General features: G+C 47.2%; 4 protein-coding genes across 12 annotated transcripts in view; 1 reads left to right on the top strand and 3 right to left on the bottom strand.

The window, feature by feature from the left end:
• Positions 1-4908, bottom strand: part of LOC146427356 (SLAM family member 7-like) — a 5046-nt gene extending 138 nt beyond the window's left edge. The window contains exons 1-5 of the mRNA XM_085082219.1: positions 4761-4908; positions 3828-4121; positions 2583-2861; positions 2233-2505; positions 1-52 (exon numbers count right to left, since the gene is read on the bottom strand). The exon at positions 1-52 is cut by the window's left edge and continues 138 nt beyond it. Coding sequence (XP_084938345.1) covers positions 1-52; positions 2233-2505; positions 2583-2861; positions 3828-4121; positions 4761-4908 — 1046 coding nt within the window. The remainder of the gene's footprint in view (positions 53-2232; positions 2506-2582; positions 2862-3827; positions 4122-4760) is intronic.
• A 3965-nt stretch (positions 4909-8873) lies between these two features.
• LOC146427355 (SLAM family member 7-like) lies at positions 8874-20112 on the bottom strand. 7 transcript variants are annotated; one of them, XR_014856470.1, is made up of 10 exons: positions 19910-20112; positions 17734-18027; positions 17386-17640; positions 16471-16545; positions 15085-15183; positions 14348-14392; positions 13705-13757; positions 12552-12656; positions 11459-11865; positions 8874-11420 (listed from the first exon to the last, which is right to left on the bottom strand). XR_014856470.1 is itself a non-coding variant. In XM_085082230.1 (9 exons), the coding sequence occupies exons 1-9, from the start codon at positions 19962-19964 to the stop codon at positions 11812-11814; spliced, it is 1035 nt and encodes a 344-aa protein (XP_084938356.1). In that variant the 5' UTR covers positions 19965-20112; the 3' UTR covers positions 8874-11811. The 7 variants fall into 7 exon arrangements, 2 of the variants coding, with proteins under 2 accessions (XP_084938356.1, XP_084938357.1); XR_014856473.1 differs by having other exon boundaries at positions 11616-11865; XR_014856469.1 differs by having other exon boundaries at positions 8874-11596; positions 11635-11865.
• Positions 20113-23762: 3650 nt separating this feature from the next.
• Positions 23763-35311, top strand: LOC146427354 (uncharacterized). The gene is made up of 7 exons (XM_085082329.1): positions 23763-24252; positions 25142-25468; positions 27470-27571; positions 28606-28644; positions 32045-32106; positions 33218-33283; positions 35237-35311. The coding sequence occupies exons 1-7, from the start codon at positions 23778-23780 to the stop codon at positions 35261-35263; spliced, it is 1098 nt and encodes a 365-aa protein (XP_084938455.1). The 5' UTR covers positions 23763-23777; the 3' UTR covers positions 35264-35311.
• Positions 35312-41357: 6046 nt separating this feature from the next.
• On the bottom strand, positions 41358-61473 carry LOC146427353 (vang-like protein 2-A). 3 transcript variants are annotated; one of them, XR_014856504.1, is made up of 9 exons: positions 61266-61473; positions 56817-57062; positions 54710-54830; positions 51545-52152; positions 47359-47495; positions 46146-46281; positions 45053-45284; positions 43084-43403; positions 41358-42700 (listed from the first exon to the last, which is right to left on the bottom strand). XR_014856504.1 is itself a non-coding variant. In XM_085082422.1 (8 exons), exons 2-8 carry the CDS (start codon positions 56885-56887, stop codon positions 43143-43145), a joined length of 1566 nt encoding a protein of 521 aa, XP_084938548.1. In that variant the 5' UTR covers positions 56888-57062; positions 61266-61473; the 3' UTR covers positions 42884-43142. The 3 variants fall into 3 exon arrangements, 1 of the variants encoding a protein (XP_084938548.1); XR_014856505.1 differs by lacking the exon at positions 61266-61473 and adding an exon at positions 60933-60957; XM_085082422.1 differs by lacking the exon at positions 41358-42700 and having other exon boundaries at positions 42884-43403.
• Positions 61474-69917: the final 8444 nt, after the last annotated feature.

Raw genomic sequence — 69917 nt, 5'->3', positions numbered from 1 at the left:
GCTTCGGCCAAAGCCACAACTGTCACCCTGAGCAGGCTGCCGGCAGGAGGGGCTGGAAAACGGGGAAAATCCATGGATTAGATCCCAAAAAAAATCTGGTTCTTCTCGGGGATTAACCCATCCCAATCCCAGTGTTCCCGTGGTTGTTTTGGGAGAAGGATCAACTCATCCCAAATCCCAAATCCCAAATCCCAAATCCCAATGTTCCTGTGGTTGTTTTGGGAGAAGGATTAGCTCATCCCAAACCCCAAATCCCAAATCCCAAATCCCAAATCCCAAATCCCAATGTTCCTGTGGTTGTTTTGGGAGAAGGATTAGCTCATCCCAAATCCCAAATCAACACCAAATCCCAGTGTTCCTGTGGTTGTTTTGGGAGAAGGATTAGTTCATCCCAAACCCCAAATTCCAAATTCCAAATCCCAAATCCCAAATTCCAAATCCCAAATCCCAAACCCCAAATCCCAGTGTTCCTGTGGTTGTTTAGGGAGAAGGATTAGCTCATCCCAAACCCTAAATCCCAAATCCCAAACCCCAAATCCCAGTGTTCCTGTGGTTGTTTTGGGAGAAGGATTAGCTCATCCCAAACCCTAAATCCCAAATTCCAAATCCCAATGTTCCTGTGGCTTTTTTGGGAGAAGGATCAGCTCATCCCAAATCCCAAATTCCAAATCCCAAATCCCAAATCCCAGTGTTCCCGTGGTTGTTTTGGGAGAAGGATCAGCTCATCCCAAACCCCAAATCCCAAACCCCAAATCCCAAATCATGTTCCTGTGGCTTTTTTGGGAGAAGGATCAGCTCATCCCAAACCCCAAACCCCAAACCCCAAATCCCAAACCCCAAATCCCAAACCCCAAATCCCAAATCCCAAACCCCAAATCCCAAACCCCAAATCCCAATGTTCCTGTGGCTGTTTTGGGAGAAGGATTAGCTCATCCCAAACCTCAAATCCCAAATTCTAAATCCCAATGTTCCTGTGGCTGTTTTGGGAGAAGGATTAGCTCATCCCAAATCCCAAATCCCAAATCCCAAATTCCAAATCCCAAATCCCAAATCCCAATGTTCCTGTGGTTGTTTTGGGAGAAGGATTAGCTCATCCCAAACCCTAAATCCCAAATCCCAAATCCCAAATCCCAAATCCCAGTGTTCCCGTGGCTTTTTTGGGAGAAGGATTAGTTCATCCCAAATCCCAAATCTTCCCTTTTTTCTGTGGATCTCAGGGGATTGGGATCTGTTCATCCCAAACCCCAAATCCCAAAATTTCCATGGATCTCCAGGGATCCGGATCAGCCCATCCCAAATCCCAATATTCCCGTGTCTCCCCTGGTATTAGGATCTGCTCATCCCAACCCCAAATCCCAACCTTCCCATGCCTCTCTTGGGTTCAGGATCACCCCATCCCAAATCCTAAATCTCAAACCCCAAACTCCGAATCCCAAATCCCAACCTTCCCATATCTCAAATCCCAAATCCTGAACTTCCCATGTCTCTCCTGGGATCAGGACCAACCCATCCCAAACCCCAAATCTCAAATCCCAAATCCCAATCTTCCCGTGTCTCTCCTGCCATCAGGATCAACCTATCCCAAATCCCAAACCCCAATATTCCCATGTCTCTCCTGGCGTCAAGATCACCTTATCCCAACCCCAAGTCCCAATCTTCCTGTGTCTCTCCTGCCATCAGGATCAACCCAAACCAAACCCCAAATCCCAAACCCCAAACCCCAAATCCCAAATCCCAAGTCCCAACCTTCCCATGTCTCTCCTGCCATCAGGATCAACTCATCCTAAATCCCAAACCCCAAATCCTAAATCCCAAATCCCGACATTCCCATGTCTCTCCTGCCATCAGGATCACCCCAAATCCCAAACCCCAAATCCCAACCTTCCCATGTCTCTCCTGGCATTGGGATCAACCCATCCCAAATCCCAAATCCCAAATCCCAAATCCCAAATCCCAAATCCCAAATCCCAATCTTCCTGTGTCCCTCCTGCCATCAGGATCAGCTCATCCCAAATCCCAAACACCAAATCCCAAATCCCAAACCCCAGATCCCAAACCCCAACATTTCCATGTGTCTTCTGGAATCAGGATCAACCCATCCTAAATCCCAAATCTCAAATCCCAAACCCCCAATCCCAAACCCCAACCTTCCCATGTCTCTCCTGCCATCAGGATCACCCCAAATCCCAAACCCCAAATCCCAAATCCCAAACCCCAAACCCCAAATCTCACCTTCCACTGCGCAGAGTCCCTCCAGGGAGGTGACAGTGACACTCCTGGAGCTCACGGCGTTCCGCGCTGTGCACGTCAGCGGCTCCAGCTCCTCCTGGGATGATTTCTCCACCCACACCCTGGGTCCCTCACCCCACACCAGTTTCCCCAAATTCCAGGTGTAGGTGACATTCCCGACCCCAATGCCGGCAGAGGAGCAGAGCAGGGAGAAGCTGCAGCTCCCAGCAGAGCAGTTCCGCGACTCGCAGCTCACCGTGGGCTCTGCCAGCTCTCCTGGGGAGCCAGAAAGAGTCAGAAAACTCTGGTTTTGGGGTAAAAAACCCCAAAAAACCACACAAGATGGTACCTACTGAACACCTGGAGGGTGAAGGTGGATTTTGTCTCGCTCATCGACACGGAGTAGTCCCCAGCGTCCTCCGTGCTCAGCTGGGAGATGGTGAGGGCATTGCCATAGCCAGGGATGGAGAAACGCCTCGCGTATTTTTCGTCTGAAAACAAGGCTTGAGGAGGATGTCCAAAGAGCACGGTCACGATGGGATCGTTCCTGAAGCTCCAAAATGCTGCTCTTCCAGAGGGGTTTTGGATCAGGAAGGTGACAGAGCCACCCACGGCCCCGATGACTTCTTCACCTTTGGACATGGGGGAGAGAAAGTGGAATGAGGCTGGGATGAAGTTGGAATGAAGGTGGGATGAAGGATGGGATGAAGTTGGAATGAAGTCGGGATGAGGTTGGAATGAAGGTGGGATGAAGTTGAGATGAAATTGAACTAAGGTGAAGTGAAATTGGAATGAAGCTAGGATGAGGTTGGAATGAAATTGGGAGGAAGGTGGAATGGAGTTGGGATGAAGTTGGAATGAAGTTGGGATGAAGGTTTGGATGAAGTTGGGATGAAGGTGAGATGAAGTTGGAATGAAGGTGGGATGAAGGATGGGATGAAGTTGGAATGAAGTCGGGATGAGGTTGGAATGAAGGTGGGATGAAGTTGAGATGAAGTTGAACTAAGGTGAAGTGAAATTGGAATGAAGCTAGGATGAGGTTGGAATGAAATTGGGAGGAAGGTGGAATGAAGGTGGGATGAGTGAAGTTGGGATGAAGTTGGAATGAAGTTGGGACAAAGTTGGGATGAAGGTGGATGAAGTTGGGATGAGGTTGGAATGAAGGTGGGATGAAGGTGGAATGAAGTTGGAATGAGGGTGGGATGAAGATGGAATGAGATTGGGATGAAGTTGGGAGGAAGGTGGAACAGAGTTGGAATGAAGCTAGAAGAAAGGTGGAATGAAGTTGGGATGAAGGCTGAATGGAGTTGGGATGAAGTTGGGATGAAGTTGAGATGAGGTTGGAATGAAGGTGGGATGAAGTTGGGATGAGAGTTGGAATGAAGTTGGAATGAGATTGGAATGAAGGTGGAATGAAGGTGGAATGAAGGTTGGAATGAAGTTAGGATGAGGTTGGAATGAAACTGGGATGAGGGTGGAATGAAGTTGGAACGAAGATGGGATGAAACTGGAATGAAGCTCCCCTGGGAACAAGGAAGGATGTCAGAAAAATCCTTTTTAGCATTAAAAAACCCCAAAACAACTCTAAAAGCACCTACCGAACACCTTGAGGATGAAGAAGGATGTTGTCCCACTGATGGTGACAGAGTAGTCCCCAGCGTCCTCCACGCTCAGCTGGGACAGGGTGAGCGCCATCCCATCCTCAGAGATGGAGACTCGACTCTCATATTTCTTCTCATAAAACAAGGGTACAGGAGGATCCCCGAATTTCACAGTCACGATGGGATTACTCCCAAAGCTCCAGATCGCCACATTTCCGATCAGGTTTTGGGTCCGGAAGGTGACAGAGCCACCCACGGCCCCGGTCACCTCTGTGGAGTCGCCATCGGACACTGGGGAGAGAAGGTGGGGAGAGAAGGTGGGATGAGGGTGGGATGAAGGTGGGATGAAGGTGGGATGAAGTTGGGATGAAGGTTGGAATGAGATTGGAAGGAAGGTGGAATGAGAGTCGGGATGAAGTTGGGATGAAGGTGGGATGAAGGTGGGATGAAGTTGGGATGAAGGTGGAATGAAGGTGGAATGAAGGTGGAATGAAGATGGGATGAAGATGGGATGAGGTTGGGATGAAGTTGGAATGAGAGTTGGGATGAAGTTGGGATGAAGATGAATGAAGTTGGAATGAAGGTTGAATGAAAGTTGGAATGAAGTTGGGATAAAGTTGGAATGAAATTGGGGTGAAGTTGGGATGAAGGTTGGAATGAGATTGGAATGAAGGTGGAATGAGAGTTGGGATGGAGTTGGGATGGAGTTGGGATGGAGTTGGGATGGAGTTGGGATGGAGTTGGGATGGAGTTGGGATGAAGGTGGGATGAAGCTAGAAGGAAAGTGGAATGAAGTTGGGATGAGTTTGGAATGAAGGTGGAATGAAGATCGGATGAAATTGGAATGAAGCTCCCTTGGGGACACAGAGGGATGTCAGAAAAATCCTTTTTAGCATAACAAAACCCCAAAACAACTCTAAAAGCACCTACTGAACACCTTGAGGATGAAGATGGATGTTGTCTCGTTGGTGGTGACAGAGTAGATCCCAGTGTCCTCCATGCTCAGCTGGGACAGGGTGAGCACCATCCCATCCTCAGAGATGGAGACTCGACTCTCATATTTCTTCTCATGGAACATCATTAGAGGAGGATCTCCAAACTTGACAATCAGGATGGGGACTTTCCCAAAACTCCATAACGCTGGATATCCGTCTGGGTTTTGGATCCGGAAGGTGACAGAGCCACCCACGGCCCCGACCAGCTCTGTGGGGTCTTCGGCGCTCGCTGGGGAGAGAAGGTGGGGAGAGAAGGTGGGATGAGGGTGGGATTAGGGTAGAATGAAGTTGGGATGAAGTTGGGATGTAGTTGAAATGAAGGTGGAATTAAGGTGGGATGAGAGTTGGGATGAGGTTGACATGAGGTTGGAATGAAGGTGGAATGAAGTTGGGATAAAGTTGGAATGAGAATTGGGATGGAGTTGGAATGAAGTTGGAATGAAGATGGGATGAGGTTGGGATGAAGTTGGAATGAGAGTTGAAATGAAGTTGGAATGAAGTTGGAATTAAGGTGGGATGAAATTGGGATGAGGTTGGAATGGAGGTGGAATGAAGATGGGATGAAACTGGAATGAAGCTCCCCTGGGAACACAGAGGGATGTCAGAAAAATCCTTTTTAGCATAAAAAAACCCCAAAACAACTCTAAAAGCACCTACTGAACACCTTGAGGATGAAGATGGATGTTGTCTGATTGGTGGTGACAGAGTAGATCCCAGTGTCCTCCACGCTCAGCTGGGACAGGGTGAGCACCATCCCATCCTCGGAGATGGAGACTCGACTCTCATATTTCTTCTCATGAAACATCATTAGAGGAGGATCTCCAAACTCGACAATCGCGATGGGGATTTTCCCGAAACTCCATAATGCTGGATTTCCATCTGGGTTTTGGATCCGGATCTGGAAGGTGACAGAGCCACCCACGGCCCCGACCAGCTCTGTGGTGTCTTTGGCACTCACTGTGGAGAGAAGGTGGGGAGAGAAGGTGGGATGAGGGTGGGATGAAGGTGGGATTAGGGTAGAATGAAGTTGGGATGAGGTTGGGATGAGGTTGGGATGAGGTTGAGATGAGGTTGGAATGAAGGTGGAATGAAGTTGGAATTAAGGTGGGATGAAGTTGGAATGAAGTTGGGGTGAAGTTGGGGTGAAGTTGGGATGAAGGTGGATAAAGTTGGGATGAAGTTGGGATGAAGTTGGGATGAGAGTTGCGATGAAGGAAGTTGGGATGAAGGAAGTTGGAATGAAGTTGGGATGAAGGTGGAATGAAGATGGGATGAAGATGGGATGAGGTTGGAATGAGAGTTGGGATGAAATTGGGATGAAGTTGGAATGAAGGTGGGTTGAAGTTGGAATGAGGTTGGAATGAGAGTTGGGATGAAGTTGGAATGAAGTTGGAATGAAGTTAGAATGAGAGTTGGGATGATGTTGGGATGAAGTTGGAATGAAGTTGGAATGAAGTTAGAATGAGAGTTGGGATGATGTTGGGATGAAGGTGGAATGAAGGTGGAATGAAGTTGGGTTGAAGTTGGAATGAAGTTGGAATGAGAGTTGAGATGATGTTGGGATGAAGTTGGGATGAGAGTTGGGATGAAGTTGGAATAAAGTTGGAATGAAGTTGAGTTGAAGTTGGAATGAGAGTTGGAATGAAGGTGGAATGAAGGTGGAACGAAGTTGGAATTAAGGTGGGATGAAACTGAAATGAAGCTCCCCTGGGGACACAGAAGGATGCCAGAAAAATCCTTTTTCCCATAAAACAACCCCAAAAACCACTCCAAAAGATACCTACTGAACACCTTGAGGATGAAGGTGGATACTGCCCGGTTGATCAATACAGAGTAGATCCCAGCGTCCTCCACGCTCAGCTGGGACAGGGTCAACGCCATCCCATCCTCAGAGATGGAGACTCGACTCTCATATTTCTTCTCATAAAATGAGGTTACAGGTGGATCCTCAAATGTCACAGACACGATGGGTTCTTTCCCAAAGCTCCATAATGCTGGATATCCATCTGGGTTTTGGATCCGGAAGGTGACAGAGCCACCCACGGCCCCGACCAGCTCTGTGGGGTCTTTGGCGCTCGCTGGGGAGAGAAGGTGGGGAGAGAAGGTGGGATGAGGGTGGGATGGAGCACCTTCCTCATCCTCCTCCTCCTCCTCCTCCTCCTGCTCTTCCTTCTCCTCGTCCTCCTCCTCTCCTCCTCATCCTCCTCCTCCTCTCCTCCTGCTCCTCCTTCTGGTCCTCTTCTTCTTCCTCTTCCTTTCTTTCTCCTCCTCCTCCTCCTGTCTTCCTCTCCTCTGCTCCTCCTCCTCTTCATCTGCCTCTTCTTACTCCTCCTCCTCCTCCTCCTCCTCCTCCCCCAGCCCCCAGCCCCACTCACCGCCCCCCGAGCAGAGCAGGGTGAGGCAGAAGATCCCAAAGCCGCTCAGCCCCATCCTGGGCTCCACCCTTCTCTGCTCCTCCTGCGCCACCTCTTCCTTCCCCTTCTGCCGCAGGAAGTGTCGCGAGGGGCGCGAGGGGCTGGAACTGGGGGAGGAACGGTGAAAATCACCCCTGGAGATGGTTTGGTTCCTCCACCCCATGGAGCCATTTCTCCACCCCATGGAGTCATTTCTCCATCCCATGGATTTATTTCTCTGACCTAGAGATTCCTTTTTCCATCCCATGGATTTATTTCTCTGACCTAGAGATTCCTTTTTCCATCCCATGGAATTATTTTTCCACCCCATGGATTCCTTTCTCCACCCCATGGAGTCATTTCTCCATTCTTGGATTCATTTCTCCATCCCATGGAATTACTTCTCCATCCCATGGAGTCCTTTCTCCACCCCACAGAATCGTTTCTCCACCCCATGGAGTCCTTTGCCCACCCCATGGAGTCATTTCTCCACCCCATGGAGTCGTTTTTCCATCCCATGGAGTCATTTCTCCATTCCATGGATTTACTTCTCTGACCTAGAGATTCCTTCTTCCACCCCATGGAATTATTTCTCCATCCCATGGAATTATTTCTCCATCCCATGGAATTATTTCTCCATCCCATGGAGTCATTTCTCCAACCTAGAGATTCCTCTCTCCATCCCATGGAATTATTTTTCCGCCCCATGGAGTCCTTTCTCCGTCCCATAGAGTAATTTCTCCATTCTTGGATTCATTTTTCCACCCCATGGATTGCTTTCTCCACCCCATGGAATTATTTCTCCACCTCAAGGAATTATTTTCTCCACCCCACGGAGTCATTTTTCCACCCCATGGATTCGTTTCTCCATCCCATGGAGCAGGGAAAGCTCCAGCATTTCCCAAACCCTTTCAGGACGAAATCCCTGGAGCCACCAGGATTCTCCCAACCCCAAATTCAAGGAGGAACTGAACCCCAAATCCCTTCAGGACAAAATCCTCGAAGCCTCCAGGATTTTTCCAACCCCAAATCCCTTTGAGAAAATTCTCTGGAGCCACCAGGATTTTTCCAACCCCAAATCCCTTAGGGAAAACCCTTGGGCCACCAGGATTGTCCCAACCCCAAATCCAGGGAGAAACTGAACCCCAAATCCCTTCAGGACAAAATCCTCAGAGCCTCCAGGATTTTTCCAACCCCAAATCCCTTTGAGAAAATCCCTGGAGCCACCAGGATTTTTCCAACCCTAAATTCAAGGAGAAACTGAACCCCAAAACCCTTCGGGATTAAATCCCTGGAGCCACCAGGATTTTTCCAACCCTAAATTCAAGGAGAAACTGAACCCCAAATCCCTTCAGGAAAATTCCCAGAGCCACCAGGATTTTTCCAACCCCAAATCCAAGAAGAAACTGAACCCCAAAACCCTTCGGGATTAAATCCCTGGAGCCACCAGGATTGTTCCAACCCTAAATTCAAGGAGAAACTGAACCCCAAATCCTTTTGGGAAAATCCCCAGAGCCACCAGGATTGTCCCAACCCTAAATCCAAGCAGAAACTGAACCCCAAATCCCTTCAGGAAAATCCCTGATGTTTCCCAAACCCCAATCCAAGACAACGATTGGATTTCCAAGGACAAATTCTCAGCAAATCCCTCTAAAAAAACCCAAAATCACTTTTAATAGATCTGAGGTATTAAAAAACCACAAAAGGGAAAAGCATGGAGAAAATACAAATTATTCCATAAAAAGCCTGTTTTCATCCCCCAAAAAAACCCTATTTTCAGCCAGGAATGGAGCTGGGATGCGTCTGGAATTTTTATTCTGGGAACTTCAAAGGCAGCTCCGCTTGCATCCCTGAATTATTCAGACAAAGGAGGAGAATTCCCGGGAGCTGCTGGGAGGCGTCGGAAAATCCAGGCTGAGTTGTGGTTTTTTGGGATTTTTTGTCGTTTCCGGGTGGATTTGGGGAGAAGGGAATGTGGGGAATGTGTGTTGTGTGCTGAGCGGGGTGAGCGTCCCGAGGGAATCCCGAAAACTGTCCTGGGGATTCCTGCTGGGATTCCATTTGGGATTCCGTTTGGGATTCCGTTTGGGATTCTGTTTGGGATACTGTTTGGGATACTGTTTGGGATTCCCGAATTCCATTTGGGATTCCATTTGGGATTCCATTTGGGATTCCTGAATTCCATTTGGGATTCCTGCTGGGATTCTTGCTGGGATTCCATTTGGGATTCCGTTTGGGATTCTGTTTGGGATTCCCGAATTCCATTTGGGATTCTGTTTGGGATTCCTGAATTCCATTTGGGATTTCCTTTGGGATTCCTCAATTCCATTTGGGATTCTGTTTGGGATTCCTGAATTCCATTTGGGATTCTGTTTGGGATTCCTCAATTCCATTTGAGATTTCCTTTGGGATTCCTGCTGGGATTCCATTTGGGATTCCTGAATTCCATTTGGGATTCCTGTTGAGATTCCTGAATTCCATTTGGGATTTCCTTTGGGATTCCTGAATTCCATTTGGGATTCCTGCCGAGATTCCTGAATTCCATTTGGGATTCCTGTTGAGATTCCTGAATTCCATTTGGGATTTCCTTTGGGATTCCTGCTGGGATTCCATTTGGGATTCCTGCCGAGATTTATAAATTCCATTTGGGATTTCCTTTGGGATTCCTGAATTCCATTTGGGATTCTGTTTGGGATTCTTGAATTCCATTTGGGATTCCTGCTGGGATTCCTCAATTCCATTTGGGATTTCCTTTGGGATTCCTGAATTCCATTTGGGATTCCGTTTGGGATTCCTGAATTCCATTTGGGATTCCTGCTGGGATTCCATTTGGGATTCCTGCTGGGATTCCTGCTGGGATTCCTGAATTCCATTTGGGATTCCTGCTGGAATTCCCAGATTCCTGCTGGGATTTCTTCTAGGATTCCTGAATTCCTGCAGGGGTTCCTGCTGAGATTCCTGCTGGAATTCCTTGTAGGATTCCCAGATTCCTGGTGGGATTCCTGCCCAGATTCCCAGATTCCTACTGGGAATTCACCCAACTCCAGCAGCTCCACACCAATCCTTCACCCCAAAATCAAAACCCAACACCCAAACCCATCAAATTCCCATTTCATGCCTCATTTTCCCCCAAACTCATCCCAAATCCCAAATCCCAAATTCCAAATCCCGAATCCCAAATCCCAAATCCCAAATCTCAAAATCTCAAATCCCAAATCCCGAATTCCCAAATGCGAAATCCCAAATTCTGAATCCCAATTTCTCAAATCCCAAATCCCAGCCCTGCTGGGATCGCTGATCTTTTTTGGGGAAAAAAAAGCTTTTTTTTTTCTTTTTTTTTGCTTTTTTTCTGCAGATTTTGGCAGGTTGGGGAGGTGGGGGAGGGGAAGAGAAGCCAAAACCCCAAAACCACAATTTTTGATGCGATGGGGGAAGGGTTTGGCTCTTCCGGCTTCGACCTCCGCCGGTTATTTTTGGTTCTTTTTTGCAGCTGAAGCGAGGAACCGAAAAGCTTTGTTACTTTCGAAATGCAACAGAACAGAAAAAGAATAATTTACAAGAAAAGAGAATGGTTTCCCAAAAAAATCTGCAGAGAAATCCTTAAAAAATTGAATTTTCTACACCAAATCCTTGGAGTTATTTTTGGTTTTTGTCTTCAGCTGAAGCAAGGAAATAAAAATTTTTATGACTTTCGAAATGCAGCAGAACAGAAAAGAATAATTTACAAAAAATCTGGAGAGAAATCCTTAATAAAATGAGTTTTCTGCTTTAAATCCTTGGATTTGTTTTTGGTTCTTGTTTTCAGCTGAAGCAAGGAATTGAAAAGTTTTATAACTTTTGAAATGCAGCAGAACAGGAAAAGAATAATTTACAAAAAATCTGGAGAGAAATCCTTAAAAAAATGAGTTTTCTACATCAAATCCTTGGAGTTGTTTTTGGTTCTTGTTTTCAACTGAAGTGAGGAATTGAAAAGTTTTGTAATTTTCAAAATACAGCAGAACAGAGAAAGAATAATTTACAAAACAAACAAACAAACAAACAAACAAAATCTCTGAGATAATTCCTTTTAAAAAATTACATCAAATTCCTGGAGGTATTTCTGGTTCTTCTCTTTAACCGAAGCCAGGAGCCGAAAATTGGGAAATTTGGTAACTTCCAAGTCCTTTAAACCAATTCTGGGTCGTTTCAAACAACTCCAGGTCCTTCTAAACCAGATCCAGACCCTAAAGCAGGTCCAGACCCTATAAACCAGATCTAGACCCTATAAACCAGATCCAGACCCTATTAATCAGGTCTGACCCTATTAATCAGTTCCAGACCCTATAAACCAGATCCAGACCCTATTAATCAGGTCTGACCCTATTAATCAGGTCTGACCCTATTAATCAGGTCCAGACCCTATAAACCAGGTCTGACCCTATTAATCAGGTCTGACCCTATAAACCAGGTCCAGACCCTATAAACCAGGTCTGACCCTACTAATCAGGTCTGACCCTATTAATCAGTTCCAGACCCTATAAACCAGTTCCAGACCCTATGAATCAGTTCCAGACCCTATAAACCAGTTCGGGACCCTAAATGGGTTCCAGGATCCTAAACGAGCTCCAGGACACTCGATTGGACGTTTTCCGTCCTCCCGTCATCCACCTGCAGAAAAAGGGGAAACGAGTTGGTTTGGGATTTTGGGAGATGGTTCTGTCTTCGGAGGGAGTTTTGGGTTGGGGTTGGTTTGGGGTTGAGTTTGGATTTGGGTTTGGGGTTGGGTTTGGGGTGAGGTTTGGGTTTGCATTGGGAGTTCAGTTCGGGTTTGGGGTCAGTTTTGGGTTTGGGGTCAGGTTTGGGTTGGGGTTGGGGTCAGGTTTGGGTTTGGGGTCAGGTTTGGGTTTGGGGTCAGGTTTGGGGTCAGTTTGGGGTCAGGTTTGGGTTTGGGGTCAGGTTTGGAGTCTGTTTTGGAGTCAGTTTTGGGTTTGAGGTCAGTTTTGGGTTTGGGGTTCGGTTTGGGGTCAGGTTTGGGTTTAGAGTTGGGTTCAGTTTTGGGGTCAGTTTTGGGTTTGGGGTCAGTTTTGGGGTCAGTTTTGGGTTTCAGGTCAGGTTTGGGGTCAGTTTCGAGTTTCAGGTCAGGTTTGGGGTCGGGTTTGGGTTTGGGGTCAGTTTTGGGGTTGGGGTCAGTTTTGGGGTTGGGGTCAGGTTTGGGTTTGGGGTCAGTTTTGGGGTCAGGTTTGGGGTCAGTTTCGAGTTTCAGGTCAGGTTTGGGGTCAGGATTGGGTTTGGGGTCAGTCTGGGGTCAGTTTCGGGGCTCTGTCCCTCTCCCCACCCCATGGGGTTTCCCTCACCCCTGCCGGACGCTTGACCAGCGAATAGATGGTTTTGGAGGAATCCTCGTCCGGAGGCTGCGCTGGTTTGGCTGCAACTCCATTTGGGATTCCGTTTGGGATGCACTGGGGAGAAGGATGGAGGGAGTGGTTTAGGGTTTGGGGTTGGGAAAGAGATCCCAAACCCAGATATCCCAAATCCATGATGGAAAAGATCCCAAATCCAGAGATCCCAAATCCATGATGGAACAGATCCCAAATCCAGAGATCCCAAATCCATGATGGAAAAAATCCCAAATCCAGAGATCCCAAATCCATGATGGAAAAAATCCCAAATCCAGAGATCCCAAATCCATGATGGAAAAGATCCCAAATCCAGAGATCCCAAATCCAAATGTCTCTCCACGATTGAAAAGAGATCCCAAATCCAGAGATCCCTCCATGATGGAGGAAAAGAGTTCCCAAATGTAGAGTTCCCAAATCCAGAGATCCCAAATCCAGATATCCTAAATCCACAGATCCCAAATCCAAAGATCTCTGCATGATGGAAAAAAAATCCCAAGCTCAGATATCCCAAATCCAAAGTTCCCTCTGTGATCGAAAAGAGATCCTAAATCCAGAGATCCCAAAACCAGATATCCTAAATCCAGAGGTCCCAAATCTGAAGATCCCAAATCTGAAGATCCTTCCTTTGTGGAAAAGAGATCCCAAATCCAGAGATCCTAAATCCAGAGATCCCAAATCCAGAGATCCCAAATCCAGAGATCCCAAATCCAAATCTCTCTCCATGATTGAAAGGAGATCCCAAACTCAGAGATCCCAAATCCAAAGATCCTAAATCCAGAGATCCCAAATCCATGATGGAAGAGATCCCAAATCCAGAGATCCTAAATCCAGAGATCCCAAATCAAAAAAATCCCAAATCAAAAAATCCCAAATCAAAAAATCGCAAATCCATGATGGAAAAGAGACCCCAAATCCAGATATCCCAAATACAAAAATCCCAAACCCATGATGGAAAAGATCCCAAATCCAGAGATCCCAAATACAAAAATCCCAAATCCAGAGATCCCAAATCCGGGATGGAAAAGAGACCCCACAGTGTCCCCACAGTGTCCCCACAGTGTCCCCAACCCCACAAACACCCCACAGAGGACAGAAATCCCAAATTTACCTGCGGGGAAGGTCCCACCTGGGCATACACTGTTGTGTACTCAGATGGAGGCTCTGGAAAGGGAAAAAAATCAGGAAAAAATCAGGAATTTGGGCAATTTTGGGATGAAGGGAATCCCCTGGAGGAAATCCTAACCTCAGGAGTTCAGGATTAGGGAAAACTTTGACCCCAAAACCCCTCGGAGTGGGAATTTCTGCTCATCCTGGGATTGGGATGAACTTCCAGCAGCAAGGACAGGGAAAATCCGATTTTTTTGGGGTTTAAATACAGAATTCCTGCTGGTTTGGGAGAAAATCCGATTTTTTATTTGGGTTTAAATCCCAAATTCCTGGCTGCTTTGGGAGAAAATCCGATTTTTTGGGTTTAAATCCCAAATTCCTGCTGCTTTGGGAGAAAATCTGATTTTTTGGGTTTAAATCCCAAATTCCTGGCTGCTTTTGCAGGATAAAATCAAATTTTGTTCTTCTTCCTCATTGCTCACAGAACGATAGGGGAAAAAGGGATTTAAACCCTTTAAAATCCCTTTTTTTGGGGTTGAATTCCCAGCTTTTCCCCCAATTGTCTCTTGCCAGTTTAAACCCTTTAAAATCCCATTTTTTGGGGTTGAATTTTCAGTTTTTCCCCCAAAATTTTCTCTTCCCACCTGTGTATGTGGAACCGGATTTGGAGAAGTGGAATTTCTGCCAGCCTGGGGGAGAAACGGCGCCGAGTCAGCAGAACCCCAAATCAACCCCAAATTTGCCCCAAATTCACCCCAAATTGGCCCCAAATTGTCCCAAAATCAGCCCCAAATCAGCCCCAAGTCTGCCCCAAATTTGCCCCAAATCCACCCCAAATTTGCCCCGAATTGGCCCCAAATCAGCAGAACCCCAAATTCACCCCAAATCAGCAGAACCCCAAATTCACCCCAAATCTGCCCCAAATCCACCCCAAATCCGACCAAATTCAACCCCAAATCAGCCCCAAGTCAGCCCCAAATTCGCCCCAAATCTGCCCCAAATCCACCCCAAATTTGCCCTGAATTGGCCCCAAATCAGCAGAACCCCAAATTCACCCCAAATCCACCCCAAATCAGCCCCAAATCAACTCCAAATCCACCCCAAATCTGCTCCAAATTCACCCCAAACCTGCCCCAAATCAGCCCCAAACCTGCCCCAAATCTGCTCCAAATTGGCCCAAAATCAGCCCCAAATCAGTAGAACCCCAAATCCGCCCCAAATCCACCCCAAATCAGACCAAATTCAACCCCAAATCAGCCCCAAATTAACCCCAAATTCACCCCAAATCAGCCCCAAATTGGCCCAAGATCAGCCCCAAATCAGCAGAACCCCAAATCCACCCCAAATTCACCCCAAATCGGCCCCACGGGAATTCTCTCACCTTTGGATTTCCAGAAGAACAAGAGGAAAAGGATCAGAAGCACCGCGACCCCAATCCCAACCACGACCCAAATCCCGACCCGGCTGCCGGAAAGGGATTCTGGAAAAGGGGAAAAATCTGTTGGAAAAATCCTAAATAAATCCAGTTCTTCCTGGTATTGGGGAAGAGGGAAATTGATCCCAAATCCCTCCCTGATCCCAAATTGCAGGGGGAAGAGGTGGAGCTGGACGAGGACGAGCAGAAGCGGGAGAATCCCAAAAATCCCAAAATCCCCAAAATCCCCAAACCCCAAAATCTCAGAATCCCAGAATCCCCAAAATCCCAAAATCCTAGAATCCCAAAATCCCAAAACCCCAGAATCCCAGAATCCCGAAATCCTAGAATCCCAAAATCCCCAAATCCTAGAATCCCAGAATCCCCAAATCCTAGAATCCCAAAATCCCAGAATCCCAAAAAACCCAAAATCCCAAAATCCCCAGAATCTCAGAATCCCAAAATCCCCAAATCCCAAAACCCCAGAATCCCAGAATCCCAAAATCCCAAAACCCCAGAACCCCAGAATCCCCAGAATCCCAAAACCCCAAAACCCCAAAATGCCAGAATTGTTGGGTTGGAAAGGACCTCTGGAGATATTTATGGATTAATGGGATATTTCTGTGGATTTATGGGATATTTCTATGGATCAATAGGATGCAATGACCACAGATGGATTTTGGTTCTCCCACCCCAAACGTTGGGAAAACCCTAAATCCCCCAGGGGGCAAAACCGCCCCGGAGGGTGCTGAGGGTGACCATTCCCAGAGGTGACCATTCCCAAAGGTGACCATTCCCAGAGAGACCATTCCCAAAAGTGACCATTCCCACAGATGACCATTCCCAAAGGTGACCATTCCCAGAACTGACCATTCCCAAAGGTGACCATTCCCACAGCTGACCATTCCCAAAGGTGACCATTCCCAAAGGTGACCATTCCCAGAAATGACCATTCCCAAAGATGACCATTCCCACAGCTGACCATTCCCAAAGGCGACCATTCCCACAGATGACCATTCCCAGAGGTGACCATTCCCAAAGGTGACCATTCCCAGAGGTGACCATTCCCAGAGATGACCATTCCCAAAGGTGACCATTCCCACAGCTGACCATTCCCACAGCTGACCATTCCCAAAAGTGACCATTCCCAGAACTGACCATTCCCAAAGCTGACCATTCCCACAGCTGACCATTCCCAGAGAAACTGAACATTCCCAGGAAAGGTTTCTGGAAGTTCAAGATCCCAAATCCCCTCCCCGGCCCGACATGGAAAAGCTGCTCCAGACACTTGGGGACACTTGGGGACACTTGGGGACACTCGGACATGGACAGGGACATGGACAGGCAGCTCACCGGAGCTGGGAAGGTGCGTGGAGTTGTCTGGCGAGGGGAGAGAAGGGGGAGATGGGTCAGTGGTGCCCTTGGGTACTGGGGGAAAGGTGGAGACTGGCATCCCAAACCCCAAACCCCAAACCCCAAACCCCAAACCCCAAACCCCAAATCCCAAACTTTCTGTGGCTCTAAGGAGGTTGGGATTAGACCATCCCAAACCCCAAATCCCAAATCCCAAACTTTCTGTGGCTCTAGGGCCATTGGGATCAGATAATTCCAAATCCCAAATCCCAAACTTTCTGTGGGTCTTATGGGCAGTGGGATCAGCCTGTCCCAAAGCCCAAACCCCAAATCCCAAACTTTCTGTGGCTCTAAGGACACTGGGATTAGACCATCCCAAACCCCAAACCCCAAACCCCAAATCCCAATCTTTCTGTGGGTCTTATGGGCAGTGGGATCAGCCTGTCCCGAACCCCAAATCCCAAATCCCAAATCCCAAATCCCAAATCCCAAATCCCAAATCCCAAATCCCAAATCCCAATCTTTCCATGGCTCTCAGGGCAGTGGGATCAGCCTGTCCCAACTCCAATCTTCCCATGTCTCTCCTGGGATCGGGATCAGCTCCTCCCAACCCCAAATCCCAACATTTCCCACATCTCTCCTGGGACCTGGATCAACCCATCCCAATCCTCAATTCTCAGGTATTCCCGTGTCTCTCCTGGTATTGGGATCACCCCATCCCAAACCCCAAATCCTAACCTTCCCATGACTCTCCTGGTATCAGGATCACCCCATCCTAAACCCCAAATCCCACCTTTCTCTCGGATCTCAGGGTAATGGGATCACCCCATCCCAAACCCCAAATCCCGGCTTTTTCACAGCTCTCAGGGTAATGGGATCACCCCATCCCACCCCACACCTTCCCCTGACTCTCACCTGAGCAGAATTCCTCCGGGGAGGTGACAGTGACATTCCTGGAGCTCACGGCGTTCCGCGCTGTGCACGTCAGCGGTGTGGAGGATTTCTCCACCCACACCCTGGGTCCTTCAGCCCACGGCTGGTTCCCCAAATTCCAGGTGTAGGTGACATTCCCCAAACCGGCACCGGGCGTGGAGCAGAGCAGGGAGAAGTTGCAGCTCCCAGCAGAGCAGTTCTGCAACTCGCAGGTCACCTTGGGTTCTGCCAGCTCTCCTGGGGAGCCAGAAAGAGTCAGAAACAGCTGAAAACCAGAAAATTTGGGTTTTGGGGTAAAAAACCCAAAAAGCCACACTAAAAGGTACCTACTGTACACCTGGAGGATGAAGGTGGATTTTTCCCCTTCGACCTTCACGCTGTAGATCCCAGTGTCCTCCATGCTCAGCTGGGACAGGGTGAGCGCCATCCCATCCTTGGAGATGGAGACACGACTCTTGTATTTTCCTTCTGAAAACGCAGCTCGAGGAGGATCTTCAAAGAGCACAGTCACTATGGGATCGTTCTTAAAGCTCCAGAATGCCGCATCTCCAGCTGGGTCTTGGATCCGGAAGGTGACAGAGCCACCCACGGTCCTGATCAGCTCTTTGGTATTGTCATCGGACACTGGGGAGAGAAAGTGAAATGAGGCTGGGATGAAGTTGGGATGAAGGTGGGATGGAAGTGGGATGGAGGTGGGATCAAGGTGGAAGGAATGCAGGATGAAGGTAAAATGAAGGTGGAATGAAGGTGAGATGAATGTGTGATGGAGGTGGGATGGAGGTGGATCGGAAGTGGAATGAGGTTGGGATGAAGGTGGAATGAAGATGGGATGAAGGTGGGATGAAGGTGGGATGGAGGTGGGATGGAGGTGGGATGGAGGTGGAATGAAGGTAAGATGAAGGTGATATTAAGGTGGAATGAAGGTGGGATGAAGATGGAAGGAAGGTGGGATGAAGGTGAGATGAAGGTGGGATGGACGTGGAATGAAGGTGGATGGGAGGTGGATTGGAGGTGGAATGAGGGTGGAACTAGGTTGGAATGAGGTTGGGATGAAGGTCGAATGAAGGTAAAATGGAGGTGAGATTAAGGTTGAATGAAGATGGAATGAAGATGGAATAGAGGTGGAATGGAGGTGGAATGGAGATGGAATGGAGATGGAATGGAGGTGGAATGGAGATGGAATGGAGATGGAATGGAGGTAGAATGGAGGTGGAATGAGGTTGAGATGAAGATGGAGGGAAGCTGGGATGAAGGTGGAATGAAAGTGGGATGAAGATGGGATGAGGTTGGATGAAGGTGGAATGAAGATGAGATGAAGGTGGGATGAAGGTGGAATGGAGGACAACCTTCCCACACCCTTCGGATTCATCCCAGAACAACCTCCCAGATCCCTCCAGGTCCATCCCATCCCATCCCACCCCATCCCACCCCACCCCACCCCACCCCACATGCAGGTCACGAACTCAAGGAGGAAGAAACCCTTTTCGTTATTTCTGCAACTTCCCGTTTCAAAAACTCTGCGCCACTCGGTCTAGACCAGGAACCGAGCTTTCCTTCCCGGTTTTTCTCCAACTGGGAACCTCAGCCCTGAGGCCAAACTCGGAATTTCTGTCTCCCTCAGCCTGATGGGGACGTGGAAAATGGAATTTTTCCGAGAACGCGGGACGGAAAAAGCTGGTGGGGGAGATAAACTCGCGGGGTTTGCTGATTAATCCAACCGCTGAACGGTGACCGAGTGGCTCGTGTGATAAAACCCCCGGGAGGAGGCGGGAAATGACTTCCCGAATTTCCCCTTTGGGCTGAGATGAGGCAGAAACGGCCAAAAATGAGATCTCTGAAAATTCGGAGAGAACGTGGAGGGGAGGTGAACGCAGAGCAGAACATCCGGTGAGGGTGGGGAGAGAATGAGGTTGTAAATCCTTATCAGTCCTTATCAGATTGATTGGTATCTGTCCTTATCAAACGGTTCCCATTGCAACCTGAGACATCTTTCGCCCTCATTGCCAAATCCCTGGGAGGTTGAAAAAATTCTCCACCCCAATTCCACATATCTCCACCCTCCTGGAGGACCCTAAAACTGCCCTAAGATCCTCATGAGGACCCTAAAACTACCCTGAGAATCCTAAAACCACCCTGAGATCCTCATGAGGACCCTTAAACTACCCTGAGACCCTCATGGGGACACTAAAATCACCCCAAGATCCCCATGAGGACCCTAAAACTACCCTGAGATCCTCATGATGATCCAAAAACCACCTCGAGATCCTCGTGATGACCCTAAAACCACCCTGAGATCCTCATGAGGACCCTAAAACCACCCCGAGAACCCTAAAACCACCCTGAGATCCTCATGACGATGCTAAAACCACCCCAAGATCCCCATGAGGACCCTAAAACCACCCCAAGAACCCTAAAACTACCCCAAGATCTCCATGAGGACCCTAAAACCACCCCGAGATCCCCATGGGCTCCTCGATTCCTCCGCCGAAGGACAAGGAGAACTTACTGGTTCGGTGGAGGAGGATGAGGAGGGTGAGAACCTGGAACTGAAATGCTTCCATCTCCCTCCAGAGCGCCGAGAGGATTTGGGGGGCAACGAGCGCCCCGAAGTTCTCCCGGCGAGCAGGAACGACAGAGCCTGGGCGGTCTTTTCTCTCCACCGAGGTCACATGGTGAGAGATGTGTGACAGGAAGGAACGATGTGTCAAGAGCGGAACAAATTCACAGCTGCAGAGGAACCTGGAGGTGCAAAACTCCGCTTGTATGTTGGTGGTTTTGGTCAGTTTTTCCAGAAAAGGTGTTTGGGGTGGGTGGAGCGTGAGGGACGTCACGGCCACGGGGGGAAAATGACTCAGGTGGTCCTCGGTGACCACCTGAGGAGAGAATTGTCCTGGAAATTATGATGGGAAAAATATCCCAGGAATTGGTGATCATGGCATGAGGGACATCACGGCTACATGGGGACAAAATGACTCAGGTGGTCCTTGGTGACCCTTGGTGACCACCTGAGGAGAGAATTATCCCAAAAAATATGATGGGAAAAATATCCCAGGAATTGGTGATCATGGATTGGTGACTCCAGAACATCCTTGAAGTTGGAAAAAACGTGGAATGGTTTGGGTGGGAAGAGACCTTAAATCCCACCTTTTTCCATGGACATTTCCCACCATCCCAGGTTGCTCCAAGTCCTGTCCACGAGAGAAAAATGACTCAGGTGGTCCTTGGTGATCACCTGAGGAGAGAATTGTCCTGGAAATTATGATGGGAAAAATATCCCAGGAATTGGTGATCATGGCGTGAGGGACATCACAGCTACCTGGGGACAAAATGACTCAGGTGGTCCTTGGTGACCCTTGGTGGCCACCTGAGGAGAGAATTATCCTGGAAATTATTTCGGGAAAAATAACCCAGGAATTGGTGATCATGGCATGAGGGACATCACGGCTACATGGGGACGAAATGACTCAGGTGGTTCTTGGTGACCCTTGGTGGCCACCTGAGGAGAGAATTACCCTGGAAAATATGATGGGAAAAATATCCCAGGAATTGGTGATCATGGATTGGTGACTCCAGAACATCCTTGAGGTTGGAAAAACCATGGAATGGTTTGGGTGGGAAGAGACCTTAAATCCCAATCTTCCATGGACATTTCCCATCATCCCAGGTTGCTCCAAGTCCTGTCCATGAGAGAAAAATGACTCAGGTGGTCCTTGGTGACCCGTGGTGACCACCTGAGGAGAGAATTGTCCTGGAAATTATGATGGGAAAAATAGCCCAGGAATTGGTGATCATGGCGTGAGGGACATCACGGCTACCTGGGGACAAAATGACTCAGGTGGTCCTTGGTGACCCTTGGTGGCCACCTGAGGAGAGAATTTTCCTGGAAATTATTTCGGGAAAAATATCCCAGGAATTGGTGATCATGGATTGGTGACTCCAGAACATCCCTGAGGTTGGAAAAACGATGGAATGGTTTGGGTGGGAAGAGACCTTAAATCCAACCCTTTTCCATGGACATTTCCCACCATCCCAGGTTGCTCCAAGTTCTGTCCAACCTGGCCCTGGACACTCCTCTGGGAATTCCATCCCAGCCAGGAATTCCCAATTCCCAAAATTCCCAATTCCCAAAATCCCACGCACCCAAAAGCCATTCCCACTTTTCCCGTCTCTCCAGCCCCATGGAAATTACCTCCTTTCGTTCTTCCTGCAGCTCCTTCAGGTCCTGGAAGGTCACGGTGAGGTCACCACAAAACCTTCTCTTCTCCAGGCTGAAAAATCCCAATTTTCCATTTTTTCCTCGCTCCAGAGCTTCTCCATTCCTCGGATCATCCTGATCCAACTCTGGAATTTCTCCAGCAGCTCCAAGTCCATCCTGTGCAGAATCTTCTCTGTTCCCCAGAGATGTTCCTGGGATTTGCTAATATTCGATTTTTGGGCCGCGGAGCGAAAAATATTTGTTAATATTTGATTTTTTGGGGTTCTTGTCCCAGCTGCCATCCTCACCTGGAGTTTTCCAGAAAAAAACAGAGTTTTCCAGAAAAAAACAGAGTTTTCCAGAAAAAACAGTTTTCCAGCTCTGATTTCCATAATTTCGGTGGGATTGTCCTCCTTGACTTCTCCTTCCAGCCACCTAAAGCTGCTCCTCCCCAGCCCAGCTTGGGGTGAAAAACCACAAACACTCTCCTCTTCCTCCCACATTATTTTTATTTTTATATTTTAACAGAAGCGCCGGAATTGGCGAGAAGTCACAGAAATTTCCTGTCGATGCGTATTTCTTACACCTCAACTGTCCCACAAGCTCCACCTTCTCCGAGAACAACCAATCCCTCAACCCCTGGTGGCTGGACGATCCCAAATCTCCCGGATTTTTGCCCATTTTTGCTCCTTGTCCCCTCGGTGACCCCAAAAGTCACCCCAGTCTGCAGGGCGATAATTGGGAAAGCGGCACTTCCCGAATCCGGGTTATTTTGGGAAGGTCACGCACCGACGCCTCGTGGGGAAATTTTGGGGTGAAGTTTTGGTTTTCAATCTGGGCCAGCTGGATTAAAAATGTTAAAAAATTGTTTTTCTGCCCCAGTTGAGGGACTGGGAGCTGCTGGTGCAGACTGGGTTGGATTGAAGGGACCTTAAGGACCTCCCAGTTCCAATCCCACATCCAGGGACATTCCCACCATCCCAGGTGGCCTGGGACAATTCCAGGGATGAGGAATCCATGGAATCACCTGGATGGGATCCAGGATTGATCCCAAAAACCCAGAGTTTATCCTTAAAATCCCATTAAACCAGGAGAGAAAATCCTGGGATATTTTGGGTTGGAAAGGAGCTTGAAACTCATCCAGTCCCACCCATTCCCACCATCCCAGGTGGCTCCAGGCTGGAATTAGACACTTCCAGGGATGAGGAATCCATGGAATCACCTGGGCCAGGCTGCAGGATTGATCCCAAAAATCCAGAATTTACCTCTAAAACTCCATCTCAGCCAGCTCAGGGAATCCTGGAATGGTTTGGGATGGAAAGGAACATTAAAGAACCATAATGATCCGTGTCCAAGGACATTCCCACCATCCCAGGTGGCTCCAAGCTGGAATTGGACACTTCCAGGGATGGAAAATCCATGGAATCACCTGGGCCAGGCTTGAATCACCTGGTCCAGGATTTATCCCAAAAATCCAGAATTTACCCCTAAAATCCCATTAAACCAACCCAGGGAATCCTGGAATGGTTTGGGATGAAAGAACCTTCAAGATCCGTAAAGATCCATGTCCAGGGACATTCCCACCATCCCAGGTGGCTCCAAGCTGGCTTTGGACACTTCCAGGGATGAGGAATCCATGGAATCACCTGGGCCAGGAGCTCCTCACCTTGCCAGGGAGGAATTTCTTCCCAAAAACCCAGCTGGATGGAGAAATAATTCCATGGGGTGGAGAAAAAATTCCATGGGATGGAGAAAGGAATCTATGGGATGGAGAAAGGAATCCATGGGATGGAGAAAGGGCTCCATGGGGTGGAGAAACGATTCCATGGGATGGAGAAATGGCTCCATGGAATGGAGAAATGACTCCATAGGATGGAGAAATAATTCTGTGGGGTAGAAAAACTCAATGGGGTGGAGAAATGACTCCATGGGATGGAAAAATAATTCCATGTGATGGAGAGAGGAATCTCTAGGTTGGAGAAAGGAATCCATGGGATGGAGAAATAATTCTATGGGATGGAGAAATGACTCCATGGGGTGGAAAAACAATTCCATGAGGTGGAGAAATGACTCCATGGGATGGAAAAGTAATTCCATGGGATGGAGAAAGGAACCTCTAGGTTGGAGAAAGGAATCTACGGGATGGAGAAAGGAATCCATAGGATGGAAAAATAATTCCATGGGATGGAGAGAGGAATCTCTAGGTTGGAGAAATGAATTTACAGGATGGAGAAAGGAATCCATGGGATGGAAAAATAATTCCATGGGATGGAGAGAGGAATCTCTAGGTTGGAGAAATGACTCCATGGGATGGAGAAATAATTCCATGGGATGGAGAAATGACTCCATGGGATGGAGAAATGACTCCATGGGATGGAGAAACAATTCCATGGGATGGAGAAAGGACTCCATGGGGTGGAGAAATTACTCCATGGGATGGAGAAATGGCTCCATGGGGTGGAGGAACCAAACCATCTCCAGGGGTGATTTTCACCGTTCCTCCCCCAGCTCCAGCCCCTCGCGCCCCTCGCGACACTTCCTGCGGCAGAAGGGGAAGGAAGAGGTGGCGCAGGAGGAGCAGAGAAGGGTGGAGCCCAGGATGGGGCTGAGCGGCTTTGGGATCTTCTGCCTCACCCTGCTCTGCTCGGGGGGCGGTGAGTGGGGCTGGGGGCTGGGGGAGGAGGAGGAGGAGGAGGTAGAGGAGGACAGGAGGAGGAGGAGGAAGAGGAGGTAGAGGAGGAGGAGGAGAAAGAGGAAGAGGAGGAGGAAGGGGACCAGAAGGAGGAGCAGGAGGAGGAGGAGGTGCTAGAGGAAGAAGAGGAGGAGGAGGAAGAGTAAGACAGGAGGAGGATGAGGAAAGGAGGATGAGGATGAGGATGAGGATGAGGATGAGGATGAGGATGAGGAGGAGGAGGAGGTAGAGGAGGAGGAGAGGAAGAGGAAGAAGAGCAGGATGAGGAGGATGGAGAGGAGGAGCAGGAGGATGAAGAGGAAGAAAAATAGGAGCAGGAGGAGGAAGAAAGCAGGAGGATGAGGAGGATGAGGAGAGGAGCAGGAGGAGGAGGAGGAAGAGGAGGAGGAAGAGTAAGACAGGAGGAGGAGAAGGAAGAGGAGGTAGAGGAGGAGGAAGAAGAAGAAGAGGAGGAGCAGGAGGAGGAGGACAGGAGGAGGAAGAAAGCAGGAGGATGAGGAGGAGGTGGTAGAGGAAGAAGAAGCGGAGGAGAAAGAAAGGAGGAGGATGAGGAAGAGGAAGGGGAGGAGGAGGAAGAGTAAGACAGGAGGAGGATGAGGATAAGGAGGATGAGGAGGAGGAGAGGATGAGGAAGAAGAAGAGCAGAAGGAGGAGAGGAAGAGGAAGAAGAGGAGGATGAGGAGGATGAAGAGAAAGAGGAGAGGAGGAGGAAGACAGGAGGAGGAGGAAGAAAGGAGGAGGAAGAGGAGGATGAGGAGGTAGAGGAGGAGGATGATGAGGAGCAGGAGAGGAAGAAAGGAGGAAGAGGATGAGGAGCAGAAAGAGCAGGAATGAACAAATCACATCTCCAGCTCTCCAAGATGAAGAACCAGACCATGGTGACATCACCGAGGACACCCTGGAGGGGACAGAAGTCACCAAGGACACCCTGGAGGGGACAAAAATCACCAAGGTCACCCTGGAGGGGACAGAAGTCACCAAGGACATCCTGGAGGGGACAGAAGTCACCAAGGTCACCGTGGAGGGGACAGAAGTCACCGAGGACACCCTGGAGGGGACAGAAGTCACCACCTCGGCCACCCCTGGGGACAGCGATGAGGTGACAACGGGACCGAGTGCCACCAGGAGCCCTGCTGGCGTTGGGGACGTCGCGGTGACACCGGAGAGGAACCAAACCCGTGAGTTCCGCGGGAAATCCCAATCCCGGGATTTTGGGAAATATTTTGGGAAATCCCAATGCCGGGATTTTGGGAAATCCCAATGCCGGGATTTTGGGAAATTCCAATAATGGGATTTTGGGAAATGCCAATCCCTGGATTTTGGGAAATCCCAATCTCAAGATTTTGGGAAATCCCAATCCCGCGATTTTGGGAAATTCCAATTCCAGGATTTTGGGAAATCTCAATCATGGGATTTGGGGAAATTCCAATCCTGGGATTTTGGGAAATGCCAATCCCTGGATTTTGGGAAATGCCAATCATGGGATTTTGGGAAATCCCAATGCTGGGATTTTGGGAAATTCCAATCCCCGGATTTTGGGAAATCCCAATCACGGGATTTTGGGAAATCCCAATCCAGAGATTTTGGGAAATCCCAATGCCGGGATTTTGGGAAATATTTTGGGAAATTCCAATTCCAGGATTTTGGGAAATCCCAATGCCAGGATTTTGGGAAATGCCAATCCCTGGATGTTGGGAAATTCCAGTCCCGGGATTTTGGGAAATCCCAATCCCAAGATTTTGGGAAATCCCAATCCCGGGATTTTGGGAAATCCCAATTCCAGGATTTTGGGAAATCCCAACACAGGGATTTTGGGAAATCCCAATGCCAGGATTTTGGGAAATCCCAATAATGGGATTTGGGGAAATTCCAATCCCGCAATTTTGGGAAATCCCAATCCCGGAATTTTGGGAAATCCCAATCTCGGGATTTTGGGATTTCCCAATCCAGGGATTTTGGGAAATCCCAATCCCGGGATTTTGGGAAATCCCTATTCCGGGATTTTGGAAAATCCCAATCACGGGATTTTGGGAAATATTTTGGGAAATCCCAATCCAGGGATTTTGGGAAATCCCAATGCCAGGATTTTGGGAAATCCCAATCCCAGGGTTTTGGGAAATCACAATCATGGGATTTTGGGAAATTCCAATCCTGGGATTTTGGGAAATCCCAATCCCTGGATTTTGGGAATTCCCAATGCCGCGATTTTGGGAAATATTTTGGGAAATCCCAATGCCAGCATTTTGGGAAATCCCAGGATTTTGGGAAATCCCAATCACGGGATTTTGGGAAATCCCAATCCTGGGATTTTGTCACCATTCCCGAGGAGGTGACAAAAATCCTGGTGGGATTTGTCACCTGGTATTTTATTTTCCTGGGGGATCTATTTTATATTGATAAAATCGAGTTTATTGGGGTAAGAAAAAATTATATTGATAAAATCAATTTTATTGGGGTAAAAAAAAACCATTATATTAATAAAATCGATTTTATTGGGGTAAAAAAATTTCTATTAATAAAATCGATTTTATTGGGGTAAAAAATTATGTTAAAAATAGATTTTATTGGGTAAAAAATTATTTTACTAAAATGGATTTTACTGGGGTAAAATATGTTAATAAAATAGATTTTATTGGTTAAAAATTATATTAATAGAATAGATTTTATTGGGTTAAAAATATATATATTTTATTGGGGTATTTTATTTTATTGAAGTATTTATTTTATTTTATTATATTTTTATTGGGGTATTTTGTGTTTTTACTGGAATATTTTACTTTATGGAATTTTTTTATTGGGTTATTTTTTATATTGGGACATTTTGTTTTAGTGGGATATTTTATTTTATATTATTTTATATTATTTTATATTATTTTATATTATATTTTATTTTATTTGGACATTTTATTTTATTTTGATATTTTAGTTTATTTTATTTGGATATTTTATTTTATTGGTATATTTTATTTTATTTTATTAGGACATTTTATTCTATTTTATGGGATATTTATCTTTTTTCTGACATATTTTAATTTATGGGATATTTTATTTTATCGGGATATTTTTACTATTTGGCTATTTTATTTCCCTGTTCGCATTTTCCCCATTTTTCCCATTTTTCCCATTTTTTCCCCATTTTTCCCATTATTTTTCCCATTTTTTCCCCATTTTTTCCCCAGGAATCTCTGCAGGAATCCCAGTTCGCTATTGGTCTCCAGTGGTGTTTGTGGTTTTGGCTCTTCTTGTGCTTTTCTTTGCTTACCGGAGGAAAAAGGGCAAAGGTGAAACCCCAAAATCCCCAAAAAACCCCAAAACCCCAAACACCCAAAAACCCGCAAAAAGCCCCAAAACCCCCAAAACCCCCAAAAACCCCCCAAACCCCCCAAAACCCAAAAACTGCAAAAACCCCAAACACCCAAAAAACTCCAAAAACCCCAAACACCCCAAAAACCCCAAAAACCCCAAACACCCAAAACCCCCGAAAATCCCCAAACCCCAAAAACCCCAAAACCCCAAACACCCCAAAACCCCAAAATCCCCAAACTCCCCAAAACCCCAAAACCCCAAAATCCCCAAAATCCCCAAACCCCAAACCCCAAAACCCCAAAATGCCCCAAAACCCAAAACCCCGAAATCCCAAAAAAAAACCCAAAACCCCCAAACACCCAAAACCCCAAAACTGCCCAAACACCCAAAAACCCCCAAACCCCTAAAACCCCAAAACCCCAAAAACCCCCAAAACCCCAAAGACCCCAAAACACCCCAAAACCCCAAAACCCCAACACCCCCAAAACCCCAACACCCCAAAACCCCAAAAACCCAAAACCCCAAAACCCCAAAACCCCAACACCCCAAAACCCCAAAATCCCCAAAACCCCCAAAACCCCAAAAACCCCAAAACCCCAAAGACCCCAAAAACCCCAAACACCCCAAAACCCAAACACCCCAAAACCCCAAACCCCCAAAACCCCAAAACCCCAAAACCCCCAAAACCCCAAAACCCCCAAACCCCCAAACCCCAAAACCCCCAAAAACCCCAAAATCCCCAAAACTGCCCAAACACCCCAAACATCCAAAAAACCCCAAAACCCCCAAACACCCCAAAACCCCAAACACCCCAAAAACCCCAAAACCCCAAAACCCCCAAACCCCAAAACCCCTAAAACCCCAAAAACCCCCAAAACCCCCCAAAACCCCAAACACCTCAAAAACTCCCAAAACCGCCCAGAAATGACCCAAAAAATCCAAAGGTGGATATTTCCCAGTGGGATTTTTGGGGTGGGAAATGCAGATTTTGGGTCTGTTTTGCTCCCAGGGATTCGGGATGGAGTGACGAACTGCAGTGACTCCTCAGGTGAGACTTTTGGGGTCAAACTGGGCAAACTGGGAATGTTTGGATTAATGGGGTTGTGGATTATTGGGGGATTTTATTTTATTTTATTTTATTTTATTTTATTTTATTTTATTTTATTTATTTCATTTCATTTCATTTCATTTTATTATTTTATTTTATTTTTTTAATTTATTTTATTTTATTATTTATTTTATTTTATTTTATTTTACTTTATTTTACTTTATTTTATTTTATTTTATTTTATTTTATTTTTATTTCATTTCATTTTATTATTTTATTTTATTTTTAAAATTTATTTTATTTTATTATTTATTTTATTTTATTTTATTTTACTTTATTTTATTTTATTTTATTTTATTTCATTTCATTTCATTTCATTTCATTTATTATTTTATTTTATTTTTTAAATTTATTTTATTTTATTATTTTTTTATTTTATTTTATTTTACTTTATTTTATTTTATTTTATTTTATTTCATTTCATTTCATTTCATTTCATTTTATTATTTTATTTTATTTTTTAAATTTATTTTATTTTATTATTTTGTTTTATTTTATTTTATTTTACTTTATTTTATTTTATTTTATTGATTTTATTTTATTTCATTTCATTTCATTTCATTGTATTTTATTATTTTATTTCATTTTTTAAATTAATTTTATTTTATTTTATTTATTTAATTTTAATTTTATATTTATTTTATTTTATTGGAGTATTTTACTTTATTGGGACATTGTATTTTATTGGGATATTTTTTATTTTATTGGGATATTTTATTTTATTGGGACATTTTATTTTATTGGGATGTTTTATATTTTTGGGGTGTTTTATTGTATTGGGATATTTCATTTTATTGGGATTTTTTGGGGATATTTTTTATTTTATTGGGATATTTTATTTTACTGGGACATTTTATTTTATTGGGATATTTTATTTTATTGGGCTATTTTATATTATTGGGGTATTTTTTAGTTTATTGGGACATTTTATTTTACTGGGATATTTTATTTTATTGGATTATTTTATTTTCATTTGATATCTATTTTATTTTATTGGAGTATTTTACTTTATTGGGACATTGTATTTTATTGGGATATTTTTTATTTTATCGGGACATTTTTTATTTTATTGGGACATTTTATTTTATTGGATGTTTTATATTTTTGGGGTGTTTTATTGTATTGGGATATTTCATTTTATTGGGATTTTGGGGATATTTTTATTTTATTGGGATATTTTATTTTACTGGGATATTTTATTTTATTGGATTATTTTATTTTCATTTGATATCTATTTTATTTTATTGGTATTTATTTTCCTTGGGATATTTTATTTTATTGGGATATTTTTTATTTTATTTTATTGGGGTATTTTTAAATTTTATTGGGACATTTTATTTTATTTTATTGGGATCTCTATTTTTTTTAATTGGAGTATTTTTAATTTTATTGGTATTTTTTATTTTATTGGGATATTTTATTTAATTGTATTTTATTGGGGCATTTTTAATACTGGGGATATTTTTAAATACTCAGATATTATTATTATTATTATTTATTATTATTATTATTATTATTATTATTTCCATTGTTATTATTTTTTAAATACTCAGATCTTTTATTTTATTGGGATATTTTATTTTACTGGAAATGTCCCAGGCTGGAATTTTTCCATGATTTCCATTATTCCCATAATTCCCACAATCCCATAAATTCCCAGAATTTTCCCAGGCTGGAATTTTCCCCTGATTTCCATGATTTCCATGATTATTTCCATTATTCCCACAATCCCATAAATTCCCAGAATTTTCCCAGGCTGGAATTTTTCCATGATTTCCACAAATCCCATTATTTCCATGATTCCCATAAATTCCCATAAATTCCTGGAATTGTCCCAGACCAGAATTTTTCTGTGATTTCCATGATTTCCATGATTATTTCCACTATTTCCATAATTCCCATAAATTCCTGGAATTTTCTCAGGCTGGAATTTTCCCATTATTTCCATTTTTCCCACGATTTCCATGATTATTTCCATGATTCCCATAATCCCACAAATCCCATAAATTCCCAGAATTTTCTCAGGCTGGCATTTTCCATTATTTCCATGATTCCCACAATCCCATAAATTCCTATAAGTGTTCCAGGCTGGAATTTTCCCATGATTTCCACAAATCCCATTATTTCCATGATTCTCACGAGTCCCATAAATTCCCAGAATTTTCCCGAGCTAGAATTTTCCCATTATTTCCATGATTCCCATCATTCCCATGATTCCCACAATCCCATAAATTCCTATAATTTTCCCGAGCTGGAATTTTTCCTCTATTTCCATGATTTCCATGATTATTTCCATTATTTCCATAATTCCCACAATCCCATAAATTCCCAGAATTGTCCCAGACTGAAATTTTTCCTCTATTTCCATAAATCCCATTATTTCCATGATTCCCACAAATCCCATAAATTCCCGGAATTGTCCCAGGCCAGAATTTTTCTGTGATTTCCATGATTTCCATGATTATTTCCATTATTTCCATAATTCCCACGATTCCCACAAATTCCTGTAATTTTCCCAGCTTGGAATTTTTCCATGATATCCATAAATCCCATGATTCCCACAATTCCCATAAATTCCCGGAATTGTCTCAGGCTGGAATTTTCCCTCTATTTCCATGATTTCCATTATTATTTCCATTATTATTTCCATTATTTCCATAAATCCCATTATTCCCATCATTCCCACAATCCCATAAATTCCCGGAATTTTACCGAGCTGGAATTTTCCCTCTATTTCCATGATTCCCATGATTCCCACAATCCCATAAATTCCTGGAATTTTCCTGAGCTGGAATTTTCCCCTGATTTCCACAATTTCCATGATTATTTCCATGATTCCCACGATTCCCACAATCCCATAAATTCCTATAAGTGTCTCAGGCTGGATTTTTTCCATGATTTCCATAAATCCCATTATTTCCATGATTCCCACAAATTCCCAGAATTTTCCCAGGCTGGAATTTTTCCTCTATTTCCATTATTTCCACGATTATTTCCATGATTCCCACAATTCCCATAAATTCCCGGAATTGTCCTGAGCTGAAATTTTCCCAGGATTTCCATGATTTCCATTATTATTTCCATTATTCCCACGATTCCCACAAATTCCTGGAATTTTCTCAGGCTGGAATTTTCCCCTGATTTCCATGATTCCCATGATTCCCATAAATTCCCGAAATTGTCCTGGGCTGGAATTTTTCCTCTATTTCCATGATTTCCATAAATCCCATTATTCCCATGATTCCCACAATTTCCACAAATTCCGGGAATTTTCCCGTTATTCCCACGAATTCCGGGAATTTTCCCGGGAATCCCAGGAATCCTCTCTCTCTCCCGGCAGATTTGGGAGCTCTGGTCCAACCGCCGATCCACGAGCTCATCCCAAAATTCTCCACCCGCCAGGTGAGCCCCGGGAAAACCGGGAAAATTCCCGGAAAACCGGGAAAATTTTCCCGGAAAATCGGGAAAATCCCCGGAAAATCGCGAAAATTCCTGGAAAATTGCAAAAATCACTGGAAAACCGGGAAAATTCCCGGAAATTTGGGAAAATTTTCCCGGAAAATCGGGAAAATTCCCGAAAAATCGGGAAAAATTTCCCGGAAAATCGCAAAAATTCCCGGAAAATCGCAAAAATTCCCAGAAATTCGGGAAAATTTTCCTGGAAAATCTCAAAAATTCCCGAAAAATCAGGAAAATCCCCGGAAAATTGGGAAAATTCCCAGAAAATCGGGAAAATTCCCAGAAATTTGGGAAAATTTTCCCGGAAAATTGGGAAAATTCCCAGAAAATCGCAAAAATTCCTGGAAATTTCCCAGAAAACCGGGAAAATTCCCAGAAATTTGGGGAAATTTTCCCAGAAAATCGGGAAAATTCCCGGAAAATCGCAAAAATTCCCGGGAAATCGCGAAAATTCCCGGAAATTTCCCAGAAAACCGGGAAAATTCCCAGAAATTCAGGAAAATTTTCCTGGAAAATCGTGAAAATTCCCGGAAATTCAGGAAAATTTTCCCGGAAAATCGGGAAAATTCCCAGAAAATCGGGAAAATTCCCAGAAAATCGCGAAAATTCCCAGAAATTTCCCAGAAAATCGGGAAAATTCCCAGAAATTCAGGAAAATTTTACTGGAAAATTGCAAAAATTCCCGGGAAATCGGGAAAATTCCTGGAAATTTCCCAGAAAACCGGGAAAATTCCCAGAATTTTGGGAAAGTTTTCCCGGAAAATCGGGAAAATTCCCAGAAATTTCCCAGAAAATTCCCAGAAATTTCCCAGAAAATCGGGAAAATTCCCAGAAATTCAGGAAAATTTTCCCGGAAAATCGCAAAAATTCCCGGGAAATCGGGAAAATTCCCGGAAAATCGCGAAAATTCCCGGAAATTTCCCAGAAAATCGGGAAAATTCCCAGAAATTCAGGAAATTTTCCCCGGAAAATCGCGAAAATTCCCGGAAAATCGGGAAAATGTGGAAATTTCCCGAATCCCAAGTTTCCCATGGAATTCCCGATCCTTTTCCAGGGGCAGAGGGATGATCCCACGAGTGCGGACCGCAGGGAGAACACCCTGGGGCAGGAGGAGACCGCGGTATTCCCGGGAAAATGGGAAATTCTGGAAAAATGGGGATTCCTGGGAAAATGGGGATTTCTTGGAAAAAGGGGAATTCCGGGAAAAATGGGGATTTGCTGGGAAAATGGGGATTTCTTGGAAAAAGGGGAATTCCTGGGGAAAAATGGGAATTACTGAGAAATTGTGAATTCTGGGGAAAATGGGAATTCTGGGGGGAAAAATGGGAATTACTGGGAAAAAGGGGATTATTGGGGAAAATGGGAATTGCTGGGGAAAGGGAATTTCTGGAAAAAATGGGAATTCTGGGGGGAAAAGGGGAAGTTTCTGGGAAAATGGAGAATTCTGGGGAAAATGGGAATTACTGGGAAAAATGGGAATTCTGGGGGGAAAAGGGGAATTGCTGGGAAAAGGGGAAGTTTGTGGGAAAAAAGGGAATTACTGGGAAAAAGGGGAATTGCTGGGAAAAATGGGAATTACTGGGGAAAATGGGAAGTTTATGGGAAAATGGGAATTACTGGGAAAAATGGGGAATTCTGGGAAAAAGGGGAATTACTGGGAAAAAATGGGAATTCCTGGGGAAAAGGGGAATTCTGGGATAAAAGGGAATTCCTGGGGAAAAGGGGAATTATTGGGAAAAATGGGAATTACTGGGGAAAAGGGAAAAGTCATTGGAAAAAGGGGAATTCCTGGGAAAAATGGGAATTCTCCCATTGAAAAATGGGGGGAAAAGGGAATTACTCGGGAAAATGGGAATTACTGGGAAAAAGGGAAATTACTCGGAAAAATGGGAATTGCTGGGAAAATGGGGATTACTAGGGAAAAAAGGGGAATTGCTGGGAAAAAGGGGAAATTCTTGGGATAAAGGGGAATTGCTGGGGAAAAGGAGAATTACTGGGAAAAAGGGAATTACTGGGATAAAAGGGAATTCCTGGGAAAAATGGGAATTCTTGAGAAAAATGGGAATTACTGGGGAAAAGGGGAAGTTTCTGGGAAAATGGGAATTCCTGGGGAAATGGGAATTGCTGGGAAAAATGGGAAATTCGTTGGATAAAGGGGAATTCTTGGGGAAAATGGGAATTGCTGGGAAAATGGGAATTACTGGAAAAATGGGAATTCCTGGGATAAAAGGGAATTACTGGGAAAAATGGGAATTGCTGGGGGAAAAGGGGAAATTCTTGGGAAAAGGGGAATTCTGGGATAAAAGGGAATTCCTGGGGAAAAGGGGAATTATTGGGAAAAATGGGAATTCCTGGGGAAAAGGGGAAATGCTGGGATAAAGGGGAATTCTTGGAAAAATTGGAATTACTGGGAAAATGGAGAATTCTGGGAAAAGGGGAATTACTGGGAAAATGGGAATTGCTGGGGAAAAGCGAATTTTTGGGAAAAAGGGGAATTCCTGGGAAAATGGGAATTCTGGGGAAATGGGAATTCTGGGGAAAAGAGGAATTCTGGGATAAAAGGGAATTACTGGGGAAAAGGGGAATTACTGCGATAAAAGGGAATTACCGGGAAAAGGAGAATTACTCAGAAAAATGGGAATTACTGGGGAAAAGAGGAATTCCTGGGAAAAATGGGAATTCTGGGGGGAAAAGGGAATTACTGGGAAAAATGGGGAATTCTGGGAAAAATGGGAATTACTGGGGAAAGGGGGAATTCATTGGAAAATGGGGAATTCCTGGGAAAATGGGGATTACTAGGGAAAAAAGGGGAATTGCTGGGAAAATGGGAATTCTTGAGAAAAATGGGAATTACTCGGGAAAATGGGAATTCTGGGGAAAAGAGGAAGTTTCTGGGAAAATGGAGAATTCTGGGGAAAATGGGAATTCCTGGGAAAATGGGAATTACCGGGAAAAGGGGAATTACTGGGAAAAAGGGACAATTTTGGGGATTAAGAGACAATTTTTGGGATCAATTTTTGGGATCAAAGGACAATCCCAGCCCTTTCCAATCCCGATTTTTCCTCTTTCCCAGCTGGATTCTCCCCCAGATACCTCCTGAGTGTAAAAAAATTGGGATTTTATCCCAAAAAACCCTTGGAATTTCTCCTTGACCCCACAAACCCCAAATTCTTGGCCCCATAAATCCCAAATTTTTTACCCCATAACCCCAAAATCCTCGACCCCATAAATCCCAAATCTACCCCAAAAATTCCAAAATCCTTAGCCCCATAAACGCCAAACTCTGCCCCAAAAATTCCAAAATCTTTGGTCCCATAAATCCCAAATCCTTTACCCCATAAATTCCAAAATCTGCCCCAAAAATCCCAAATTTTTGGCCCCAAAAATCCCAAATTTTGCCCCATGAATCCCAAATTTTTTGCCCCATAAATCCCAATTTTATTGGCCCATAAACCCCAAAAATTCCCAAATCCTCGACCCCATAAATCCCAAATTCTTGAACCTGTAACTCCAAAATCTGCCCCAAAAATCCCAAATTCTTGGCGCAAAAAATCCCAAATTTTTGGCCCCAAAAATCCCAAATTTCGCCCCATAAATCCCAAAATTTTGACCCCAAAAACCCCAAAATTTGGCCCCATAAATCCCAATTTTTTTGCCCCATAAATCCCAAATATTTTGGCCCATAAATTCCAAATTTTGCCCCATAAATCCCAAATTTTTGACCCCAAAATCCCAAATTCTTGGCCCCAAAAATCCCCAAATCCTCGACCCCAAGAATCCCAAATCCTTGGCTTCATAAACCCCAAATCCTTGACCCCATAATTCCAAAATCTGCCCCAAAAATCCCAAATTTTTGGCCCAAAAATCCTCAAATCCTCGACCCCAAGAATCCCAAATTTTGCCCCACAAACCCCAAATTCTTGGCCCCAAAAATCCCAAATTTTTGGCCCATAAATCCCAAATTTTGCCCCATAAACCCCAAATTTTTTACCCTATAAATTCCCAAATCCTCTACCCCATAAACCCCAAATCATTGCCCCATAAACCCCAAATTTTTGACCCCATAAATCCCAATTTTTTGCCCCATAAATCCCAAATCCTTGATCCCAAAAATCCCAAATTCTTGGCCCCATAAACCCCAATTTTTTGACCCCAAAACCCCCAAATTTTTTGCCCCAAAATTCCCAAATCCTCGACCCTATAAATCCCAAATCTACCCCATAAATCCCAAATTTTTGGCCAAAAATTCCAAAATCCTTGACCCCAAAAATTCCAAAATCTTTGGTCCCATAAATCCCAAATCCTTTACCCCATAAACCCCAAATTTTTGACCCCAAAAATCCCAAATTTTGCCCCAAAAATCCCAAATTTTTTGCCCCATAAATCCCAATTTTTTTGGCCCATAAACCCCATAAATCCCAAATCCTTTGCCCCATAAATCCCAAATTCTTGAACCCGTAACTCCAAAATCTGCCCCAAAAATCCCAAATTCTTGGTGCAAAAAATCCCAAATTTTTGGCCCCAAAAATCCCAAATCCTCAACCCCATAAACCCCAAATTTTTGACCCCAAAAACCCCAAATTTTGCCCCATAAATCCCACATTTTTTGCCCCACAAATCCCAATTTTTTTGGCCCATAAATCCCAAATTTTTTGCCCCATAAATCCCAATTTTTTTGCCCCATAAACCCCAAATTCTTGGCCCCAAAAATCCCAAATTTTTGGCCCATAAATCCCAAATTTTTTGGCCCATAAATCCCAAATTTTTTGGCCCATAAATCCCAAATTTTTTACCCCAAAAATTCCCAAATCCTCGACCCCACAGACCCCAAACTCTCCTCCCCAGCATCTCCCGGGAACCCAAAATAAATTTAATTACAAAAAAAGTCAAAACGAATTTCGTTTTATTTAAAAAAAAAAAACAATTTTACAAGTTTAGTTCCTCTATGAAAAAAAAAAAATCAAAATATAAAATTAGAAAAATTCCAAAAAATTCCAAAAAAACAAAAAAAACCAACCAAACACCGACGGAAAAAAAAAATATAAATTTCCTAAAATTGCCGGAAAACCTGGAAAATCCGAGTTTTTTTCCTGTTTTTTTTTTTCTTTTTAATATATATTAAAAACCATTAATTTTACATTTTACAACTTTCTACACGCATGCACCAAAAAAAAAAAAAAAAATTCTCAGCTCTGCGGGAAAAAACCAAAATCCAAACCTAATCCCAAAAAAAATGAACCCAAAAAGGGAATTTTTTTATCTCCCGAAATTCCCAGAAAATTCCTTTTTTTTCCGTGGAAAAATGGAATTTGTTATCAGTGGATTTTTGGTGGGAAAATGAGTGAAAAAATGAAGGGTTTTGGGGGAAAAAAATTGGAATTTTTCAGCCCCGAAAGGTTGGAATTCCCGAAAAAAAATTGGGATTTTTCTGGGATTTGGGATGGAATTGTTTCTCTCGACCCCAAAAATCACCGTTTTTAGTGCTTTAGGATAAAATCGTCCTGAAATTTGACCCCAAAATGAAATTTGGGATTTCTGGTGTTGAGCTGATCCTGCTGGAGGTGGGAAAAATGGGGAAAAAATTGGGAAAAATGAGGAAAAATTGGGGGAAAATGGGGAAAAATGAGGAAAAAATTGGGGAAAAATTGGAAAAATGGGAAAAAAATTGGGGAAAAAATTGGGAGAAAATGAGGAAAAAATTGGGGGAAAATTGGGGAAAAATTGGGGAAAAATTGGGAAAAAATGGGAAAAAAATTGGGGAAAAAATAGGGAAAAATGGGAAAAAAATTGGGGGGAAAATGAGGAAAAATGGGGTGAAAAATTGGGGAAAAATTGGGGAAAAATTGGGGAAAAATGAGGAAAAATTTGGGGAAAAATTGGGGAAAAATGAGGAAAAATGTGGGGAAAAATGAGGGAAAAATTGGGAAAAATTGGGGAAAAATTGGGGAAAAATTGGGGAAAAATTGGGGAAAAATTGGGAAAAATTGGGGAAAAAATTCTGAATTAATCCGTGAGGTATTTGTGACTTTTAAAAAAAGGGAAAAGGCAAAAAAAAAAAAAAGGGTTTTTTTGCATCCTGATGGGAATTTTGTGGGATCACCTCGTCCAAAATTCATGGGAAAAAAAATCAAATTCTCAAAAAAATCCAGATTTCCACTCATTTTTCCCTAAAAAAAGAAAACCCCATGGAGAATTTGGGATGTGGATCCCCAAAATCCACGAAAAAAATCCCAAATCCAACCATTGGCTTCACCAAAAAAATGAAATTTCCAATAATTTTTCCCTAAAAAAAAATCCACGGAGAATTTGGGATGTGGATCCCCAAAACCCACAAAAAAAATCCCAAACCCAACCTTCATCTTCTCAAAAAAAATCAAATTTCCACTCATTTTTCCCTAAAAATCCCACAAAAAATTCGGGATGTGGATCCCCAAAAATCCACAGGAAAAAAATCCCAAAATCCAACCTTCATCTTCTCCAAAAAAATCAGATTTTCACTCGTTTTTCCCTAAAAAAAAAATCCACGGAGAATTTGGGATGTGGATCCCCAAAATCCACAGAAAAAAATCCCAAATCCAACCATTGGCTTCACCAAAAAAATGAAATTTCCAATAATTTTTCCCTAAAAAAAAACCACGAAGAATTTGGGATGTGGATCCCCAAAATCCACGGAAAAAATCCCAAACCCAACCTTCATCTTCTCCAAAAAATAAGATTTCCACTCATTTTTTCCCTAAAAAACCCACAAAAAATTCAGGATGTGGATCCCCAAAAATCCACAGGAAAAAAATCCCAAAATCCAACCTTCATCTTCTCCAAAAAAATCAGATTTCCACCCATTTTTCCTAAAAAAAAAAACCCATGGAGAATTTGGGATGTGGATCCCCAAAATCCACGGAAAAAAATCCCAAATCCAACCATTGGCTTCACCAAAAAAATGAAATTTCCAATAATTTTTCCCAAAAAAAAAATCCACGGAGAATTTGGGATGTGGATCCCCAAAATCCACAGAAAAAATCCCAAATCCAACCATTGGCTTCACCAAAAAAATGAAATTTCCAATAATTTTTCCCAAAAAAAAAACTACGAAGGATTCGGGATGTGGATCCCCAAAATCCACAGAAAAAATCCCAAACCCAACTTGCATCTTCTAAAAAAAAAAGAGATTTCCACTCATTTTTTCCCTAAAAAACCCACAAAAAATTCGGGTTGTGGATCCCAAAAATCCACGGAAAAAATCCCAAAACTCAACCTTCATCTTCTCCAAAAAAATCAGATTTCCACTCATTTTCCCCTAAAAAACCCACAAAAAATTCAGGATGTGGATCCCCAAAAACCCACGGAAAAAATCCCAAAATCCAACCTTCATCTTCTCCAAAAAAATCAGATTTCCACTCATTTTTCCCTAAAAAAAAAAAAAAATGGAGAATTTGGGATGTGGATCCCCAAAATCCACGAAAAAAATCCCAAATCCAACCATTGGCTTCACCAAAAAAATGAAATTTCCAATAATTTTTCCCAAAAAAAAACCTACAAAGGATTTGGGATGTGGATCCCCAAAAATCCATGGGAAAAAACCCAAATCCAACCCCAGATTCTCCAAAAAAAAAGAGATTTCCACTCATTTTTCCCTAAAAAACCCACAAAAAATTCGGGATGTGGATCCCCAAAACCCGTGGAAAAAAATCCCAAACCCAACCTTCATCTTCTCCAAAAAAATCAGATTTCCACTCGTTTTTCCCCTAAAAAACCCACAAAAAATTCGGGATGTGGATCCCAAAAATCCACAGGAAAAAAATCCCAAAATCCAACCTTCATCTTCTCCAAAAAAATCAAATTTCCACTCATTTTTCCCTAAAAAAAACCCCAAAAAATCAGCAGAAAATTCTCCCAAAACCCTGGAGATTTTTGGGATCCCAAAAATCCATTTTTTTTTCCTCATCCCAAAAAAAAAAATAAATTCCCTCGGGAATTCTCGGCGGCTGGACAGAAGGTTTAAGGCCAAAGCCAGGACAATTGTCCAGGAGAAAATGGACAAGAAGGTCTCGAGTGACCCTGAGCTGCTTCCGGATGCTGGTGATGAAAAAATTCGGGAATTTTTGGGAAATCGGGAATTCTCGGGATTAGGAAATTGGGAATTCTCGGAATTAGGAAATTAGGGATTTTCAGGATTAGGAAATTGGGGATTTTTGGGATAAGGAGGTTGGGAATTCTCGGAATAATTAGCCCTTGAGTTTGGAGATGTTCTGATGGATCCGGATTTCGGGAATTCTTGGAATTAGGAAATTGGGAATTCTCGGAATTAGGAAATTGGGGATTTTTGGGATTAGGAAATTGGGGATTTTTGGGATTAGGAGGTTGGGAATTCTCGGAATAATTAGCCCTTGAGTTTGGAGATGTTCCGATGGATCCGGATTTCGGGAATTCTTGGGATTAGGAAATTGGGGATTTTCGGGATTAGGAAATTGGGGATTTTTGGGATTAGGAAGTTGGGAATTCTTGGAATAATTAGCCCTTGAGTTTGGAGATGTTCCGATGGATCCGGATTTTGGGAATTTGGGATTTTGGAGGAGGAGGATGAAGGGAGGAGATTCCCAATTCCCGATTTTCCGCAGCCTCGGGCGGATGGAGAGCTGGAGGAGACAAATCCGGAATTTCGGAGAAGGGTGGGAGATGGAGGAGCCAAATTTGGAGCTTCGGAGCCCAAAGGAGCCGAATTTGGATCTTCAGAGCCCAAGGAGCCAAATTTGGAGCTTCAGTAGTTCCAAAGGGATCTGGAGAAGCCAAATTTGGATCTTCTCAGCTGGAAGGATCCAGAGGAGCTGAATTTGGATCTTCGGAGTTTGATGGATCCAGAGGAGCCAAATTGGGATCTTCAGAACTGGAGGAGCCAAATTTGGAGCTTTAGAGCTTGATGGATCCGGAGGAGCTGAAATTGGATCTTTGGGACCAAAGGAGCCAAATTTGGATCTTCAGAGCTTGACGGATCCAGAGGAGCTGAATTTAGATCTTTGGGACCAAAGGACCCAAATTTGGCTCTTCAGAGCTGATGGGATCTGGAGGAGATAAATTTGGAACTTCGGAGCCCAAGGAGCCAAATTTGGAGCTTCAGAGCCAAAGGGATCTGGAGGAGCCAAATTTGGAGCTTTAGAGCTTGATGGATCCAGAGGAGCTGAATTTGGATCTTTGGAGCCAAATTTGGATCTTCAGAGCTTGATGGATCCGGAGGAGCTGAATTTGGAACTTCAGAGCTTGATGGGATCTGGAGGAGCCAAATTTGGATCTTCAGAGCTTGATGGATCTGGAGGAGCTGAATTTGGATCTTTGGGGCCAAAGGAGTCAAATTTGGATCTTCAGAACCAAAGGAGCCAAATTTGGAGCTTCAGAGCTTGATGGATCCAGAGGAGCCAAATTTGGATCTTCAGAGCTGGAGGAACCAAATTTGGATCTTCAGAGCTGAAGGGATCTGGAGGAGCTGAATTTGGAACTTTGGAGCCAAAGGGATCCAGAGGAGCCAAATTTGGATCTTCTCAGCTGGAAGGATCCAGAGGAGCCAAATTTGGATCTTCAGAGCTTGATGGATCCAGAGGAGCCAAATTTGGATCTTCGGAGCCAAAGGAGCCAAATTTGGATCTTCAGAGCTGATGGGATCTGGAGGAGCTGAATTTGGATCTTCAGAGCTTAATGGATCTGGAGGAGCTGAATTTGGATCTTCAGAGCCAAAGGAGCCAAATTTGGAGCTTCAGAGCTTGATGGGATCTGGAGGAGATAAATTTGGATCTTCAGAGCTGAAGGAATCTGGAGGAGCCAAATTTGGAACTTCAGAGCCAGAGGGATCTGGAAAAGCCAAATTTGGACCTTCAGATCCAGATGGGATCTGGAGGAGCCAAATTCAGAGCTGGAGAGATCCAGAGGAGCCAAATCCAGAACTTTGGAGCTGGAGAGATCCAGAGGAGCCAAATCCAGAACTTTGGAGCTGGATGGGATCTGGAGGAGCCAAATTTGGATCTTCAGAGCTTGATGGGATCTGGAGGAGCCAAACTTGGAGCTGGAATGATCTGGAGGAGCCAAACTCAGAACTTTGGAGCTTGATGGAATCTGCAGGAGCCAAATTTGGATCTTCAGAGCTTGATGGGATCTGGAGGTGCCAAATCCAGAACTTTGGAGCTTGATGGGATCTGGAGGAGCCAAATTCGGATCTTCAGAGCTTGATGGGACCTGGAGGAGCCAAACTCGGATCTTCATCACCAGAAGGAATCCCGGGAAGGTCCTGCGCATCACACCGAGGTCTCCGACTGCAGCCTCATGATGAACTTGTGGGATTTGGGATCCACGAACTCCTCGGAGAGCTTGAAGAAGGGGATCTTCTTGGTGGACACCACCAGGCTGAAGTCCTGGCGCTTGAAGCTTCAGAGCTGGATGGGATCCAGAGGAGCCAAATTTGGAACTTCAGAGCTTGATGGGATCTGGAGGAGCCAAATTTGGAGCTGGAGAGATCCGGAGGAGCCAAATCCAGAACTTTGGAACTAGATGGGATCTGGAGGAGCCAAATTCAGAACTTTGGAGCTTGATGGGATCTGGAGGAGCCAAATTTGGATCTTCAGAGCTTGATGGGATCTGGAGGAGCCAAACTTGGACCTGGAATGATCTGGAGGAGCCAAACTCAGAACTTTGGAGCTTGATGGAATCTGGAGGAGCCAAATTTGGAGCTTGATGGGATCTGGAGGAGCCAAACTCAGATCTTCAGAGCTTGATGGGATCTGGAGGAGCCAAACTCAGAACTTTGGAGCTTGATGGAATCTGAAGGAGCCAAATTTGGATCTTCAGAGCTTGATGGGATCTGGAGGAGCCAAATTCAGAACTTTGGAGCTGGATGGGATCTGGAGGAACCAAATTCGGATCTTCCGAGCTTGATGGGACCTGGAGGAGCCAAACTCGGATCTTCATCACCAGAAGGAATCCCGGGAAGGTCCTGCGTGTCACACCGAGGTCTCCGACTGCAGCCTCATGATGAACTTGTGGGATTTGGGATCCACGAACTCCTCGGAGAGCTTGAAGAACGGGATCTTCTTGGTGGACACCACCAGGCTGAAGTCCTGGCGCTTGAGGACGAAGACGACGCCGTCCTTGAGGCCGTTGGTCACCGGCTCCTCGCTGACCAGCGTCCACTGCTTGGCCAGCCAGCGCTCGCGGTGGTACTGGATGGTGGGACCGGCGCTGAGGTATCGCTCCAGGAAAGCCTTGGGAAAACGAGGAAAATTTGGGAATTTTTGGGGATTTGGGGTTTGTGTCGGGAGGGTGGAGGTGGAAAAATGGGTAAGTGAAATTGAGGTGGAAATGGGGTTTTGGTAAGGTTGGGAATTGTGGGGTTTTTGAGGGGATGAAGGGAGAATTCCTGGGGAAAAGGGACAATTCCAGGGATAAAGGGACAATTCAGAATTCCTGGGATAAAGGGAGAATTCCTGGGGAAAAGGGAGAATTCCCAATTCCTGGATAAAGGGAATTATCCCAGGAAAAAAACCTCAATGACCCCAAATACACATAAAAACCTCAAGGACCCCAAATACACAAAAAATCCCAAATACACAAAAAACCACCAAAAAAACCCCAAATCCACAAAAAACCCCCTTTACCTCAAATCCACCAAAAACCACCAACTACCCCAAATACACAAAAAAACCCCAACGACCCCAAATACACCAAAACCTCCAAATACACCAAAAAAACCCCAAATCCACAAAAAACCCCAAACACACCAAAAACCCCCAATGACCCCAAATCCATCAAAAACACCCCAAATCCACCAAAAAACCCCTATGACTCCAAATCCACAAAAAACCCAAATTACTCCAAATACACCAAAAAACCCCAATTACCCCAAATACACCAAAAAACCCCATTGACTGCAAATACACTAAAAAACCCCAATGACCCCAATTCCACCAAAAACCCCAAACACACCAAAAAAACCCCAACTACCCCAAATCCACCAAAAACCCCGTTGACATCAAATCCACCAAAAACCCCAAATCCACCAAAAAACCCCATTGACCCCAAATCCACCAAAAAGCCCTAAATACACAAAAAACCCCACAAAAACCTCCAAAAGCACAAAAAACTCCAAATACACCCAAAAACCCCAATGACCCCAAATCCACAAAAAAGCCCAACGATCCCAAATACACAAAAAAATCCCCAAAACCTCCAAAGCCACCAAAAACCCCCAAATCCACCAAAAACCCCAAACTCACCCAAAAAACCCCAAACCCACCAACACCCCAAACCCACCAAAAAACCCCAATTAGCCCAAATACACCAAAACCACCCCAAATACACCAAAAAACCCCAATGACCCCAAATCCACCAAAACCCCCAAACCCACCAAAAAACCCCAAATCTACCAAAAAACCCCAAATTACCCCAAATCCACCAAAAAACCCCAATTACCCCCAAACCCCCCAATTACCCCAAACCCACCAAAAAACCCCAAACCCACCAAAACCCCAAACCCATCCAAAACCCCAACCCCACCCCAAAAAACCCCAAAACCCCCACCTTGGGCGTCATGTCGTGGGTGATGCAGAACTCCAGGTGCTGCAGGATGCAGCACCAAAAAACCCAGTTACCCCAAACCCACCCAAAAACCCCAAACCCACCCAAAACCCCAAACCCACCCAAAACCCCAAACCCCAAAAACCCCAAACCCCAAAAAAACCCCAACCCCACCCCAAAAAACCCCAAAACCTCCACCTTGGGCGTCATGTCGTGGGTGATGCAGAACTCCAGGTGCTGCAGGATGCAGCACCAAAAAACCCAATTACCCCAAACCCACCAAAACCCCAAACCCCAAAAATACCCCAAACCCACCCCAAAAAACCCCAAAACCCACCTTGGGCGTCATGTCGTGGGTGATGCAGAACTCCAGGTGCTGCAGGATGCTCTCCATGGTGTGGAAGGGCTGCTGCTTGGTGGTCCTCAGGTACTTCTGCATGGCTCTGGCCATGGAGGCGAAGATGGCCTGGGCGGCTTCTCGAGGGTCCATGATCTCCCGCGGGTTCTTCTGCTCCTCCTCCTGCAGCCGCTTGATGTGGGTGAAGGCTTCTTCCACCGCCACCACCAGCCTGGGGGGACACGGGGGTTTGGGGGGATTTGGGGTGGAAATCTGAGGATTTGAGGTGGGAAATCTCATGGATTTGGGATGCAGAACCTTGTGGATTTGGGGTGGAGAACCTCTTGGATTTGGGATGGAGAACCTTGTGGATTTGAGATGGGAAATCTCTTGGATTTGGGGTGGAGAACCTTGTGGACTTGGGATGGAGAACCTTGTGGATTTGGAGTGGAGAACATTGTAGATTTGGGGTGGAAATCCAGTGGATTTGGGGTGCAGAACCTCTTGGATGTGGGATGGAGAATCTCATGGATTTGGGATGAGAAATCTCATGGATTTGGGATGAGAAATCCCATGGATTTGGGGTGGGAAACCTCTTGGATTTGGGATGGAGAACCTTGTGAATGTGGGATGGGAAATGCCTTGGATGTGGGATAGAAAACCCCTTGGATTTGGGGTGGAAAACCTCATGGATTTGGGATGGAAAACCTGTTGGATTTGGGGTGGAGAATGTTGTGGATTTGGGATGAGAAACCTCTTGGTTTTGGGATAGAAAACCTCTTGGATTTGGGATGGAGAACGTTGTGGATTTAGGATGGAAAACCTTTTGGTTTTGGGATAGAAAACCTCTTGGATTTGGGATGGAAACTCCAAACATTTTTCCCAAATCCCTTGGATTTGGGATGGGAAACCTCTTGGATCTCTTGGATCCACTCAAGACCTCAGAAACCCGAAATCCTCCCCAAACCCAACACCACAGAAAATCCACCCAACAACCACCTCAGGACCTCCCCAACCCCGAAAAAACCCCAAATCATTCCCACCACGGAATTCCCGACCCCAAATCCAGGGATTTTTCCCCTTTTTCCCGTACCTGGCGCGGCGTTTCCTCACCCGGCGCTCGTGCTCGGCCTCCTCGTAGTAGAACTCATTGTGGGAGTTGTCTCGGCGCCGCGCCGCCGCCGCGATCACCGCGCGGGACTGGCCGGTGGAGTTGTTGGTGGAGTTCTCTGAGGGGTGAGAAGATCGAGGTTGGAAAAAGCACCTGGAGATCCTCCAGGAGATCCTCCAGGAGATTCCAGAGAGGATGGGAAAAATGGGAAGAGAATGAGAGGAGAAGGATTGAGGTTGGAGAAGGATTGAGGTTGGAGAAGGATTGAGGTTGGAAAAAGGACCAGGAGATCCTCCAGGAGATCCTCCAGGAGATTCCAGGAAGATGGAAAAATGGGAGGAGAACGATCGAGGTGGAGAAAGCACCTGGAGATCCTCCAGGAGATCCTCCAGGAGATCCTCCAGGAGATCCTCCAGGAGATTCCGGAGAGGATGGAAAAAATGGGAGGAGGATTGAGGTGGAAAAAGGACCTGGAGATCCTCCAGGAGATCCTGGACAGGATGGAAAAAATGGGAGGAGAATGAGAGGGGAAGGATTGAGGTCAAGAAAGGACCTGGAGATCCTCCAGGAGGTTCCAGAAGGATAAAGATGGGAATGGAAAAATGGGAGGAGAACAAGAGGAGAAACTTTCTCTGTGGAGAAGGATTGAGGTGGAGGAAGAACCTGGAGATCCTCCAGGAGATCCTGGAGAGGATGGAAAAAACGGGAAGAGAAGGGTTGAGGTCAAGAAAGGACCTGGAGATCCTCCAGGAGATCCTCCAGGAGGACGGAAGAGAATGAGAGGAGGATTGAGGTGGAGGAAGAACCTGGAGATTCTCCAGGAGATCCTGGAGAGGATGGAAAAAATGGGAAGAGAATGAGAGGAGAAGGATTGAGGTTGGAGAAGGATCGAGGTGGAGAAAAGATCTGGAGATCCTCCAGGAGATCCTCCAGGAGGACAAAAGAGAATGAGAGGAGAAGAATTGAGGTCAGAGAAAGCACCTGGAGATCCTCCAGGAGATCCTCCAGGAGGACAAAAGAGAATGAGAGGAGAAGAATTGAGGTCAGAGAAAGCACCCGGAGATCCTCCAGGAGATTCCAGGAGGATGGAAGAAAACGAGAGGAGGATTGAGGTGGAGGAAGAACCTGGAGATCCTCCAGGAGATCCTGGAGAGGACTGGGATGGAAAAAACGGGAGGAAAATGGGGAATCTCACCCTCGCCGAGGGAATAGACCTTAAATCCGGACATTTTCTTGGACAGGACGGACTTGGGGAGGTTGAGGAGGGCAGGGTTGTAGACCGGGAAGTCGTGGTAGTAATTCTCCAGGATCCACACGGCGGCGCGTTGGATGCTGCGGGAAAAACGGGAATGTGGGGGAAAAACGGGAATGTGGGGAAAAAACGGGGGAAAAAATGGGGGGAAAAATGGGAATGTGGGGAAAAAACGGGAATGTGGGGAAAAAACGGGGAAAAAGGGGAATGTGGGGAAAAAATGGGAATGTGGGGAAAAATGGGGGAAAAAATGGGAATGTGGGGAAAAATGGGAATGTGGGGAAAAAATGGGAATGTGAGGAAAAAAATGGGGAAAAAATGGGAATGTGAGGAAAAAACGGGAATGTGGGGAAAAAACGGGAATGTGGGGAAAAAAATGGGGAAAAAATGGGAATGTGGGGAAAAAATGGGGGGAAAAATGGGAATGTGGGGAAAAAATGGGGAAAAAATGGGAATGTGGGGAAAAATGGGGAAAACGGGAATGGGGGAAAATGGAAATGTGGGGAAAACGGGAATGTGGGAAAAACGGAATGTGGGGAAAAATGGGAATGTGGGGAAAATGTTGGAAAAAATGGGGGAAAAATGGGAATGTGGGGAAAATGGGAATGTGGGGAAAACGGGGGAAAAATGGGAATGGGGAAAATGGGGGATGTGAGAAAAAGGGGAATGTGGGGAAAAATGGGGAAAAATGGGAAAGTGGGGAAAATGGGAATGTGGAAAAATGGGGAAAAATGGGAATGTGGGGAAAAAATGGGAATGTGGGGAAAAACGGGGAAAAATGGGAATGTGGGGAAAAAATGGGGAAAAATGGGGAAAAATGGGGGAAAAAAATGGGAATGTGGGGAAAAAGGGGAATGTGGGGAAAAAGGGAATGTGGGGAAAATGGGAATGTGGGGAAAATGGGGGAAAAAATGGGAATGTGGGGAAAATGGGAATGTGGGGAAAAAATGGGAGAAAAATGGGAATGGGGAAAACGGGAATGTGGAAAAACGGGGGAAAATGGGAATGTGGGGAAAAAATGGGGGAAAAAATGGGAATGTGGGGAAAAAAATAGGGGAAAAATGGGAATGTGGGGGAAAATGGGAATGTGGGGAAAAATGGGAATGTGGGGAAAAATGGGGGGAAAAAGGGAATGTGGGGAAAAAATGGGAATGTGGGGAAAAAGGGGAATGTGGGGAAAAAATGGGAGAAAAAATGGGAATGTGGGAAGAAATGGGGAAAAAATGGGAATGTGGGGAAAAAGGGAAAAAACCGGGAATGTGGGGAAAAAAGGGAAAAAATGGGAATGTGGGGAAAAATGGGAATGTGGGGAAAAATGGGAATGTGGGGAAAAAATGGGGGGAAAATGGGAATGTGGGGAAAAATGGGAAAGTGGGGAAAATGGGAATGTGGGGAAAAAACAGGAATGTGGGGGAAAAAATGGGGGAAAAAAATGGGGGAAAAAATGGGAATGTGGGGAAAAATGGGGAATGAGGGGAAAAAGGGGAATGGGTGAGGGAGAGACATGGAGGGGATGGGATGGAATTCCCAAAAAACTGTGGATTTCACATTCCTGGGAATGTCTTCCCACTCCCACCTCAGGAATGTCCACCAAAGCTGAGGTTCTCAACACAGTGACCCTCACCACCTTCTCCAGGAATGAATTCCCACTCCAACCCCAGAAATGGCCACCAAACCTGAAGTTCTCCACACAGTGACCCTCACCACCTTCTCCAGGAGGAAATTCCCACTCCCACCACAGAAACGCCCACCAAAGCCACCAGACCTGAGGTTCTCAACATTGTGACCTTCACCACCTTCTCCAGGAATGAATTCCCACTCCCACCCCAGGAATGCCCACCAAACCTGAAGTTCTCCACACTGTGACCCTCACCACCTTCTCCAGGAGGAAATTCCCACTCTATCTCCAGAAATGTCCACCAAAGCTGAGGTTCTTCACACTATGACCCTCACCACCTTCTCCAGGAGGAAATTCCCACTCCCACCCCAGGAATGTCCACCAAACCTGAGGTTCTCAATGTTGTGACCCTCACCACCTTCTCCACCACCTTCTCCACCACCTTCCCCACAGCAGAAATGACCACCAAACCTGAATTTCTCCACACTATGACCCTCACCACCTTCTCCAGGAATGAATTCCCACTCCAACTCCAGAAATGTCTACCAAACTTGAAGTTCTCCACACTATGACCCTCACCACCTACTCCACCACCTTTCCCACACCATGAATGTCCACCTGAGGCCACCAAACCTGAAGTTCTCCACACTATGGCCCTCACCACCTTCTCCAGGAGGAAATTCCCACTCCAACCCCAGAAATGACCACCAAACCTGAAGTTCTCACCACTGTGACCCTCACCATGTTTTCCAGGAATGAATTCCCAGTCCAACTCCAGAAATGACCACCAAACCTGAAGTTCTCCACACTGTGACCCTCACCACCTTCTCCACCACCTTCCCCACTCCAGGAATGTCCACCAAACCTGAAGTTCTCAACACTGTGACCCTCACCACCTTCTCCACCACCTTCCCCACCCCAGAAATGTCCACCACACCTGAGGTTCTCAACACTATGACCCTCACCACCTTCTCCACAAGGAAATTCCCACTCTATCTCCAGAAATGTCCACCAAAGCTGAGGTTCTTCACACTGTGACCCTCACCACCTTCTCCATCACCTTCCCACCCCAGAAACACCCACTGAAGCCACCAAACCTGAGGTTCTCAACACTGTGACCCTCACCACCTTCACCACGAGGAAATTCCCACTCTATCTCCAGAAATGACCACCAAACCTGAAGTTCTCAACACTGTGACCCTCACCATGTTTTCCAGGAATGAATTCCCACTCCAACTCCAGAAATGACCACCAAACCTGAGGTTCTCAATGTTGTGACCTTCACCACCTTTCCCACCCCAGGGATGTCCACCAAACCCGAAGTTCTCAACGTTGTGATCCTCACCACCTACTCCACCACCTTTCCCACTCCCACCCCAGAAATGACCACCAAACCTCAAGTTCTCAACACTTCTCAACACCCTCACCACCTACTCCACCACCTTCCCCACCCCACAAACACCCAACCAAATCCCCCAAACCTGAGGTTCTCAACACTATGACCCTCACCCCCTTCTCCACAAGGAAATTCCCACTCTATCTCCAGAAATGACCACCAAACCGGAAGTTCTCAAGACTATGACCCTCACCACCTTCTCCACCACCTTCCCCACCCCAGAAATGACCACCAAACCTGAGGTTCTCAACGTTGTGACCTTCACCACCTTTCCCAGGAATGAATTCCCACTCCAACCACAGAAATGACCACCAAAGCTGAAGTTCTCAACGCTATGACCCTCACCACCTTCTCCAGGAATGAATTCCCACCCCATGCATGTCCACCTGAGGCCACCAAACCTGAAGTTCTCAATGTTGTGACCCTCACCACCTTCTCCAGGAGGAAATTCCCACTCTATCTCCAGAAATGTCCACCAAAGCTGAGGTTCTTCACACTATGACCCTCACCACCTTCTCCAGGAGGAAATTCCCACTCTATCTCCAGGAATGACCACCAAAGCTGAGGGGTTCTCAACACTGTGACCCTCACCACCTTCTCCAGGAGGAAATTCCCACTCCCACCACAGAAACGCCCACCAAAGCCACCAAACCTGAAGTTCTCAACACTGTGACCCTCACCACCTCCTCCACCACCTTCCCCACCCCAGAAATGACCACCAAACCTCAAGTTCTCAACAGTTCTCAACACCCTCACCACCTTATCCACCACCTTCCCCACCCCACAAACACCCAACCAAATCCCCCAAACCTGAGGTTCTCAACACTATGACCCTCACCACCTTCTCCACAAGGAAATTCCCACTCTATCTCCAGAAATGACCACCAAACCTGAAGTTCTCAACACTATGACCCTCATCACCTTCTCCACCACCTTCCCCACACCAGAAATGACCACCAAACCTGAGGTTCTCAACGTTGTGACCTTCACCACCTTTCCCAGGAATGAATTCCCACTCCAACCCCAGAAATGACCACCAAACCTGAAGTTCTCAACACTATGACCCTCACCACCTTCCCCACCACCCTCCCCACCCCCCGAAACACCCCCCGAACCTGAGGTGGCCGACGTTGTAGAAGCGGCTGGCGCCGTCGGCCGAGCGCACGGCCTTGAGGGTGAACTGCGGCTGCAGCTGCCGCAGCTCCAGCAGCACCACGGCCAGGTAGTGGACGAAGAGCAGGGCGTCCACCAGGGACACGGCGAACTGCACCACGGCGCGGTAGTTGCGGTCGCGGGAATCCAGGATCCTCACGCCGTAGAAGAGCCAGTAGGACACGACCAGCAGGAAGACCAGGACCATGAGGAGGGCGCGGAAGACGAAGACGCGCGGGAAGAAGGCCTTGGGGCGGCGGAAGAAGAGCGCCCAGCTGCCCAGCAGGAGGATGAGGAGCTTGAAGGCCACCGAGATGAAGAGTCCTTCACAGGGCGTCCCGCAGGGCTCCAGCTCTTCCCGCCACAGGAGCTGAGGGAGGAGGAGGAAGGCCAGCGGGGTGAGGAAGGCCAGCAGGGCCAAGGCGACGGCCAGCGCCACGCCCAGGTGGCGGGAGCAGTCCAGGTGGGCGTTGTCCTCCATGTCCTTGGCGATGCGCGTGAGGTCATCGTGGGAGATGCTGTGCTCCGAGGTCCCCGTCACCACCGTGGTGGTTTCGCCCCAGTTGTCGTCCTGTGGGGACAAGGGGGGGTGGGGTTGGGGATCACCTGGGCCAGGTGGTCGTCATGCATGTTCTACCTGGGCCAGGTGGTCATCATGCATGTCCTAGCTGGGCCAGGTGATCACCACACCTGTCCTACCTGGGCCAGGTGGTCATCATGCATGTCCTACCTGGGCCAGGTGATCATCACACATGTCCTACCTGGGCCAGGTGGTCATCATGCATGTCCTACCTAGACCAGGTGGTCATCACACATGTCCTACCTGGGCCAGGTGGTCATCACACATGTTCTAGCTGGACCAAGTGATCATCACGCATGTCCTACCTGGGCCAGGTGATCATCATGCATGTCCTACCTGGGCCAGGTGATCATCTCACATGTCCTACCTGGGCCAGGTGGTCATCACACATGTTCTACCTGGGCCAGGTGATCATCATGCATGTTCTGCCTGGGCCAGGTGATCATCTCACATGTCCTACCTGGGCCAGGTGGTCATCACACATATCCTCATCCCTGGAAGTGTCCCAGGCCACCTGGGATGGTGGGAATGTCCCAGGATGTGGATTTTAAAGGATCTTGAAGGTCTTTTCCATCCCAAACCATCCCAGGATTTTCTCTCCCAGTTCAATAGGATTTTAGGGATAAATTGTCGATTTTTGGGATCAATCCAGGTGATCCCACATCCCAACCCCACCTCCCGGCACGGTGAGAACCTCCCCACCCCTGGGACGATCCCAAACCTCCCTTCCCACCAATCCCACAACTCCACGGATTTCGTTCCAAACCCAAACCCTTTCGGGCTTTCCGGAGGGACGGGAAGGGCAGGTTTTTTTTTCGGGAGCCTCAATTCCCAGGAGGAGTTTTTTCGGGAACACCGAGAGCTCCGGAGCTGCCGCCGGCGTGGGCGGGTTTTGGGAAGAGGATGAAAGGGATCTGTGGGATTTCGGCTCCACCGAGTCTGGAGGAATCCCAAAAAAAAAAAAAAAAAACAACCCCAAAAAATCCCCAAAAAAACCTCAAAAAAATCCTAAAAAAATCTCCCAAAAAATCCCAAAAAAACCCCAAACTGGGGGCAACTTCATCCCTTCCACCCCACGGGAATTGGGGGAATATTTTGGGATTGGAATCCCTCGGGATCGGAGTTTTCCGAGGCGCCGCCGCCGTTCCCTTTCATTTTCCCGGGACTGGACCGACCGGCTCGACCGGGAAATCCCGAAATTCCGCCGGGAAGCTCCCGGGAGATCCCACAGGCAGGGTTTGGGATTTCAGTCCCACAGACAGGATTTGGGATTCCAACCCTGATCTTTTCCCCCTCTCGTCCCTCTGCATGGATTTGTTGTATAGCAAAAGCTGGGAAATTCCCAAATTCCCGAAATTTTCCCAAATTCCAGCAGGAAGCTCCCAGGAGATCCCACAGGCAGGATTTGGGATTTTAATCCCATAGGCAGGATTTGGGATTTCAGCCCCACAGTCAGGATTTGGGATTTCAGTCCCACAGTCAGGATTTGGGATTCCAACCACGCAGCCAGGATTTGGGATTCCAACCCCACAACTAGGATTTGGGATTTCAGTCCCACAGTCAGGATTTGGGATTCTGATCCCACTGCCAGGATTTGGGATTCCGATTTTTCCCGCTCACCCTGTCGTCCCCCCTTGTCAACTCATTGTCCAGCAAAGGCTGGGAAATCCCAAAATCCTGAAATTCCACCGGGAAGTCCCACAGTCAGGATTTGGGATTCCAACCCCAATATGAGGATCTGGGATTTCAACCCCACAATTAGGATTTGGGATCCCAATTTTTCCCACTCACCCTGTCGTCCCCCCGCATAGATTCGTTGTCCAGCCAAGGCTGGGAAATCCCAAAATCCCACCAGGAAGTCCCACAGTCAGGATTTGGGATTCCAACCCCAAATTAGGATTTGGGATCTCGATTTTTCCCGCTCACCCTGTCATCCCACAGTCTGGATTTGGGATTTCAACCCCACAGCTAGGATTTGGGATTCTGATTTTTCCCACTCACCCTGTCATCCTACAGCCAGGATTTGGGATTTCAGTCCCACAGTCAGGATTTGGGATTCCGACCCCAAATTAGGATTTGGGATTCTGATCCCACTGCCAGGATTTGGGATTCCGACCCCACAGCCAGGATTTGGGATTTCAGTCCCACTGCCAGGATTTGGGATTCTGATTTTTCCTGCTCACCCTGTCATCCCACAGTCAGGATTTGGGATTCCAACCCCACAGGCAGGGTTTGGGATTTCAGTCCCACAGCCAGGATTTGGGATTCCAACCCCGATTTTTCCCGCTCACCCTGTCATCCCACAGCCAGGATTTGGGATTCCAACCCCAAATTAGGATCTGGGATCCCGATTTTTCCTGCTCACCCTGTCGTCCCACAGTCAGGATTTGGGATTCTAAACCCACAGTCAGGATTTGGGATTTCAGTCCCACAGTCAGGATTTGGGATTCCAACCCCACAGCCAGGATTTGGGATTTCAGTCCCACAGTCAGGATTTGGGATTCCGACCCCACAATTAGGATTTGGGATCCCGATTTTTCCCGCTCACCCTGTCGTCCCCCCGCGTGGACTCGTTGTCCAGCAAAGGCTCTCCCGGCGCCTGGATCGTCACCGACTTGTCCCCTCTTGTCCCCTCCCGGCTCTTGGAGCGATGGCGTTCCCGCCGATCCCTGGGAAAACGGGAAAAGTGGGAATTGGGATTGGGAAAACAATGGGATTGGGGAAATATAATGGGATTGGGGAATTTAATGGGATTGGGAAATATAATGGGATTGGGAAATATAATGGGATTGGGGAATTTAATGGGATTGGGAAATATAATGGGATTGGGAAATATAATGGGATTGGGGAAATATAATGGGATTGGGGAAATATAATGGGATTGGGGAAATATAATGGGATTGGGGAAATATAATGGGATTGGGAAATATAATGGGATTGGGGAAACATAATGGGATTGGGGAAACATAATGGGGTTGGGAAAACATGATGGGATTGGGAAAATATAATGGGATCACCCTGATGGGAATAGGGAAAATAATGGGGAAAATGCAATGGGATCATCCTGATGGGAATAGGGAAAAAAGAGTGGGATTGGGAAAACATAATGAGATCGCCCCGAGTGGGATTGGGAAAACACAATGGGATTGGGGAAATATAACAGGATTGGGAAATATAATGGGATTGGGGAAATATAATGGGATTGGGGAAATATAATGGGATTGGGGAAACACAGTGGGATGGGGAAAATATAATGGGATGGGGAAATTTAATGGGATTGGGGAAATATAATGGGATTGGGGAAACACAATGGAATTGGGGAAATATAATGGGATTGGGGAAATGAATATAATGGGATTGGGGAAATGTAATGGGATTGGGAAATATAATGGGATGAGGAAACATAATGGGATTGGGAAAACATAATGGGATTGGGAAATATAATGGGATTGGGGAAATATAATGGGATGCCCTGATGGGAATAGGGAAATCAGTGGGGAAAACGCAATGGGATCATCCTGATGGGAATAGGGAAAAAACAGTGGGATAGAGAAAACATAATGGGATTGGGGAAACATAATGGGATTGGGGAAACATGATGGGATGGGGAAAATAGAATGGGATCACCCTGATGGGAATAGGGAAAATACAATGGGATCATCCTGAGAGGGATTGGGAAAAAATAATGGGATTGCCCTGATGGGAATAGGGAAAATACAATGGGATCATCCCGAGTGGGATGGGAAAATACAGTGAGATCACCGAAAATGGGATTGGGAAAACACAATGAAAACACAATGGGATAACCCCAATGGGAATAGGGAAAACACAATGGGATCATCCCAAATGGAATGGGGAAAACACAATGGGATAACTCCAATGGGAATAGGGAAAACACAATGGGATTGGGAAAATACAATGGGATCACCCCAATGTCAATAGGAAAAACGCAATGGGATCACCCTGATGGGAACAGGGAAAACACAATGGGATCACCCCAAATGGAATGGGAAAATCACAACGGGATCATCCCGAGTGGGATTGGGAAAACAATGGGGAAAACACAATAGGATCACACCACATGGGATGGGGAAAACACAATGGGAATAGGGAAATCACAATGGGATTACCCCAAATGGAATGCAGAAAACACTATGGGATCACCCCAATGGGAACAGGGAAAACACTAAGGGATCACTCCAAATAGGATGGGGAAATCACAATGCGATCACCCTGATGGGAACAGGGAAAACACAATGGGATCACCCCAAATGGAATGGGAAAACCACTAAGGGATCACCCCAAATGGAATGGGGGAAACACAACAGGATCACCCCAAATGGAATAGGGAAAACACGATGGGATCACCCCAAATAGGATGGGGAAACACAATAGGATCACCCCAATGGGAATAGGGAAAACACAATAGGATCACCCTGATGGGAACAGGGAAAACACAATGGGATCACCCCAAATGGAATAGGGAAAACCCAATGGGATCACCCCAAATAGGATGGGGAAAACACAATGGGATCACCCTGAGTGGGATGGGAAAATACAAAAGGATTGGGAAAACACAATGGGATCACCAACAATGAGAACAGGGAAAACCCAATGGGATCACCAACAATAGGATGAAACTCGGGCTTGCCCACCTGTGCTTGCGGGAGCTGCGGGAATGGCCGGATTTGTAGGAATATCCCGAATATTGGGACTCGTTATCCATGGCGTCGGGCTTGCGGGGTTTGCGGCGCTCCAGGATTTGGGGTTTGGGTTTGGCCAGGACCTCCTTCAGGGGGGGCTTCTTCAGGCCCAGGGGAGCCTTGAGGAACTCCGCGACCTTTAGGGGCTCAATTTTGTCACCGGGGGGGACCTCGGGCTGGAGAAAGGGACACGCCCACCTGGGGGGACATGGGAATGGTCAGTGGGACCAGTATGGACCAGTATGGACCAGTATGGACCAGTATGGACCAGTATGCACCATAATCCATGCTGTCCCTGTGTCCTTGTGGCCAATGGGGTCAGGAAAAGGAATTTGGGGTCAGGAGGAAGAGAGAATTTGGGATTGGAAGGGAAAAGGAGGTTGGGAAGTTAAAGGGAATTTGGGAAGGAAAAGGGAATTTAGGGTCAGTAGGGAAAAGGAATTAGGGAAAGGAAAGGGAATTTGGGATTGGCAAGGAAAAGGAATTTGGGATCAGTAGGGAAAAGGAATTTGGGGTCAGGAAAAGGAATTCAGGATCAGGAGGGAGAGGATATTTGGGGTCAGGAAAAGGAAATTTGGGGTCAGAAAGGAAAGGGAAGTTGGGAAGGGACAGGGAATTTGGGATCACCAGGGAAAGGGAATTTGGGATCAACAGGAATTCCGGGACCTTTAGGGGCTCAATTTTGTCACCGGGGGGGACCTCGGGCTGGAGAAAGGGACACGCCCACCTGGGGGGACACCGAGATGTCACTGGGACCAGTATGGACCAGTATGGACCAGTATGGACCAGTATGGGGGAAAGTCCATAACCCATCCCAATCCTCTGTCCCATTTCCTGTGGCCAATGGGGTCAGGAAAGGGAATTTGGGGTCAGGAAAGGGAATTTGGGGTCAGGAGGGAGAGTGGATTTGGGGTCAGGAAAGGGAATTTGGGGTCAGGAAAGGGAATTTGGGGTCAGGAAGGAGAGTGGATTTGGGGTCAGGAGGGAGAGGAGATTTGGGGTCAGGAAAAGGGAATTTGGGGTCAGCAGAGAAAAGGAATTTGGGAAAGGAAAGGGAATTTGGGATTGTCAAGGAAAAGGAATTTGGGATCACCAGGGAAAGGGAATTTGGGGTCAATAGGAATTCCAGGACCTTTAGGGGCTCAATTTTGTCACCGGGGGGGACCTCGGGCTGGAGAAAGGGACACGCCCACCTGGGGGGACATGGGAATGGTCAGTGGGACCAGTATGGACCAGTATGGACCAGTATGGGGGAAAAGGTTCTGTCCACTTGTCCATATCCCATCCCATTACCTCTGTCCTGTTCCCAGTGGGGAATGGGGTCAGGAGGGAGAGTGGATTTGGGGTCAGGAAAGGGAATTTGGGGTCAGGAAAAGGGAATTTGGGGTCAGGAGGGAGAGTGGATTTGGGGTCAGGAAAGGGAATTTGGGGTCAGGAAAGGGAATTTGGGGTCAGGAAAGGGAATTTGGGGTCAGGAAGGAGAGTGGATTTGGGGTCAGGAGGGAGAGGAGATTTGGGATCAGGAAAAGAGAATTTGGGGTCAGAAAGGAAAAGGAAGTTGGGAAGGGAAAGGGAATTTGGGATCGGCAAGGAAAAGGAATTTGGGGTCAGGAAAAGGGAATTTGGGGTCAGGAGGGAGAGGAGATTGGGGTCAGGAAAAGGGAATTTGGGGTCAGAAGGGAAAAGGAAGTTTGGAAGGGAAAAGGAATTTGGGATTTATAGGGAAAGGGAATTTGGGATTTATAGGGAAAGGGAATTTGGGATTAGCAGGGAAAGGGAATTTGGGGTCAGTAGGGAAAAGGAATTTGGGATCGGCAGGGAAAAGGAATTTGGGATCAGGAGAGAAAAGGAATTTGGGATCAGCAGAGAAAGGGAATTTGGAAAGGAAAAGGGAATTTGGGATCAGCAGGGAAAGGGAATTTGGGACCATGAAAAAGGAATTTGGGATCAGGGAAAGGGAATTTGAGATCAGTAAGGAGAAGGAATTTGGGAAGGAAAAGGGAATTTGGGAAGGAAAAGGGAATTTGGGATCAGCAGGGAGAGGGAATTTGGGATCAGCCTTTTCCCGAGGTTCCAGGGTAGCTCTGGCCACCCCAAACCCCTCCATCAACCCCCTGGATTCATCCCAAAAAATTCCAAATCCCTCTGGACAATCCCGCCAAACCCTCCTCCCTTTTCCCAACGGTTTTTGGTGAATCCGGATCCCCCAAATCCCCCAAATCCCCCATTTTTCCACGGAAAAGCCGCGGGTTTCCATGGGAACGATCCCAAAAATCCCTGCTGCCCCTTTTTGGGGCCTCGGGAAGGAGGGAGAAGGTCAGGGGGAGAGAAGGGGGAGATTCCTTTGTCCGGAATTCCCGATGATCCGAAGGGATCGCCATGGAAACCGAGGGGTTTCCCTGAGCCGGGGAGAGAATGGGAATGAGAATGGGAATAACAACGGGAATAATGGGAATGAGAATGGGAATGGGGTGGGAATGATGGGAATGATAATGGGAATGATGGGAATAATAATGGGAATGATAATGGGAATGATGGGAATGATGGGAATAATGGAAATAATGGGAATAATAATGGGGATGAGAATGGGAATAATGATGGGAATGATGGGAATAGTGGGAATGATAATGGGAATGATAATGGGAATAATAATGGGAATAATGGGAATGATGGGAATAATGATGGGAATAATAATGGGAATAATAATGGGAATAATGGGAATAATAGGAATGATGATGGGAATGATAATGGGAATAAGAATGGGAATGGTGGGAATTATGGGAATAATAATGGGAATGGGATGGGAATAATAATGGGAATGATGGGAATGATGGGAACAATAATGGGAATGATGATGGGAATGATAATGGGAATGATAATGGGAATGATGGGAATGATGGGAATAATGGGAACAATAATGGGAATAATGGAATTAATGGGAACAATGGGAATGATTGGAATGGGGTGGGAATAATAGGAATAATGGGAATGATAATGGGAATGATAATGGGAATCATGGGAATGATGATGGGAACGATAATGGGAATAATGATGGGAATAATAATGGGAATAATAGGGTGGGATGGGAATGATGGGAGTAGTGGGAATGATGATGGGAACGATAATGGGAATAATGATGGGAATAATAATGGGAATAATGGGATGGGAATGATGGGAATGATGGGAATGATGGGAATAATGGGAATGATAATGGGAATGATAATGGGAATGATAATGGGAATAATGGGAATAATGGGAATGATAATGGGAATGATGGGAATAATGGGGATGATGGGAATGGGAATGATGGAATGGGAATAATGGGAATACGAATGGGAATAATGATGGGAATGATAATGGGAATGATAATGGGAATACGAATGGGAATAATGATGGGAATGATAATGGGAATGATGGGAATAATGATGGGAATGATGGGAATAATGATGGGAATGATGGAAATTATGGGAATGATAATGGGAATGATAATGAGAATAAGGATGGGAATAATGGGAATGATGGGAATGATGGAAATGATGGGAATAATGGGAATGGGAATGGCGTGGGAATGGGAAATGGGAATGGGTATATCCCAGTCCATCCCAGTTTCCCCAGTATGTCCCAGTCCATCCCAGTCCATTCCCAGTCCATTCCCAGTCCCTCCCAGTCCATTCCCAGTCCATTCCTAGTCCCTCCCAGTCCATTCCCTGTCCTCCCAGTGGCTCACCAGGCTCCTCAGGCTCTGTGGCTCTGGAGCCTCCAGTCCATCCCAGTCCATCCCACTCCATCCCAGTGACTCCTAAACCATTCCCAGTTCATTCCCAGTACTCCCAGTTGCTCACCAGGCTCCTCAGGCTCCGTGGCTCTGGAGCCTCCAGTCCATCCCAGTCCATCCCAGTCCCCCCGAATCCCTCCCAATCCATCCGAATCCCTCACAGTCCATCCCAGTCCATCCCAGTTTGTTCCCAGTCCATCCCAGTCCCTCCGAATCCCTCACAGTCCATCCCAATGACTCTGAATCCCATCCCAGTCCCTCCCAGTCCATTCCCAGTCCTCCCAGTGGCTCACCGGGCTCCTCAGGCTCCGTGGCTCCGTAGCCTCCAGTCCATCCCAGTCCATCCCAATGACTCCTAAACCATTCCCAGTCCATCCCAGTCCATCCCAGTCCATCTGAATCCCATCCCAGTCCCTCCCAGTCCATCCCAATGACTCTGAATCCCATCCCAGTCCATCCCAGTCCATCCCAGTGACTCCTAAACCATTCCCAGTCCATTCCCAGTCCATTCCCAGTCCATCCCAGTCCTACCCAGTCCCTCCGAATCCCTTCCCAGTCACTCCCAGTGACTCCTAAACCATTCCCAGTCCATTCCCAGTCCATCCCAGTCCCTCCCAGTCCCTCACCGGGCTCCTCAGGCTCCGTGGCTCCGCCGTGGTTCTCAGCGATGCCCTCGGAGCTTCCGGAGCCTCCAGTCCATCCCAATCCCTCCCAGTCCATCCCAGTCCATTCCCAGTCCATTCCCAGTCCTCCCAGTCCCTCACCGGGCTCCTCAGGCTCCGTGGCTCCGGATCTTCCAGTCCATCCCAGTCCATCCCAGTCCATCCCAGTCCATCCCAGTCCCTCTGAATCCCATCCCAGTCACTCCCAGTGACTCCTAAACCATTCCCAGTCCATCCCAGTCCATCCCAGTCCCTCTGAGTCCCTTCCCAGCCACTCCCAGTGACTCCTAAACCATTCCCAGTTAGTTCCCAGTCCATCCCAGTCCCTCCCAGTGGCTCACCGGGCTCCTCAGGCTCCGTGGCTCCGCCGTGGTTCTCAGCGATGCCCTCGGAGCTTCCGGAGCCTCCAGTCCATCCCAATCCCTCCCAGTCCCTCCCAGTCACTCCCAGTGACTCCTAAACCATTCCCAGTTAGTTCCCAGTCCCTCCCAGTCCCTCCCAGTGGCTCACCGGGCTCCTCAGGCTCCGTGGCTCCGCCGTGGTTCTCAGCGATGCCCTCGGAGCTTCCGGAGCCTCCAGGGCGTCGCTGAGCTCAGCGCTGGGCATGGATGGATCCTGGCGGCACGGGGGGGCTGGAAAATGGGGGAAAAACGGGAATTCGGGAGATTTTCCTGGCTGGAATTCCCGAATTTCCGAGTTAGCCGGAATTTGACCAAAATCTGGGGAATTCCCGAGTGCTGGTTGTTGAGGAAACTTGGGAAAAGTGAAAGATGTTGGTTGGAAAAGGGAAGGGTGTGAGTTGGACATTTTTCCATCAAGGAATCCTAAAATTTTTGGGAATTCCTGGCTGGAATTCCCGAATCCCAAATCTCAGGAATTATCCCTAAATCCCAATAATTATCCCCAAATCCCAGGAATTTCCGAGTCATGGTTGTTGAGGAAACTTGGGAAAAGTGGAATATGTTGGTGGGAAAAAGGGAAGGGTGTGGGTTGGACATTTTTCCATCAAGGAATCCTGAAATTTTTGGGAATTCCTGGCTGGAATTCCTGAATCCAGAATCCCGGGAATTATCCCCAAATCCCAAATTATCCCTAAATCCCAAATTATTCCCAAATCCCAATAATTATCCCCAAATGCCAGGAATTTCCAAATCCGGCTATTGAGGAATTTTGGGAAAAGCGAAGGATGTGGGTTGGATATTTCTCCCCAGATATCCCTGAAATTTTTGGGAATTCCTGGCTGGAATTCCCAAATCCTGAATCTCAGGAATTATCCCTAAATCCCAATAATTTTCCCCAAATCCCAGGAATTTCCAAGTGCTGGTTGTTGAGGAAACTTGGGAAAAGTGAAAGATGTTGGTGGGAAAAGGGAAGGATGTGAGTTGGACATTTTTCCATCAAGGAATCCTGAAATTTTTGGGAATTCCCGGCTGGAATTCCCAAATCCCAAATCCTGGGAATTATCCCTAAATTCCAGGAATTATCCCCAAATCCCAGGAATTTCCAAATCCCAGCAACTGAGGAAAATTGGGAAAAGCAAAAAGGATTTGGGTTGGAAAAGCGATGGATGTGGATTGGAAATTCCACCCTCAAGGGATCCCAAAATTTTTGGGAATCCCTGAAATTTTTGGGAATTCCCAAACCCCAAATCCCAGGAATTATCCCTAAATCCCGGGAATTATCCCCAAATTCCAGGAATTTCCAAGTCCTGGCAACTGAGGAATCTTGGGAAAAGCGATGGATGTGGGTTGGACTCTCAGTGAATCCCAAAATTTTTGGGAATCTGGAATAAATTTGGGATTTTTCCAGAAATCCTGGAGTTTTCCACAAATCTCCATGTTTCCAGCTGAAGGAAAAAATTGGGATTTTCCAGAAATCCTTGAGTTTCCCAGAAATCTCTGAGTTTTCCAGGTATTCCTGAGTTTTCTGGGAATCCAAGTGTCTCCAGTTGAAAAAAATTCCGAATTTTCCAGGAATCCTGAAGTTTTCCTGGAATTTGATTGTCTCCAGTTGAAAAAAATTTGGGATTTTCCAGGAATCCTGAAGTTTTCTGGGAATCCAAGTGTCTCCAGCGGAAGGAAATTTGGGATTTTCCAGGAATCCCAAAGTTTTCCAGGAATCTGATTGTCTCCAGTTGAAGGAAATTTGGGATTTCCCAGGAATTCCTGAGTTTTCCGGGAATTTGATTGTCTCCAGTTGAAAAAAATTGGGATTTTCCAGGAATCCTGAGTTTTCCAGGAATCCAAGTGTCTTCAGTTGAAAAAAATTCCAAATTTTCCAGGAATCCTGAAGTTTTCCTGGAATTTGATTGTCTCCAGTTGAAAAAAATTCGGGATTTTCCAGGAATCCCTGAGTTTTCCGGGAATCCAAGTGTCTCCAGCTGAAGGAAATTTGGGATTTCCCAGGAATCCCAAAGTTTTCCAGGAATCTGATTGTCTCCAGCTGAAGGAAAATTGGGATTTCCCAGGAATCCCAAAGTTTTCCAGGAATCTGATTGTCTCCAGTTGAAAAAAATTTGGGATTTTCCAGAAATTCCTGAGTTTTCTGGGAATCCGATTGTCTCTGGTTGAAAAAAATTCAGGATTTTCCAGGAATTCTGAAGTTTTCCAGGAATTTTATTGTCTCCAGTTGAAAAAATTTGGGATTTTCCAGGAATCCTGAAGTTTTCCGGGAATTTGATTGTCTCCAGTTGAAAAAATTTGGGATTTTCCAGGAATTCTGCAGTTTTCTGGGAATCCAAGTGTCTCCAGCTGAAGGAAATTTGGGATTTTCCAGGAATCCAGGATTGGATTTTCCAGGAGAATGGAATTCCAGGAATTCCATCAGGAATCCGATGTGGTTCTGAAGGGTGAAAATCCCAGAATTTTGGGATTTTTCCAGGAAAGAATTCCAAATTCTCCGAATCTCGATGGATCGACATCATTTCCACCAGGAAGAAATTCCAGGAATTCCCTGGGCAACTCCAGGATTGGTGAATCCAAACCTCCCCAGGCCTTTTCCATGGGAAAAATTCCCAAAATTCTGGTGTTTTCCACATCCTGGATCCCGAAAAAATGGTGGGAAAAAAATTCCGTTTGGGATTGAGGAGTTCTGGGATGTTTTCCTTGGATTTCCTGAAATTCCTTGGATTTGGGGTGGTGCTGGCTGGGAATTCTGGTTCCTTCCCCAAATCCTAAAATCCTAAAATCCTAAAATCCCAAAATCCTAAAATCCCAAAATCCCGAATTAAACCGAATGCAGGAAAATGAGGAATTCCCGTTGGATCATTGCTGATTCCCTCCGAAATTTGGTGATTCCAACCCCAAATCCAACCCTGGTGTTCATTGGGAATTAATTAATTGGGAATTAATTGGGGTTGGGAGTTAATTGGCAATGGGGAATTAATTGGGAGTTAATTGATTTGCCAAAGGGAGAAGAATCCTAAAGGAAAAAGAATCGTAAAGGAAGAAAAATCCCAAAAGAAGAATCCTAAAGGAAGAAAAATCCCAAAGGAAGAAAAATCCCAAAGGAAGAAAAATCCTAAAGGAAGAAGAATCCTAAAGGAAGAAAAATCCCAAAGGAAGAAGAATTCTAAAGGAAAAATCACTCCAAAGGGAGAAAAATCCCAAATTAAAAGAATTCCAAAGGAAAATAATCACGAAGGAAAATAATCCCAAAGGAAGAGAATCCCAAAGGAAAAAAAATCCTAAAGGAAGAAAAATCCCAAAGGAGAAATCACTCCAAAGGAAGAAAAATCCCAAATTAAAAGAATTCCAAAGGAAAAAAATCCTGAAAGAAGAGAATCCCAAAGGAAAAAAAATCCCAAAGGAAGGAAAATCCCAAAGTGAAAAGGAATCCTAAAGTGAAAAAGAATCCTAAAGGAAAAAAAATCCTAAAGGAAGAAAAATCCCAAAGTGAAAAAGAATGCTAAAGGAAGAAAATTCCTAAAGGAAAATCATCACAAAGGAAGAAGAATCCCAAAAGAAGAAGAATTCCAAAGGAAAAAAAATCCTGAAGGAAAAAAAATCCTAAAGGAAGAAAAATCCTAAAAGAGGAAAAATCCCAAAGGAAGAAAAATCCTAAAGGAAGAAAAATCCTAAAGGAAGAAAAATCCTAAAGGAGGACAAATCCCAAAGGAGGAAAAATCCTAAAGGAAGAAAAATTCCAAAGGAAAAGAATCCCAAACTGAAAGAATTCCAAAGGAAAAGAATCCCAAAGGAAGAAAAATCCTAAAGGAAGAAAAATCCTAAAGGAAGAAAAATCCCAGATTAAAAGAATCCCAAAGGAAAAAAATTCCAAATTAAAAGAATTCCAAAGGAAACTCATCCCAAAGGAAACTCATCCCAAAGGATCCCAAAGGAAGCTCGGAGGAGCTACCGGCAGCTCAGGCTCTGCGCCAGGAGAAAAACCTGCTCGGGATCCTGCTGGGGCTGTCGGGGAGCTGCGGGGGACACCGGGAACGGCCTGGGGACAGCCTGGGGACAGCCTGGGGACAGCCTGGGGACAGCCTGGGGACAGCCTGGGGACAGTCCGGGGACACCGGGAACGGCCTGGGGACAGCCTGGGGACAGCCTGAGACCACCGGGGACACCGGGAACGGCCTGGGGACAGTCCGGGGACAGCCTGGGGACAGTCCGGGGACACCGGGAACGGCCTGGGGACAGCCCGGGGACAGCCTGGGGACAGTCCGGGGACACCTGAACCCCACCGGGGACACCGGGAATGGCCTGGGGACAGCCTGGGGACATCTGAACCCTACCGGGAACCCACCGGGAATGGCCTGGGGACACCGGGGACACACCGGGAACATCCTGAACTCCATCCTGACAGCCCGGGGACACCGGGAACATCCTGAACTCCACCGGGAACGGCCCGGGGACAGCCCGGGGACACTCTGAGAGCACTGGGGACACCGGGAACAGCCCGGGGACAGCCCGGGGACACCCCAATCCCACCGGGAACCCACCGGGAACACCTGAACCCCACCAGGAACACCGGGAACACCCCGGAAACACCGGGAACCCGCTGGGAGCACTCGAACTGCACCGGGAACAGCCCGGGAACACCGGAACCCCACCGGGGACATGGGGAACACCCCAAAATCACCGGGGACACCCCAATCCCACCGGGAACCCACCGGGAACAGCCCGGGAACACCTGAACCCCACCGGGGACACCCTGAGCCCACCGAGGACACCCAAATCCCGTCAGGGACACCCAAATCCCATCGGGGACACCCTGAGCCCACCGGGAACAGCCCGGGAACACCTGAACCCCACCGGGGACACCTGAACCCCACCGGGGACAACCTGGGGACACCCAAATCCCACCGGGGACATCCTGAGAACACCCAAATCCCATCGGGGACACCCCGGAAACACCGGGAACCCACTGGGAACACCCAAACCTCACCGGGACACCCGGCTGGCACCACCCTGGCACGGCGGGGACACCTGGGGGACACCTGGGGGGACACCGGGAATACCCCGAACCCACCGGGACACCCGGCTGGCACCGCGGGGACACGGGGAGGGACATGAGGGGACACGGAGGGGACACCGCGGAGGGGATGGGGGACACCCCGAAGGTGTTGGGGACACCCCGAAAGTGACGAGGGGACAGTGGGGACACCCCGGGGACACGCCGGGGAGACGCCGCAGGTGTTGGGGACACACGGGGGACACTAGGGGACACCCCGGAGGGGATGGGGGACACCGCGGGGAGACCTCGCAGGTGACGAGGGACACCGGCGACACCCCGGGGACACCCCGAAAGTGACGAGGGACACCCCGGGGACACCGGGGAGACCCCGAAAGTGACGAGGGACACCTTGGGGACACCCCGCAGGTGTTGGGGACACCCGGGGGACACTAGGGACACCCCGCAGGTGTTGGGGACACACGGGGGACACTAGGGGACACCCCGGAGGGGATGGGGGACACCGCGGGGAGACCTCGCAGGTGACGAGGGACACCGGAGACACCCCGGGGACACACCGGGGACACCCCGAAAGTGACGAGGGGACAACCCGGGGACACCGGGGAGACCCCGAAAGTGACGAGGGGACAACCCGGGGACACCCCGCAGGTGTTGGGGACACCCGGGGGACACCCGGGGGACACCAGGGACACCCCGCAGGTGTTGGGGACAGCCGGGGGACACCAGGGACACCCCGCAGGTGTTGGGGACACACGGGGGACACCCGGGGGACACTAGGGACACCCCGCAGGTGCCCCAGGCCGAGCACAAAGCTCGCCGCTGTCGCCGCCGCATCATCCCCGCCGGAACCGGAGGGGTCGCGACACATCCCCCGGTGTCGCGACATGTCCCCCCCGGTGTCCCCTCCGCCCCTCGGAGCTCCGCGACAACCGCGGGGGGTGTCCCGAAAGGTGTCGCATCTCCACCTCGGGACCTCCGCGACCCCCGAGAGCACCGGAAACCCTGCGGGGACCGGCGGGACTACCGGAAACCTTGCGGGGACTACCGGAAACCCTGCGGGGACCACCGGGAGCCTCTCGCCACCTCCCCGAGCGGGGGAAAAGCCGCCGAGGCTCCCGGGGCCCTCGGTAGCCACCGGGAACGGGGCGAGCTCGGCCCCGCGATCCCCAAAAATCCCCGAAAAATCCCTTAAAATCCCCTAAAATCCACCCCAAAATCCATCCCGAGCTCACCATCGCCGCCGCACCTTTGTGCGTTTCCCCCCCGCACCGAAATCCCGGCGGCGGAGAGGAGGAGGAGGAGGAGAGGAGGAAGAGGAGGAGGAGGAGGAGGAGAGGAGGAGGAGGAGGAGGAGGAGGAGGAGGAAGCGCCGTTCCCACCGAGCTCCCCCCGCCCAGCGCCGGCCGCTCCCGCCCATTGTCTGCGAGCCGCGCCGTGCTGAGCCGTGCTGAGCCGAGCCGGGCCTTTGTGTGCGGCGGGGAGGCGGGGGACAGCGGGGACAGGGAGGGACAGCGCGGGGACAGCGCTGGGATGGTGAGGGACACGGCGGGGATAGGGAGGGACACGGCGGGGGACGGCGGGGACGGGGAGGGACACGGCGGGGACACCCCCGGACACAGCAGGGACACCCCGGGATGGTGAGGGACACGGCGGGGACAGCACGGGGACAGTTGGGACGGTGGGGGACACGGCGGAGACAGTGAGGGACACAGCGGGGACCGGGAGGGACACGGCCGGGACGGTGAGGGACACGGCGGGGACAGCTGGGGACGGTGAGGGACACAGCCGGGACACCCCCGGACACCCCCGGGACACCCCGGGATGGTGAGGGACACGGTGGGGACAGTGAGGGACATCACCGGGACACCCCACGGACAGCCCCGCGACATCCCGGAATGGTGAGGGACACGGCGGGGACAGCTGGGGACGGTGAGGGACACAGCCGGGACACCCACGGACACCCCCGGGACATCCCGGGATGGTGAGGGACACGGCGGGGACAGGGAGGGACACAGCCAGGACACCCCCGGATGGTGATGGACACAGCCGGGACACCCCCGGGACAGCACGGGACGGTGAGGGACATCAGCGGAACACCCCCGGTCACCCGCGGACATCGCCGGACACTGATGGACATCCCAGCGGAGCCTTCCGGTCACCCTCCGGTCACCCACGGACACCCCACGGTCACCCACGGTCACCCACGGTCACCCACGGACATCCAGGGGCACCTCACGGACATCCACGGACATCCCCCGGTCACCTCAGTCACCCACGGACACCCTCCGGTCACCCACGGACACCCACAGACACCTAGGGACACCCTCCAGTCACCCACGGACACCCCACGGTCACCCACGGACATCCAGGGACACCTCACGGACATCCCCCGGTCACCTCAGTCACTCACGGACACCCATGGACACCCTCCGGTCACCCTTGATCACCCACGGCCACTGATGGAACCACCCTGGGACACCCATGGTCACCCACGGACACTCCCAGGACACCCATGGTCACCCAAGGACACCCACAGACATCCCACGGACACCTTCTGGTCACCCACGGACACCCCACGGACCCCTCTGGTCACCCATGGTCACCCCAAAACACTCGCGGTCACCCACGGACACTCCCAGGACACCCATGGTCACTCTCTGGTCACCCACGGACACCCCACGGACACCCATGGCCACTGATGGAACCACCCTGGGACACCCATGGTCACCCACGGACACTCCCAGGACACCCATGGTCACCCAAGGACACTCTCGGCATCCAGGCACCTCCGGTCAGGTGTGGTTTGGTTTGGTTGGGTGGTGTGGGCCCCGGACCCCTCTGGTCACCCTTGGACACCCATGGTCACCCACGGACATCCCCTGGTCACCCATGGTCACCCATGGACACTCTCCGGTCACTCATGGTCACCTCCTGTCATCTCCAGGGGTCTCTTCTCTGCGGGGTCCCTGATTTTTGGGGAGGAATCTCCGATTTTTGGGGGAAAATCCCTGATTTTTGGGAAGAATTCCTGATTTTTGGGGAGGGATCTCTGATTTTTGGGGAAGAATCTCCGTTTTTTGGGGTTGTTTTTGGGGTTGTTTTTGGGGGTTGGGTTTTGGGGTTTTTTGGGGTTTTTTTGGGGCAGAATCCTCGATTTTTGGGGAAGAATCTCTGATTTTGGGGAAGAATCCCCGATTT

The sequence above is a fragment of the Lichenostomus cassidix genome, chromosome 25, assembly GCF_008360975.1.
Source record: "Lichenostomus cassidix isolate B80296 chromosome 25, HeHo_3.0, whole genome shotgun sequence".
Classification (NCBI taxonomy): Eukaryota; Metazoa; Chordata; class Aves; order Passeriformes; family Meliphagidae; genus Lichenostomus; species Lichenostomus cassidix.
This window is presented reverse-complemented; position numbering and strand designations above follow the sequence as displayed.

Bases quoted from the DNA above. Each gene is read 5' to 3' on its own strand.
- LOC146427354 (XM_085082329.1), top strand. From the start codon at position 23,778: ATGGGATGGAGAGAGGAATCTCTAGGTTGGAGAAATGAATTTACAGGA. The intron at 28,645-32,044 runs GTGAGACTTTTG...CTCTCCCGGCAG, and splicing joins GAACTGCAGTGACTCCTCAG to ATTTGGGAGCTCTGGTCCAA. The intron at 33,284-35,236 runs GTATTCCCGGGA...CCTCTTTCCCAG, and splicing joins TGGGGCAGGAGGAGACCGCG to CTGGATTCTCCCCCAGATAC.
- LOC146427353 (XM_085082422.1), bottom strand. From the start codon at position 56,887: ATGGATAACGAGTCCCAATATTCGGGATATTCCTACAAATCCGGCCAT. The intron at 54,831-56,816 runs GTGGGCAAGCCC...CCGTTTTCCCAG, and splicing joins CGCAGCTCCCGCAAGCACAG to GGATCGGCGGGAACGCCATC. The intron at 47,496-51,544 runs GTTCGGGGGGTG...TTTTTCCCGCAG, and splicing joins TACAACGTCGGCCACCTCAG to CATCCAACGCGCCGCCGTGT.
- LOC146427355 (XM_085082230.1), bottom strand. From the start codon at position 19,964: ATGGAAGCATTTCAGTTCCAGGTTCTCACCCTCCTCATCCTCCTCCAC. The intron at 15,184-16,470 runs GTGAGCTGCCTG...CCCCTTTTCCAG, and splicing joins CACGCACCTTCCCAGCTCCG to AATCCCTTTCCGGCAGCCGG. The intron at 12,657-13,704 runs GTAAATTTGGGA...CCTTCTCCCCAG, and splicing joins AGGTGGGACCTTCCCCGCAG to TGCATCCCAAACGGAATCCC.